Source organism: Cavia porcellus, unplaced genomic scaffold, assembly GCF_034190915.1.
Source record: "Cavia porcellus strain 051 isolate PalLab524CR breed Dunkin Hartley unplaced genomic scaffold, mCavPor4.1 scaffold_3, whole genome shotgun sequence".
Lineage (NCBI taxonomy): Eukaryota > Metazoa > Chordata > Mammalia > Rodentia > Caviidae > Cavia > Cavia porcellus.
The window spans coordinates 3,610,514-3,682,602 of NW_026947486.1; positions in this window are offsets into that span (position 1 = coordinate 3,610,514).

Genomic DNA, 72,089 nt, shown 5'->3' on the forward strand with positions numbered 1-72,089 from the left:
GATTCTCTACCTCTAGCTTCTGGAATAGTGGGCCTGCTGAGAAATTTTGTGCTCTCAAACGGAATTTGATGGGTTTTGTTTGAATTTATTTTGTTTTTTGCTTTGGGTTTTTACATGGAAGGAACTGTACCATGGTTTAAAGAAGCTGGAGTGTCTTACCTAAGAGAAATTTGCAAAAAGGGACAATTCAGCAGCCAAGAATTTCTCAAATGCCCTTGGCGTTTTAAAAAAAGTGACATACAGTTGAGCGTGTCATGTCTATGTCTCTTTACAAAAGATTTTTCCTCCTATTTGATAGGAATTACTGTTTCTTTGAAAGGTCAACCTGCACTGAAATAAAGATAATCCCTCCTTTCCTCATTCTGCTTGAAACCACATCCTTTGTTAGTTATATTTTCTTACACAGAAACACTTGGAGATGACTACAGCAAGAGTTTCCCATTGGTGGAATTTCCACGGAGACACATGAAGTAATACTGCACAACTTCAAGTGAAGTGCACTGTCCCTTGACAATGGCAAGTCTGAGCAAACCTCTAGTAACTGAACATCTTAGAACGTCTAAAAGTGAGTGAATGAAAATGGGCTTCTCCACATTTGGACAGGGCCTCTCCTGAAGCACACATATGTGGAAAAAGGAATTATGAGAGACGCATGAACTCCCAAAACAGAATGGAAATTTTCTTGTTTAGGCCTGGAACGCTATGGCCTGGAGCCCTGTGTTTCTAACTGGAAGAGCAAAGTGTGAGCAGAGATCAAAGTAAAACACACAACACTTAGGGAACTCGATATTTAACCAGGTGTCCAGAGTAGTGGCAAACTGTACTTGTGTGAATTTGCTCAAATCCTGTCTTCACAAGAAAGTAAATTCCAGCACGAACAGTGACTAGAGGAGGACACATTTCAAAGGACTTGTAAAAAGTCCAACCCTGAAGTTAGCCCAACACTGAATTTAGATGAAAAGTAGCAGAGTCTGTTAGTCTTTCAAGTTTTAATAGGAGAAACTTATAGCATGTAATAGCTGTTACATGAATAACTTCAGAGCTTTTGGAGAGGTCGAAATCACTATGAGTGAGGGCTTCCCTGACTCACAAAGTAAAAAATAGTAAAACAAACAATTTGAAAAAATAATCAACCAATTAAATACAAACACTAAGTCCAAAGGGTTTCACTGGTTTTAAAACCACTTATGGAATGCACAACTATTGATGAGGCTTACTCTGCATTCTGCTTTACTCAGGCCCGGTACATGAGCAACTATGAAAGCAAAATTCAAAATGTTATGTGAAGTGACCATTTCATTGTTGAAACCATGACCCAATAGACATTTTCTCTTTTGAAACTTCATACATTATCCATATATGTTCTCAAAGGGAAGGAATACACAGGATTTAGGCTGAATTTTTTTTTCAGTATTTTGTGTTCCACCAGATTTATTTGAAGATCTCCTGTCCTGCATCCACTGCCCAATTCAGAAGGCCACACATAGGACAACCCACATGAGAACTTCACTTCTACAGCCTGATTAAATAATCATGAGAATATAATTTTCCTTTCATCATCAAAGATTTTTACATCATATTAACCAGCTCTCTTGCTTTCCCATGTTTTTCCCTGGATTTGTACCTTGAAATGGGTGTGCACTCTTCTCAGCCTTGATCTCCATCTTCCCCCGTATTTCCAAACATATTCATCTGGGAAACATGTAAAGATCTTATTCGGGGCTTGTTTCATTGTTTTCAAATATCTGCCCTTGAAATTCAACTTCCACCACTGTCTCTCATTTCCAAACCTATGTACTTGCAGAGGATTTCTGCTGAGAAATTTCACAGAAAGCTCTTATACTGCAGGTCAATGATGCCAGCAAGTCTTGACTGAAGAGCTTAGGGAACAGGACTCAGCCAAATGAGAGACATTACAAGGGAAAAGCGTATGCTCAAGGATAGGACATGGCAGAGATCATCTGCCAGGCCCTGGCATATTTCATATCCCATTGAAAGTACATCCATGTGTAGATTGGCTAGCATTTCCATCCACAAATTCTGAGCAGTGAAGCCTTCAGAGAGAATATTGTGGCATACCAGGCCAAGAATATTCATCCTATTTAAATCTTGCCCTACAAGGTCCTCTGTGCCACTGAGGTCTCCATGGCAACGCCCAGCATTGTGACTCAGGTCTCCTACTGCACACTTGTATCCTAGAGCCTAAAGTTCAGCTCACAATGGTGCTTAGCCAATTACAGCCCATTGTGGTTGCCTGGCAACCACAAGCTTGTGGATTTCTGTGAACTGTTTCAGCCCAACTCTGCAGCTTTCCACCTCATACAACCACAGCCAGTCCAATCATGCAGTATTTGATTAGCATCTCTATGTTGCCTCAGAATTTTTTTTTACAGTTGTAGTGATCAAGAAAATTTGACATATTTTGAGAAGTGGAGGGAAGTCATTGGAAAAACTTTTGGTATGTCTGAGGTCTATGGGTTCCAAACTTGACTACACCAGTCTTTTAAATTTTCAAACCTAGAGCCTAAAATCCCCCTCACAGTGATGTTCAGCCAATCTGAGCCCAGTGTGCTTGCCTGCCAACCACAAGCCTGTGGATTTCTGTGAACAGTTTCAGCCCAACTCTGCAGCTTTCCACTTCATAGAACCACAGCCATTCCAATCATGCAGTATTTGATTAACCTCTCTAAGTTGCCTCAGAATTTTCTTTGAAGTTGTGGTGATCAAGCAAATTTGACATATTTTGACAAGTGGAGGGAAGTAATTGGCTCTGTCTTTAGCTCTGTTTGTGGTATATGGGGTCCAAAGGTGACTAGCCCAGTCTATTCAATTATCAAACTTAGAAAGCCAAATATTTCAAGGGAGGAAAGAAAATGCAACAATGATTTGGGTTCTGCCAAGTGTCTGGTGGCTTGGGAAGCAAACCTGCAAACCATACATGCAGTCTCTGCTGGATTACTGCCACCTTGGTAGTATCAGTTAGCACTGAAAGCCAGCAACCAGAAGATGAGACCCAAAATGAAAGTGAATCCTTGCAGTGCATGAATATTTGGAGTGCCTGCTTCAACTATCCAGCTTCCTCGGGGTTCACTTGTCTGCAATCGCTATTTCAAGGAGGGCTGCAGCCATTCCAGCATAACCCTGAACACTAAACATGAGGTATTAGCACTATACCTTATCACCAGCAGGTTTTCCCAGAATTCAAATGTAACATGGTGAAAGGGAAACCCTTAGAAAAGGGATGCAAATGCCCCTTTCACTAAAAATCCCAGGTATTTTCTCATGGCATGGAATATTTAGACTCCACAACTCATGTAGTGAACCCAGGGACCTAGACCAAGTGTGTCTAGTTTAATGTTGTCCTCTTTTTGGAAACAGCATCTTATGTAGTTGTTGAAAGAGGCCTTGAGATAAATTCGTAGCCCAAGATGGACTGGAACTCCCAAGGATCCATCCACCTCAGCCCCCAGATTGCTGGGATTATAGGCATGAGCGACCATGCCAAGCATGTGCACAGAGATTCTTACATAATTTGTGAAATCCCACTAACGGTCTATAGGTAGCTTCTGTGCTTCAGGCTTTAGGAATATGCCTCTCTTTGTTTTGGCTCCCCTTGTTCAGGTGTCCATTTCTATTGTGATAAGCTCCAAGGCCCCAGGCAAGGGAGTGGCTGCCCTTCCTCTGGTGTGTCCTTGGATGATTAGAGCCCAGGTGAACAGGGTTCAAATATATTGGATCCTGTGCATTTGAAGAGGAAATGAGTAAAGATTCATGAGTTAATGTGGACATGCCAGGGAATTGAGAGGCCATGATAGAGACAATACTTCAGGCCATGGGCTGAAGGCTGAGGATTCTCTACCTCTAGCTTCTGGAATAGTGGGCCTGCTGAGAAATTTTGTGCTCTCAAACGTAATTTGATGGGTTTTGTTTGAATTTATTTTGTTTTTTGCTTTGCTTTTTTACATGGAAGGAACTGTACCATGGTTTAAAGAAGCTGGAGTGTCTTACCTAAGAGAAATTTGCAAAAAGGTACAATTCAGCAGCCAAGAATTTCTCAAATGCCCTTGGCGTTTTAAAAAAAAGTGACATAAAGTTGAGCGTGTCATGTCCATGTCTCTTTACAAAAGATTTTACCTCCTATTTGATAGGAATTACTGTTTCTTTGAAAGGTCAACCTGCACTGAAATAAAGATAATCCCTCCTTTCCTCATTCTGCTTGAAACCACATACTTTGTTAGTTATATTTTCTTACACAGAAACACTTGGAGATGACTACAGCAAGAGTTTCCCATTGGTGGAATTTCCAAGGAGACACATGAAATAATACTGCACAACTTCAAGTGAAGTGCACTGTCCCTTGACAATGGCAAGTCTGGGCAAACCTCTAGTAACTGAAAATCTTAGAAAGTCTAAAAGTGATTGAATGAAAATGGGCCTCTCCAAATTTGGACAGGGCCTCTCCTGAAGCACACATTTGTGGAAAAAGTAATTATGAGAGACGCATGAACTCCCAAAACGGAATGGAAATTTTCTTGTTTAGGCCTGGAACGCTATGGCCTGGCCCCCTGTGTTTCTAACTGGATGAGCAAAGTGTGAGCAGAGATCAAAATCAAACACACAGCATTTAGGGAACTCGATATTTAACCAGGTGTCCAGAGTAGTGGCAAACTGTACTTGTGTCAATTTGCTCAAATCCTGTCTTCACAAGAAAGTAAATTCCAGCACGACCAGATACTAGAGGAGGACACATTTCAAAGTACTTGTAAAAAGTCCAACCCTGAAGTTAGCCCAACACTGAATTTAGATGAAAAGAAGCTGAGTCTGTTAGTCTTTCAAGTTTTAATAGGAGAAACTTATAGCATGTAATAGCTGTTACATGAATAACTTCAGAGCTTTTGGAGAGGTCGAAATCACTATGAGTGAGGGCTTCCCTGACTCACAAAGTTAAGAATAGTAAAACAAACAATTTGAAAAACCAAGCAACCAATTCAATGCAAACACTAAGTCCAAAGGGATTCACTGGTTTTAAAACCACTTATGGAATGCACAACTATTGATGAGGCTTACTCTGCATTCTGCTTTACTCAGGCCCGGTACATGAGCAACTGTGAAAGCAAAATTCAAAATGTTATGTGAAGTGACCATTTCATTGTTGAAACCATGACCCAATAGACATTTTCTCTTTTGAAACTTCGTACATTATCCATATATGTTCTCAAAGGGAAGGAATACACAGGATTTAGGCTGAACTTTTTTTCAGTATTTTGTGTTCCACCAGATTTATTTGAAGATCTCCTGTCCTGCATCCACTGCCCAATGCAGAAGGCCACACATAGGACAACCAACATGAGAACTTCACTTCTACAGCCTGATTAAATCATCATGAGAATATAATTTTCCTTTCATCATCAAAGATTTTTACATCAGATTAACCAGCTCTCTTGCTTTCCCATGTTTTTCCCTGGTTTTTGTACCTTGAAATGGGTGTGCACTCTTCTCAGCCTTGATCTCCATCTTCCCCCGTATTTCCAAACATATTCATCTGGGAAACAAGTAAAGATCTTATTCGGGGCTTGTTTCATTGTTTTCAAATATCTGCCCTTGAAATTCAACTTCCACCACTGTCTCTCATATCCAAAGCTATGTACTTGCAGAGGATTTCTGCTGAGAAATTTCACAGAAAGCTCTTATACTGCAGGTCAATGATGCCAGCAAGTCTTGACTGAAGAGCTTAGGGAACAGGACTCAGCCAAATGACAGACATGACAAGGGAAAAGCGGATGCTCAAGGATAGGACATGGCAGAGATCATCTGCCAGGCCCTGGCATATTTCATATCCCATTGAAAGTACATCCATGTGTAGATTGGCTAGCATTTCCATCCACAAATTCTGAACAGTGAAGCCTTCAGAGAGAGTATTGAGGCATACCAGGCCAAGAATATTCATCCTATTTAAATCTTGCCCTACAAGTTCCTCTGGGCCACTGAGGTCTCCATGGCAACGCCCAGCATTGTGACTCAGGTCTCCTACTGCACACTTGTATCCTAGAGCCTAAAGTCCAGCTCACAATGTTGCTCAGCCAATCAAAGCCCATTGTGGTTGCCTGGCAACCACAAGCTTGTGGATTTCTGTGAACTGTTTCAGCCCAACTCTGCAGCTTTCCACCTCATAAAACCACAGCCATTCCAATCATGCAGTATTTGATTAGCCTCTCTATGTTGCCTCAGAATTTTTTTTTCAGTTGAAGTGATCAAGAAAATTTGACACATTTTGAGAAGTGGAGGGAACTCATTGGAAAACGTTTTGGTATGTCTGAGGTCTATGGGTTCCAAACTTGACTACCCCAGTCTTTTAAATTTTCAAACCTAGAGCCTAAAATCCCCCTCACAGTGATGTTCAGCCAATCTGAGCCCAGTGTGCTTGCCTGCCAACCACAAGCCTGTGGATTTCTGTGAACAGTTTCAGCCCAACTCTGCAGCTTTCCACCTCATACAACCACAGCCATTCCAATCATGCAGTATTTGATTAACCTCTCTAAGTTGCCTCAGAATTTTCTTTGAAGTTGTGGTGATCAAGCAAATTTGAAATATTTTGACAAGTGGAGGGAAGTAATTGGGTCTGTCTTTAGCTCTGTTTGTGGTATATGGGGTCCAAAGGTGACTAGCCCAGTCTATTCAATTATCAAACTTAGAAAGCCAAATGTTTCAAGGGAGGAAAGAAAATGCCACAATGATTTGGGTTCTGTCAAGTTTCTGGTGGCTTGGGAAGCAAACCTGCAAACCATACATGCAGTCTCTGCTGGATTACTGCCACCATGGTAGTATCAGTTAGCACTGAAAGCCAGCAACCAGAAGATGAGACCCAAAATGAAAGTGAATCCTTGCAGTGCATGAATATTTGGAGTGCCTGCTTCAACTATCCAGCTTCCTCGGGATTCACTTGTCTGCAATCGCTATTTCAATGAGGGCTGCAGCCATTCCAGCATAACCCTGAACACTAAACATGAGGTATTAGCACAATACCTTATCACCAGCAGGTTTTCCCAGAATTCAAATGTAACATGGTGAAAGGGAAACCCTTAGAAAAGGGATGCAAATGCCCCTTTCACTAAAAATCCCAGGTATTTTCTCATGGCATGGAATATTTAGACTCCACAACTCATGTAGTGAACCCAGGGACCTAGACCAAGTGTGTCTAGTTTAATGTTGTCCTCTTTTTCGAAACAGCGTCTTATGTAGTTGTTGAAAGAGGCCTTGAGATAAATTCGTAGCCCAAGATGGACTGGAACTCCCAAGGATCCATCCACCTCAGCCCCCAGATTGCTGGGATTATAGGAATGAGCGACCATGCCAAGCATGTGCACAGAGATTCTTACATAATTTGTGAAATCCCACTGCTGATCTATAGGTAGCTTCTGTGCTTCAGGCTTTAGGAATATGCCTCTCTTTGTTTTGGCTCCCCTTGTTCAGGTGTCCATTTCTATTGTGATAAGCTCCAAGGCCCCAGGCAAGGGAGTGGCTGCCCTTCCTCTGGTGTGTCCTTGGATGATTACAGCCCAGGTGAACAGGGTTCAAATATATTGGATCCTGTGCATTTGAAGAGGAAATGAGTAAAGATTCATGAGTTAATGTGGACATGCCAGGGAATTGAGGGGGCATGATAGAGACAAAACTTCAGGCCATGGGCCGAAGGCTGAGGATTCTCTACCTCTAGCTTCTGGAATAGTGGGCCTGCTGAGAAATTGTGTGCTCTCGAAAGTAATTTGATGGGTTTTGTTTGAATTTATTTTGTTTTTTGCTTTGGTTTTTTACATGGAAGAAACTGTACCATGGCTTAAAGAAGCTGGAGTGTCTTACCTAAGAGAAATTTGCAAAAAGGTACAATTCAGCAGCCAAGAATTTCTCTAATGCCCTTGGCGTTTTAAAAAAAAGTGACATAAAGTTGAGCGTGTCATGTCCATGTCTCTTTACAAAAGATTTTACCTCCTATTTGATAGGAATTACTGTTTCTTTGAAAGGTCAACCTGCACTGAAATAAAGATAATCCCTCCTTTCCTCATTCTGCTTGAAACCACATCCTTTGTTAGTTATATTTTCTTACGCAGAAACACTTGGAGATGACTACAGCAAGAGTTTCGCATTGGTCGAATTTCCACGGAGACACATGAAGTAATACTGCACAACTTCAAGTGAAGTGCACTGTCCCTTGACAATGGCAAGTCTGGGCAAACCTCTAGTCACTGAACATCTTAGAAAGTCTAAAACTGAGTGAATGAAAATGGGCCTCTCCACATTTGGACAGGGCCTCTCCTGAAGCACACATTTGTGGAAAAAGGAATTATGAGAGACGCATGAACTCCCAAAACGGAATGGAAATTTTCTTGTTTAGGCCTGGAACGCTATGGCCTGGCCCCCTGTGTTTCTAACTGGATGAGCAAAGTGTGAGCAGAGATCAAAATCAAACACACAGCATTTAGGGAACTCGATATTTAACCAGGTGTCCAGAGTAGTGGCAAACTGTACTTGTGTCAATTTGCTCAAATCCTGTCTTCACAAGAAAGTAAATTCCAGCACGACCAGATACTAGAGGAGGACACATTTCAAAGGACTTGTAAAAAGTCCAACCCTGAAGTTAGCCCAACACTGAATTTAGATGAAAAGAAGCTGAGTCTGTTAGTCTTTCAAGTTTTAATAGGAGAAACTTATAGCATGTAATAGCTGTTACATGAATAACTTCAGAGCTTTTGGAGAGGTCGAAATCACTATGAGTGAGGGCTTCCCTGACTGACAAAGTTAAGAATAGTAAAACAAACAATGTGATAAACCAATCAACCAATTCAATACAAACACTAAGTCCAAAGGGATTCACTGGTTTTAAAACCACTTATGGAATGCACAACTATTGATGAGGCTTACTCTGCATTCTGCTTTACTCAGGCCTGGTACATGAGCAACTGTGAAAGCAAAATTCAAAATGTTATGTGAAGTGACCATTTCATTGTTGAAACCATGACCCAATAGACATTTTCTCTTTTGAAACTTCGTACATTATCCATATATGTTCTCAAAGGGAAGGAATACACAGGATTTAGGCTGAACTTTTTTTTCAGTATTTTGTGTTCCACCAGATTTATTTGAAGATCTCCTGTCCTGCATCCACTGCCCAATGCAGAAGGCCACACATAGGAAAACCAACATGAGAACTTCACTTCTACAGCCTGATTAAATCATCATGAGAATATAATTTTCCTTTCATCATCAAAGATTTTTACATCAGATTAACCAGCTCTCTTGCTTTCCCATGCTTTTCCCTGGTTTTTGTACCTTGAAATGGGTGTGCACTCTTCTCAGCCTTGATCTCCATCTTCCCCCGTATTTCCAAACATATTCATCTGGGAAACATGTAAAGATCTTATTCGGGGCTTGTTTCATTGTTTTCAAATATCTGCCCTTGAAATTCAACTTCCACCACTGTCTCTCATATCCAAAGCTATGTACTTGCAGAGGATTTCTGCTGAGAAATTTCACAGAAAGCTCTTATACTGCAGGTCAATGATGCCAGCAAGTCTTGACTGAATAGCTTAGGGAACAGGACTCAGCCAAATGACAGACATGACAAGGGAAAAGCGGATGCTCAAGGATAGGACATGGCAGAGATCATCTGCCAGGCCCTGGCATATTTCATATCCCATTGAAAGTACATCCATGTGTAGATTGGCTAGCATTTCCATCCACAAATTCTGAGCAGTGAAGCCTTCAGAGAGAGTATTGAGGTATACCAGGCCAAGAATATTCATCCTATTTAAATCTTGCCCTACAAGTTCCTCTGGGCCACTGAGGTCTCCATGGCAACGCCCAGCATTGTGACTCAGGTCTCCTACTGCATACTTGTATCCTAGAGCCTAAAGTCCAGCTCACAATGGTGCTCAGCCAATCAAAGCCCATTGTGGTTGCCTGGCAAACACAAGCTTGTGGATTTCTGTGAACTGTTTCAGCCCAACTCTGCAGCTTTCCACCTCATAAAACCACAGCCATTCCAATCATGCAGTATTTGATTAGCCTCTCTATGTTGCCTCAGAATATTTTTTACAGTTGAAGTGATCAAGAAAATTTGACACATTTTGAGAAGTGGAGGGAACTCATTGGAAAACGTTTTGGTATGTCTGAGGTCTATGGGTTCCAAACTTGACTACCCCAGTCTTTTAAATTTTCAAACCTAGAGCCTAAAATCCCCCTCACAGTGATGTTCAGCCAATCTGAGCCCAGTGTGCTTGCCTGGCAACCACAAGCCTCTGGATTTCTGTGAACAGTTTCAGCCCAACTCTGCAGCTTTCCACCTCATACAACCACAGCCATTCAAATCATGCAGTATTTGATTAACCTCTCTAAGTTGCCTCAGAATTTTCTTTGAAGTTGTGGTGATCAAGCAAATTTGACATATTTTGACAAGTGGAGGGAAGTAATTGGCTCTGTCTTTAGCTCTGTGTGTGGTATATGGGGTCCAAAGGTGACTAGCCCAGTCTATTCAATTATCAAACTTAGAAAGCCAAATATTTCAAGGGAGGAAAGAAAATGCAACAATGATTTGGGTTCTGCCAAGTGTCTGGTGGCTTGGGAAGCAAACCTGCAAACCATACATGCAGTCTCTGCTGGATTACTGCCACCATGGTAGTATCAGATAGCACTGAAAGCCAGCAACCAGAAGATGAGACCCAAAATGAAAGTGAATCCTTGCAGTGCATGAATATTTGGAGTGCCTGCTTCAACTATCCAGCTTCCTCGGGGTTCACTTGTCTGCAATCGCTATTTCAAGGAGGGCTGCAGCCATTCCAGCATAACCCTGAACACTAAACATGAGGTATTAGCACTATAACTTATCACCAGCAGGTTTTCCCAGAATTCAAATGTAACATGGTGAAAGGGAAACCCTTAGAAAAGGGATGCAAATGCCCCTTTCACTAAAAATCCCAGGTATTTTCTCATGGCATGGAATATTTAGACTCCACAACTCATGTAGTGAACCCAGGGACCTAGACCAAGTGTGTCTAGTTTAATGTTGTCCTCTTTTTGGAAACAGCATCTTATGTAGTTGTTGAAAGAGGCCTTGAGATAAATTCGTAGCCCAAGATGGACTGGAACTCCCAAGGATCCATCCACCTCAGCCCCCAGATTGCTGGGATTATAGGCATGAGCGACCATGCCAAGCATGTGCACAGAGATTCTTACATAATTTGTGAAATCCCACTACTGGTCTATAGGTAGCTTCTGTGCTTCAGGCTTTAGGAATATGCCTCTCTTTGTTTTGGCTCCCCTTGTTCAGGTGTCGATTTCTATTGTGATAAGCTCCAAGGCCCCACGCAAGGGAGTGGCTGCACTTCCTCTGGTGTGTCCTTGGATGATTACAGCCCAGGTGAACAGGGTTCAAATATATTGGATCCTGTGCATTTGAAGAGGAAATGAGTAAAGATTCATGAGTTAATGTGGACATGCCAGGGAATTGAGGGGCCATGATAGAGACAAAACTTCAGGCCATGGGCCGAAGGCTGAGGATTCTCTACCTCTAGCTTCTGGAATAGTGGTCCTGCTGAGCAATTGTGTGCTCTCAAATGTAATTTGATGGGTTTTGTTTGAATTTATTTTGTTTTTTGCTTTGGTTTTTTACTTGGAAGGAACTGTACCATGGTTTAAAGAAGCTGGAGTGTCTTACCTAAGAGAAATTTGCAAAAAGGTACAATTCAGCAGCCAAGAATTTCTCAAATGCCCTTGGCGTTTTAAAAAAAGTGACATAAAGTTGAGCGTGTCATGTCTATGTCTCTTTACAAAAGATTTTTCCTCCTATTTGATAGGAATTACTGTTTCTTTGAAACGTCAACCTGCACTGAAATAAAGATAATCCCTCCTTTCCTCATTCTGCTTGAAACCACATCCTTTGTTAGTTATATTTTCTTACACAGAAACACTTGGAGATGACTACAGCAAGAGTTTCCCATTGGTGGAATTTCCACGGAGACACATGAAGTAATACTGCACAACTTCAAGTGAAGTGCACTGTCCCTTGACAATGGCAAGTCTGAGCAAACCTCTAGTAACTGAACATCTTAGAAAGTCTAAAAGTGAGTGAATGAAAATGGGCCTCTCCACATTTGGACAGGGCCTCTCCTGAAGCACACATATGTGGAAAAGGAATTATGAGAGACGCATGAACTCCCAAAACGGAATGGAAATTTTCTTGTTTAGGCCTGGAACGCTATGGCCTGGAGCCCTGTGTTTCGAACTGGAAGAGCAAAGTGTGAGCAGAGATCAAAGTAAAACACACAACATTTAGGGAACTCGATATTTAACCAGGTGTCCAGAGTAGTGGCAAACTGTACTTGTGTCAATTTGCTCAAATCCTGTCTTCACAAGAAAGTAAATTCCAGCACGACCAGTGACTAGAGGAGGACACATTTCAAAGGACTTGTAAAAAGTCCAACCCTGAAGTTAGCCCAACACTGAATTTAGATCAAAAGTAGCAGAGTCTATTATTCTTTCAAGTTTTAATAGGAGAAAGCATGTAATAGCTGTTACATAAATAACTTCAGAGCTTTTGGAGAGGTCGAAATCACTATGAGTGAGGGCTTCCCTGACTCACAAAGTTAAGAATAGTAAAACAAACAATTTGAAAAACCAAGCAACCAATTAAATACAAACACTAAGTCCAAAGGGATTCACAGGTTTAAAACCACTTATGGAGTGCACAACTATTGATGAGGCTTACTCTGCATTCTGCTTTACTCAGGCCCGGTACATGAGCAACTGTGAAAGCAAAATTCAAAATGTTATGTGAAGTGACCATTTCATTGTTGAAACCATGACCCAGTAGACATTTTCTCTTTTGAAACTTCGTACATTATCCATATATGTTCTCAAAGGGAAGGAATACACAGGATTTAGGCTGAATTTTTTTTTCAGTATTTTGTGTTCCACCAGATTTATTTGAAGATCTCCTGTCCTGCATCCACTGCCCAATGCAGAAGGCCACACATAGGACAACCAACATGAGAACTTCACTTCTACAGCCTGATTAAATCATCATGAGAATATAATTTTCCTTTCATCATCAAAGATTTTTACATCAGATTAACCAGCTCTCTTGCTTTCCCATGTTTTTCCCTGGTTTTTGTACCTTGAAATGGGTGTGCACTCTTCTCAGCCTTGATCTCCATCTTCCCCCGTATTTCCAAACATATTCATCTGGGAACCATGTAAAGATCTTATTCGGGGCTTGTTTCATTGTTTTCAAATATCTGCCCTTGAAATTCAACTTCCACCACTGTCTCTCATATCCAAAGCTATGTACTTGCAGAGGATTTCTGCTGAGAAATTTCACAGAAAGCTCTTATACTGCAGGTGAATGATGCCAGCAAGTCTTGACTGAATAGCTTAGGGAACAGGACTCAGCCAAATGACAGACATGACAAGGGAAAAGCGGATGCTCAAGGATAGGACATGGCAGAGATCATCTGCCAGGCCCTGGCATATTTCATATCCCATTGAAAGTACATCCATGTGTAGATTGGCTAGCATTTCCATCCACAAATTCTGAGCAGTGAAGCCTTCAGAGGGAATATTGAGGCATACCAGGCCAAGAATATTCATCCTATTTAAATCTTGCCCTACAAGTTCCTCTGGGCCACTGAGGTCTCCATGGCAACGCCCAGCATTGTGATTCAGGTCTCCTACTGCACACTTGTATCCTAGGGCCTAAAGTCCAGCTCACAATGGTGCTCAGCGAATCACAGCCCATTGTGGTTGCCTGGCAACCACAAGCTTGTGGATTTCTGTGAACTGTTTCAGCCCAACTCTGCAGCTTTCCACCTCATACAACCACAGCCATTCCAATCATGCAGTATTTGATTAGCCTCTCTATGTTGCCTCAGAATTTCTTTTACAGTTGAAGTGATCAAGAAAATTTGACACATTTTGAGAAGTGGAGGGAACTCATTGGAAAACGTTTTGGTATGTCTGAGGTCTATGGGTTCCAAACTTGACTACCCCAGTCTTTTAAATTTTCAAACCTAGAGCCTAAAATCCCCCTCACAGTGATGTTCAGCCAATCTCAGCCCAGTGTGCTTGACTGGCAACCACAAGCCTGTGGATTTCTGTGAACAGTTTCAGCCCAACTCTGCAGCTTTCCACCTCATACAACCACAGCCACTCCAATCATGCAGTATTTGATTAACCTCTCTAAGTTGCCTCAGAATTTTCTTTGAAGTTGTGGTGATCAAACAAATTTGACATATTTTGACAAGTGGAGGGAAGTAATTGGCTCTGTCTTTAGCTCTGTTTGTGGTATATGGGGTCCAAACGTGACTAGCCCAGTCTATTCAATTATCAAACTTAGAAAGCCAAATGTTTCAAGGGAGGAAAGAAAATGCCACAATGATTTGGGTTCTGCCAAGTTTCTGGTGGCTTGGGAAGCAAACCTGCAAACCATACATGCGGTCTCTGCTGGATTACTGCCACCATGGTAGTATCAGTTAGCACTGAAAGCCAGCAACCAGAAGATGAGACCCAAAATGAAAGTGAATCCTTGCAGTGCATGAATATTTGGAGTGCCTGCTTCAACTATCCAGCTTCCTCGGGGTTCACTTGTCTGCAATCGCTATTTCAAGGAGGGCCGCAGCCATTGCAGCATAACCCTGAACACTAAACATGAGGTATTAGCACAATACCTTATCACCAGCAGGTTTTCCCAGAATTCAAATGTAACATGGTGAAAGGGAAACCCTTAGAAAAGGGATGCAAATGCACCTTTCACTAAAAATCCCAGGTATTTTCTCATGGCATGGAATATTTAGACTCCACAACTCATGTAGTGAACCCAGGGACCTAGACCAAGTGTGTCTAGTTTAATGTTGTCCTCTTTTTGGAAACAGCATCTTATGTAGTTGTTGAAAGAGGCCTTGAGATAAATTCGTAGCCCAAGATGGACTGGAACTCCCAAGGATCCATCCACCTCAGCCCCCAGATTGCTGGGATTATAGGCATGAGCGACCATGCCAAGCATGTGCACAGAGATTCTTACATAATTTGTGAAATCCCACTACTGGTCTATAGGTAGCTTCTGTGCTTCAGGCTTTAGGAATATGCCTCTCTTTGTTTTGGCTCCCCTTGTTCAGGTGTCCATTTCTATTGTGATAAGCTCCAAGGCCCCAGGCAAGGGAGTGGCTGCCCTTCCTCTGGTGTGTCCTTGGATGATTACAGCCCAGGTGAACAGGGTTCAAATATATTGGATCCTGTGCATTTGAAGAGGAAATGAGTAAAGATTCATGAGTTAATGTGGACATGCCAGGGAATTGAGGGGCCATGATAGAGACAAAACTTCAGGCCATGGGCCGAAGGCTGAGGATTCTCTACCTCTAGCTTCTGGAATAGTGGGCCTGCTGAGAAATTGTGTGCTCTCAAACGTAATTTGATGGGTTTTGTTTGAATTTATTTTGTTTTTTGCTTTGGTTTTTTACATGGAAGGAACTGTACCATGGTTTAAAGAAGCTGGAGTGTCTTACCTAAGAGAAATTTGCAAAAAGGTACAATTCAGCAGCCAAGAATTTCTCAAATGCCCTTGGCGTTTTAAAAAAAAGTGACATAAAGTTGAGCGTGTCATGTCCATGTCTCTTTACAAAAATTTTACCTCCTATTTGATAGGAATTACTGTTTCTTTGAAAGGTCAACCTGCACTGAAATAAAGATAATCCCTCCTTTCCTCATTCTGCTTGAAACCACATCCTTTGTTAGTTATATTTTCTTACACAGAAACACTTGGAGATGACTACAGCAAGAGTTTCCCATTGGTGGAATTTCCAAGGAGACACATGAAGTAATACTGCACAACTTCAAGTGAAGTGCACCGTCCCTTGACAATGGCAAGTCTGAGCAAACCTCTAGTAACTGAAAATCTTAGAAAGTCTAAAAGTGAGTGAATGAAAATGGGCCTCTCCAAATTTGGACAGGGCCTCTCCTGAAGCACACATTTGTGGAAAAAGTAATTATGAGAGACGCATGAACTCCCAAAACGGAATGGAAATTTTCTTGTTTATGCCGGGAACGCTATGGCCTGGCCCCCTGTGTTTCTAACTGGATGAGCAAAGTGTGAGCAGAGATCAAAATCAAACACACAGCATTTAGGGAACTCGATATTTAACCAGGTGTCCAGAGTAGTGGCAAACTGTACTTGTGTCAATTTGCTCAAATCCTGTCTTCACAAGAAAGTAAATTCCAGCACGACCAGATAGTAGAGGAGGACACATTTCAAAGGACTTGTAAAAAGTCCAACCCTGAAGTTAGCCCAACACTGAATTTAGATGAAAAGAAGCTGAGTCTGTTAGTCTTTCAAGTTTTAATAGGAGAAACTTATAGCATGTAATAGTGTTAGGGCCAACGCCGCAGGGGAAGAGACCCCAAGGACTCAGCTCTTGGTGAGGAAAAGAAAGTTTATTTCCATGCGCATGGGGTCCCTCAGGCAAACGTGTGTGGAGGGGCTCCGAGGGGAATTTGTGCAGGGTTTTTAAAGGTAAACGCAGGAGGCAAGCAAGTTTACAGAAGCAAATCGCATTGGTTAATTTTGAGCAGCGCCGGACCTGGCTAATGCTGATTTGAGGGTCTGGGGCTGAGTAACCATGGAGACCGAGGGTCTTGGGTTGACCTTAGAGTGCCAGGTGCCCCCTGGTCCTGTTTATACAGTACATTCTTTTGCTTATCTCTATCTTTACAGAGAACAGAACATCTAGTGGTTAATGACTAGCAGAGACATTCCCTTTGGCCCTGCTCTGATTATCTCCTGGGAAAGGTTTAGGGAGTGAAGCATTCTTTACTGCTCTGTTCTGATAGCTCTGGGGAGTTAGGGAGTTAGCCCTTTCATTCCCCCCCGCTCTGGGGAGTTAGGGAGTTAGCCTTTCATTCCCCCGCTCTGGGGAGTTAGGGAGTTAACCCTTTCATTCCCCCGCTCTGGGGAGTTAGGGAGTTAACCCTTTCATTCCCCGCTCTGGGGAGGGGGTTGTAGCAGGGGGGTCGACTCTCACATTCCCGCCTTTTATTTTTTTCCAATGACTTTTAATCCTAAAGGTCCTGTATAGGTAAGGGGTCATATTGTTGACGTAGCACCATAACTTTTACCTGAGAGATCTGAGCCCTCACAAATTGGGTTACTCGGTTAATGAGGCAAGGGGCTATAGCCATGACTATAATGAATCCGGCCAGGGGTCCCAGTAAAGGGAGAACATAGGGCAGGATTGATTCCCAGAAGGAAAACATTTTGGCTTCACTTGAAGGGGGCTCTCGAGATTTGATTCTCTCTCTCAGCTTTTCCATTGCGTCTTTTACAATCCCAGTATGATCAGTGTAGAAACAACATTCTTCTCTAAGTGCAGCGCAGAGACCGCCTTCTTTTAAAAATAGAAGATCTAAGCCTCTTCTGTTCTGTAACACTACTTCAGATAGAGACGAGAGAGATTGTTGTAACGCAGTTATAGAAGTTTCTAAGGCCTGTAAATCTTGGTTTACTACTGCAAGAAGCTGTTGGCGAGACTGATGCCCAGTAATGAGGGCTGCTGTGCCAGTTCCTATCCCCCCCGCCACACCTATCCCCAATAGGACTGCTAGGGTCAGGGAGACAGGTTCTCGTTTATATCGACCTCCCATGAGGGGGAGCGTGTTAGGGGGGAGATATTTAATGCGTGGCATAAGGTCTATAAGGATGCAGGAGCTGCTGTCTGCAAGGAGGACGTTAGTGGAGACACAAGGAGTGAGCCCATTGGTACATAGCCAAAAGGCTCCAGTAGGAGGGACGAGGTACTGATCTTTGGGAAAGGAATTAGTGTGTGTGAGGCAAAGATGTCGCAAGCTTGTTGGCCAGTTATCAACTGCTCCTATACAAGTTCCTTGACCAGCGAGGCCAGGAAGGGGGAGAGTGTGGTATACTTGATTCCAATCGCATTGGCCGGGGTTGGGGGTTAGTGTATAAGAGTCATTTAGAGCGGTTCCCTCATAATACGGGGGATTAGGACTTAGACATAGCCAACAGGATTGGGGGAGATCAGGTCGGGTATGATTTAAAGCCATGTATGCTCCTTTAATCAAACTGAGTAGGTTAGAATGTGAATATTGAGGGACAGGTACGTGATCTGTCTGGAGTAGCGGAGCTTGAGAAACTGTTATGGCTGAGGGACTTACTATGGTTGTTTGAACAGTAGTAACAGGATCTATAGTAGGCTGATTATATTTTGGCTTTAGAGTAAAGTTTGGGCCTATGGGCACAAATGGGGCCTGCAGGGGAACCTTTTTTATGAGAATAAGGCTTCCCCTGTCTTTACCTGGCTCATAGACTCGAAGTCCCCAGGTGCGTCCTGTCAGCCAACCTGGGTCCTCAGGAGTGGTGACAGTGATATTTAGAACCTGACAGGATCTCTGACCAGCCGGTGGGTAGTTATCTAGGCTGCATCCCGGCGGCCCCCATGTCATTTTAAGGTGTTTATCGGGGAAGGCGGGTTGCCACCCTGTTGCAGCGGTTTCACAGCCCCAATAAGCACAAAAATATTCTCCTGGGGAATTACAATATGATCTACTCCCGGTTGGTGCGGGACAAAGATAAAAATGACTTTGTTTGGGACATTGGAGCCCTGGAAAGAACCAACAGGGTGTGGGCGCAAACCATGGACTTCCTGATCCTTTCCAGGTGCTACCCACACGTGAGTCCCCCCATCGTATTAACGACCATTTCCAGGGGCGATGGGGGCTAGCTACAGTGGGGATTATTAATATAAGTAATCCCATTAGAGCCCGGAGGGTTAAAGTCTGGGGTCCCATACGGGTCATCTTAGAGGGACACATAAGGGTAGTACTCTGAATAATCTCAGGGGGTCCTTCGGCGCAACTTTAGCTTCAGGGGGTTATCAGACCGTTTGAGTTCCCAGGAGCCGTCCACTGGTGCCGAGGCAGGCTTTAGGTGTGACGCGTGGATCCAAGAGGCGACTCCGTCAACCTTTACCGCTGTAGGAGTAGTCAATAGGACCTGGTACGGTCCTTTCCAGCGAGGCTGTAGAGTCTCTTGTTGGTGGCGCCGGACGAACACAAAGTCTCCCACCTGGTACGGATGTGGCGCGGGGAACTCACTGGGAGCATAGGCCGAGGCTAGCTGCGTCCACACGTCCCTCTGCAGGTTGTCAAGGGCGATGAGCCTGTCAGACAGGGAGGTTGGCAACAAGGCAGCATGCTCAGTTAAGGGAGTGAGATCTCGAATGGGGGGTGGAGTGCCAAAAAGGATTTCGAAGGGAGTAAGGTTAGGGGGTTTGGTAGACGGGGTGTTTCGCGCGCGAAAAAGGGCATACGGCAGGAGCATCGTCCAATCTTTTAAGCCAGTCTCATGAGCCAATTTAGTGAGGGTCTCCTTAATAGTTCTATTCATTCTCTCTACCTGTCCTGAACTTTGGGGTCTATAAGCACAATGTAATTTCCAATCAATCCCCAATATGTTGGCCAGTCCCTGACTTACCTTAGCCACAAACGCCGGTCCATTATCAGACCCTATTACCTTTGGCAATCCGAACCGGGGAAATATTTCTTCCATCAATTTTTTAGTTACCACGGCAGCGGTTTCCTTTTTGGTAGGAAAAGCCTCAGTCCATCCAGAAAAGGTGTCTACAAAAACTAGCAGATATTTTAGTCCGCATCGGGCAGGCTTAACTTCTGTAAAGTCCACTTCCCAGTATTGTCCAGGTCTGGTGCCGCGTAGCCTTTTGCCGGGGGCCAGCTTGGCAGGGTAGGCATTGGTCAATTGACATGCCTCACAATTAGCCACCACCCGATTGGCGACCTGACGTATGGCAGTGGGGGATGCCCCTGGGAAGTCTTGGCGTTGGGCCAGTAGGCTTAGCTTTTTAGCTCCCAAATGAGTGAGCCGGTGGGCCTGTTGTATGTAAGCAGTCAAATCAGGTGTTTCAGGGGTTTGGTTAATCTGAGCTTTCTCCTTTTGAGGAGAATCTTTGACATCAGTCACTAACATCTGTGAGTCTCCCATGGCTGCAGATTTTGCTGCCTGATCGGCCAGGTTGTTTCCCCTTGTGACGGGATCAGTCCCTTTCTGGTGGCTGTTACAGTGTATTATCGCCACCTTCTGGGGCAACATAACTGCAGCGAGCAACTGGAGGATTTCCTGTTTGTGTTTTATTTCTTTTCCTGCGGAGGTCAGAAGCCCCTGCTGGCGGTATATGGCCCCGTGGATGTGGGCCGTTGCAAAAGCATATCGGCTATCCGTGTAAATGTTCGCTCGCTTTCCTTTAGCGAGCTCCAGAGCCTTAGTCAAAGCAATCAGTTCGGCCTTTTGGGCCGAGGACCCGTCCTCTAGTCTGGCTGTCCATATAACATTGGAATAATCAGTCACAGCCGCCCCCGCGTACCGCTTACCTTGAATCAAAAAGCTACTCCCGTCAGTGAAGTAGGTCACCTCTGCATTGGGTAGGGGGCAATCCAATAAGTCCGGTCGTACTCCGGCCTCTTCTGCCAAGACGTCCTGGCAGGTATGGAGGACGGGTTCCGAAGCTTCTTCCGGCAGCAGGGTCACCGGGTTGAGAGTCACCGGGGGTCCAAAAGTTATCTTGTCCTTGTTGAGCAAGAGGCTCTGATAATGAGTAACTCTGGCATTTGAGAGCCACCTGTCTGGAGGCTGGCGGATGATGCTTTCTAGCGTGTGCGGGGCAATGATTGTTATTTTCTGTCCCAAAGTCAATTTGTCAGCGTCTTTAATGAGCAAGGCAGCTGCTGCGATGGCCTTTAGGCAGGGTGGCCACCCGCTTGCCACAGTGTCCAGTCTTTTTGAGAGGTAAGCCACCGGACGCCTCCATGGCCCAAAGGCCTGGGTCAGCACTCCTCTCGCTATTCCTTTTTTTTCTTCCATGAAGAGAGTAAAGGGCTTATCCACATTAGGAAGAGCCAGGGCCGGAGCGGACAGGAGAGCCCGCTTGATGGCATCAAAGGCCTGCTGGTGATCTTTTTTCCAGATAAAGGGAGATCCCCCCTTCAGTAACGGATATAGGGGAGCTGCCAAAGTTGCGAATCCGGGGATCCATAACCGGCAGAACCCCGCAGTGCCCAGGAACTCTCGTAATTGTTTTTGACTCTTTGGAGGGGGAATCTGGACCACAGTCTGTTTTCTGGCCTCAGTGAGCCACCTTTGTCCCCCTTTTAAGGAGTAGCCCAGAAAAATTACCTCTCGCTTACAAATTTGAGCCTTTTTTGCTGATGCCCTATACCCCAGGATAGCCAACTCACGTAAAAGGTCCTGAGTTCCGCTTGTGCAGTCACCCTCAGAGTCCGCAGCCAGCAGCAAGTCATCTACATATTGAAGAAGGGTGAGGCTTGGGTGTTGAGCCCGAAAGGGGGCTAAATCCTTATGTAGGGCTTCATCAAAGATGGTTGGGCTGTTTTTGAAGCCCTGTGGGAGGCGCGTCCAGGTTAGTTGTCCGGCGGACCCAGTCTCAGGGTCCGTCCATTCAAATGCAAATAAGGGCTGGCTATCTTTGTGTAAAGGCAAACAGAAAAAGGCATCCTTTAAATCCAGAACAGTATACCAAGTCCTTGACGGATTTAACCCGCTGAGGAGATTATAGGGATTGGGTACGGTGGGGTGAATGTCTTCTACCCTGCTATTGACCTCCCTTAGGTCCTGTACCGGTCTGTAGTCATTCGTCCCGGGCTTTTTGACCGGGAGTAACGGAGTATTAAATGCAGACCGACAAGGAGTTAATACCCCTTGGTCTAAAAGTCTCTGTATGTGCACCTTAATCCCTAGGTGAGCTTCTCTATTAATGGGATATTGCTTGACCCGAATAGGGGAGGCAGTGGTTTTTAAAGTAACCACTACAGGCGGTTGCTGGCTTGCCAGCCCGAGTCCAGCCATCTCGGCCCAGGATTCTTTAAAATCAGTCAGCCAGGCTGGGGCGATAGGCTGGGGATCCTGGTGGTCGTAGAGCCTATATTCATCTTCCAGTTTTAGAGATAACACCGTAACCATAGGTTGCCCAACCTTTGGGTTACGGAATGTTACTTGAGGTCCTTGGGGCTCAAAGGAAATCTTTGCCCCCAGTTTGGTTAATAAGTCCCGTCCCAAGAGGGGAGCAGGACATTCGGGAATAACCAGAAAGGAGTGTTTTACTTTTCCCTTGCCTAAGTCAACTGTGCGCTCAATGGTCCACGAGCGATATTTGCTCCCGTTAGCCCCTTGAACTAATGATTTCTTAGTTGAAAGGGCCCCTAAGGGGGCTTGTAAGGCCGAATAAACAGCTCCCGTATCGACCTCGAATTCCACGGGAGTCCCCTCCACTTTAAACATTACCCTGAGCTCGGGGAGGGGATCCGAGCCCCGAAGTCCTCAGTCTTCTTCATCTAGGGCGAGCATGGGGGCTCGGGATCGCTGTGAGGACTGTCTTTCTCGTTCTTCTTTGGCCCGTTTCTTTTTTAACTTTTCACAGTCTTTGATCAGGTGTCCTTTTTCCTTACAATATGCACATTGATCAGGGTCTAATGGAGGGCGAGTGGGCTTTCCCTTTCCTGGCTCAGGTTTTCCCTGAATAACTGTGGCCAACATCTTAGTTAATTCCTTGTTTCGTCTTTTGTCCCTAGCTAACTCTTTCTCTTCCTCTGTCTCCCGCTTATAGTAGACCTTTTCAGCTTCCTTAACAAGATCCCTCAGAGTCAGGTCTTGGAGACCATCTAGCCTTTGGAGCTTACGTCTTATATCAGGGGCCGATTGTCCTATAAAGGCCATAGCTATCGAGCCTTTTCAGCCTTCCTCCTCAGGGTTAAAAGGCGTATATCGCCGGTAAGCTTCCATCAGGCGTTCTAGAAAAACTGAGGGAGTCTCAGTAGGTCCTTGGGTAACTTCTCTTACCTTGGCCAGATTAGTGGGGCGCCTTGCGGCCACCCGGAGACCTGCCATTAGAGTCTGGCGATAGATAGAAAGATGCTGCCTACCAGCAGGTGAGTTGGGGTCCCAGTTGGGGCGCTTTAAGGGGAAGAAGTCATCGATCCGGTCTGGTCTCTGGGTGGGTCTGCCATCCTCTCCGGGAACAGCTTTCCGGGCTTCCAGGAGGATGCGGTCTCTTTCCTCGGTGGTGAACAGGACCCCTAGGAGCTGTTGACAGTCGTCCCATGTGGGTTGGTGGGAGAACATAACAGAATCCATTAGACCTGTTAGCTTAGAAGGATCATCAGAAAAAGGAGGGTTATTGTTTTTCCAGTTATAGAGATCTGAGGTAGAAAAAGGCCAGTACTGTAAAGCGGGCATCTGCCCTCCATCTGTCCCATCGTCTATCATGGGCCCATAGGGACGGAGAGGGAGGGCAACGACTGGATCCTCAGGCCGTAGCTTGCTCCGAGTGTTCTGGGCTGGGCCCGTGGGCCCCGGAGGTGTGGGCTCGGGGCAAGCCATCGCAGGGAGTGGGGGATATAGAGGGGACGTGGGTACCGGAGGAGAAGAGGAATTTAGCTCAGGTGAAGAGGGGGCTGACGGAGAAGCAGCACTCGATTCGGACGAGGAGGCTGGAGGAGAGAGTGGGTACGGAGGAGGTTGAGTCGGCTGGGAAGGAGGAGGCTGGTCATAGTCGAGTAAGGGTAGATCAGGCTGAGACTCGGGCAGGACCGGAGCCGAAGTGGGAGGTCCTTTCAGAGCTAAAAGCTTTGGTACAGATGAGTCAGAAGGGGGAAGAAAGGATTTTACCCATAATGGGGGTTCCTCCCTGAGGTCCTGCCATACCAGGATGTAAGCGACTTGATCAGGGTGCCCCCTTTGTCCGGGGCGGAAGATGACGTCCTTAACTGCTAGAATGAGGGGCAGATGAAAAGTCCCCTCCGGTGGCCACCCCACAGAGAAAGCAGGCCACTCAGTCGAGCAGAAATCCTGCCACTTACTCTTCTTGACCTGCAAGGAGAGATCGTGAGCCCTCTTCCGCACCTCCGACCAATGGTCGAGGGTGAGGGACAATGGGGATGAGGTCGACTGTCCCATGACGTTCTATTGTCACAGGGCGGTTAACGCAAGCGCGGTACAACAAATAACCTAACACAGCACCCACGACACACAAAACAATCAGGCCGGCCACTTCATTCACATGCATACGCATCAGTTTCACTCCAAATGAGACACCTTACAGGGTGTCTCCAGATTGGCCCGGGCGGACCACAGACTGGGAATCGAAATCCCCCAGATGAGTCACCTCAAAGGGTGTCTCCAGATTGGCCCAGACGGACCACAGATTGGGAATCGAAATCCCCCAGATTGACAGGGAGACCCTATCGCAGACGGTGAACCACGGAAACCGTGTGGGGCGTCCCCCAGTCACCAGGGAACAGAGTGCGAAACAGATAACAAAAATTGCCCCTAGATCGGAGCCGTATGGCTCGGGGCGTAAACACCGGTGGTATGAAAAGCGACCAGTCGTACTCACCCGTAGAGCCGTTGGGGTCACCTCCCGTGAGACGTGCTAATCTCGCTGGGGACTCCACGATGTTAGGGCCAACGCCGCAGGGGAAGAGACCCCAAGGACTCAGCTCTTGGTGAGGAAAAGAAAGTTTATTTCCATGCGCATGGGGTCCCTCAGGCAAACGTGTGCGGAGGGGCTCCGAGGGGAATTTGTGCAGGGTTTTTAAAGGTACACGCAGGAGGCAAGCAAGTTTACAGAAGCAAATCACATTGGTTAATTTTGAGCGGCGCAGGACCTGGCTAATGCTGATTTGAGGGTCTGGGGCTGAGTAACCATGGAGACCGAGGGTCTTGGGTTGACCTTAGAGTGCCAGGTGCCCCCTGGTCCTGTTTATACAGTACATTCTTTTGCTTATCTCTATCTTTACAGAGAACAGAACATCTAGTGGTTAATGACTAGCAGAGACATTCCCTTTGGCCCTGCTCTGATTATCTCCTGGGAAAGGTTTAGGGAGTGAAGCATTCTTTACTGCTCTGTTCTGATAGCTCTGGGGAGTTAGGGAGTTAGCCCTTTCATTCCCCCCCGCTCTGGGGAGTTAGGGAGTTAGCCCTTTCATTCCCCCCGCTCTGGGGAGTTAGGGAGTTAACCCTTTCATTCCCCCGCTCTGGGGAGTTAGGGAGTTAACCCTTTCATTCCCCGCTCTGGGGAGGGGGTTGTAGCAGGGGGGTCGAATCTCACAATAGCTGTTACATGAATAACTTCAGAGCTTTTGGAGAGGTCGAAATCACTATGAGTGAGGGCTTCCCTGACTCACAAAGTTAAGAATAGTAAAACAAACAATTTGAAAAACCAATCAACCAATTAAATACAAACACTAGGTCCAAAGGGTTTCACTGGTTTTAAAACCACTTATGGAATGCACCACTATTGATGAGGCTTACTCTGCATTCTGCTTTACTCAGGCCCGGTACATGAGCAACTGTGAAAGCAAAATTCAAAATGTTATGTGAAGTGACCATTTCATTGTGTAAACCATGACCCAATAGACATTTTCTCTTTTGAAACTTCGTACATTATCCATATATGTTCTCAAAGGGAAGGAATACACAGGATTTAGGCTGAATTTTTTTTTCAGTAATTTGTGTTCCACCAGATTTATTTGAAGATCTCCTGTCATGCATCCACTGCCCAATGCAGAAGGCCACACATAGGACAAACAACATGAGAATTTCACTTCTACAGCCTGATTAAATCATCATGAGAATATAATTTTCCTTTCATCATCAAAGATTTTTACATCAGATTAACCAGCTCTGTTGCTTTCCCATGTTTTTCCCTGGTTTTTGTACGTTGAAATGGGTGTGCACTCTTCTCAGCCTTGATCTCCATCTTCCCCCGTATTTCCAAACATATTCATCTGGGAAACATGTAAAGATCTTAATCGGGGCTTGTTTCATTGTTTTCAAATATCTGCCCTTGAAATTCAACTTCCACCACTGTCTCTCATATCCAAAGCTATGTACTTGCAGAGGATTTCTGCTGAGAAATTTCACAGAAAGCTCTTATACTGCAGGTCAATGATCCCAGCAAGTCTTGACTGAAGAGCTTAGGGAACAGGACTCAGCCAAATGACAGACATGACAAGGGAAAAGAGTATGCTCAAGGATAGGACATGGCAGAGATCATCTGCCAGGCCCTGGCATATTTCATATGCCATTGAAAGTACATCCATGTGTAGATTGGCTAGCATTTCCATCCACAAATTCTGAGCAGTGAAGCCTTCAGAGAGAATATTGAGGCATACCAGGCCAAGAATATTCATCCTATTTAAATCTTGCCCTACAAGGTCCTCTGTGCCACTGAGGTCTCCATGACATCGCCCAGCATTGTGACTCAGGTCTCCTACTGCACACTTGTATCCTAGAGCCTAAAGTCCAGCTCACAATGGTGCTCAGCGAATCACAGCCCATTGTGGTTGCCAGGCAACCACAAGCTTGTGGATTTCTGTGAACTGTTTCAGCCCAACTCTGCAGCTTTCCACCTCATACAACCACAGCCATTCCAATCATGCAGTATTTGATTACCCTCTCTATGTTGCCTCAGAATTTTTTTTACAGTTGTAGTGATCAAGAAAATTTGACATATTTTGAGAAGTGGAGGGAAGTCATTGGAAAACGTTTTGGTATGTCTGAGGTCTATGGGTTCCAAACTTGACTACACCAGTCTTTTAAATTTTCAAACCTTGAGCCTAAAATCCCCCTCACAGTGATGTTTAGCCAATCTCAGCCCAGTGTGCTTGCCTGGCAACCACAAGCCTGTGGATTTCTGTGAACAGTTTTAGCCCAACTCTGCAGCTTTCCACCTCATACAACCACAGCCATTCCAATCATGCAGTATTTGATTAACCTCTCTAAGTTGATTCAGAATTTTCTTGGCAGTTGTGGTGATCAAGCAAATTTGACATATTTTGACAAGTGGAGGGAAGTAATTGGCTCTGTCTTTAGCTCTGTTTGTGGTATATGGGGTCCAAAGTTGACTAGCCCAGTCTATTCAATTATCAAACTTAGAAAGCCAAATGTTTCAAGGGAGGAAAGAAAATGCCACAATGATTTGGGTTTTGCCAAGTTTCTGGTGGCTTGGGAAGCAAACCTGCAAACCATACATGCAGTCTCTGCTGGATTACTTCCACCATGGTAGTATCAGTTAGCACTAAAAGCCAGCAACCAGAAGATGAGACCCAAAATGAAAGTGAATCCTTGTAGTGCATGAATATTTGGATTGCCTGCTTCAACTATCCAGCTTCCTCGGGGTTCACTTGTCTGCAATCGCTATTTCAAGGAGGTCTGCATCCATTCCAGCATAACCCTGAACACTAAACATGAGGTATTAGCACAGTACCTTATCACCAGCAGGATTTCCCAGAATTGAAATGTAACATGGTGAAAGGGAAACCCTTAGAATAGGGATGCAAATGCCCCTTTCACTAAAAATCCCAGGTATTTTCTCATGGCATGGAATATTTAGACTCCACAACTCATGTAGTGAACCCAGTGACCTAGACCAAGTGTGTCTAGTTTAATGTTGTCCTCTTTTTGGAAACAGCATCTTATGTAGTTGTTGAAAGAGGCCTTGAGATAAATTCGTAACCCAAGATGGACTGGCACTCCCAAGGATCCATCCACCTCAGCCCCCAGATTGCTGGGATTATAGGCATGAGCGACCATGCCAAGCATGTGCACAGAGATTCTTACATAATGTGTGAAATCCCACTGCTGGTCTATAGGTAGCTTTTGTGCTTCAGGCTTTAGTAACATGCCTCTCTTTGTTTTGGCTCCCCTTGTTCAGGTGTCCATTTCTATTGTGATAAGCTCCAAGGCCCCAGGCAAGGGAGTGGCTGCCCTTCCTCTGGTGTGTCCTTGGATGATTACAGCCCAGGTGAACAGGGTTCAAATATATTGGATCCTGTGCATTTGAAGAGGAAATGAGTAAAGATTCATGAGTTAATGTGGACATGCCAGGGAATTGAGGGGCCATGATAGAGACAAAAGTTCAGGCCATGGGCCGAAGGCTGAGGATTCTCTACCTCTAGCTTCTGGAATAGTGGGCCTGCTGAGCAATTGTGTGCTCTCGAATGTAATTTGATGGGTTTTGTTTGAATTTATTTTGTTTTTTGCTTTGGTTTTTTACATGGAAGGAACTGTACCATGGTTTAAAGAAGATGGAGTGTGTTACCTAAGAGAAATTTGCAAAAAGGTACAATTCAGCAGCCAAGAATTTCTCAAATGCCCTTGACGTTTTAAAAAAAAGTGACATAAAGTTGAGCGTGTCATGTCCATGTCTCTTTACAAAAGATTTTACCTCCTATTTGTTAGGAATTACTGTTTCTTTGAAAGGTCAACCTGCACTGAAATAAAGATAATCCCTCCTTTCCTCATTCTGCTTGAAACCACATACTTTGTTAGTTATATTTTCTTACACAGAAACACTTGGAGATGACTACCGCAAGAGTTTCCCATTGGTGGAATTTCCACGGAGACACATGAAGTAATACTGCACAACTTCAAGTGAAGTGCACTGTCCCTTGACAATGGCAAGTCTCGGCAAACCTCTAGTAACTGAAACTCTTAGAAAGTCTAAAAGTGAGTGAATGAAAATGGGCCTCTCCACATTTGGACAGGGCCTCTCCTGAAGCACACATTTGTGGAAAAAGTAATTATGAGAGACTCATGAACTCCCAAAACGGAATGGAAATTTTCTTGTTTAGGCCTGGAACGCTATGGCCTGGAGCCCTGTGTTTCTAACTGGATGAGCAAAGTGTGAGCAGAGATCAAAGTAAAACACACAGCATTTAGGGAACTCGATATTTAACCAGGTGTCCAGAGTAGTGGCAAACTGTACTTGTGTCAATTTGCTCAAATCCTGCCTTCACAAGACAGTAAATTCCAGCACGACCAGTGACTAGAGGAGGACACATTTCAAAGGACTTGTAAAAAGTCCAACCCTGAAGTTAGCCCAACACTGAATTTAGATGAAAAGTTGCAGAGTCTGTTAGTCTTTGAAATTTTAATAGGAGAAACTTATAGCATGTAATAGCTGTTACATGAATAACTTCAGAGCTTTTGGAGAGGTCGAAATCACTATGAGTGAGGGCTTCCCAGACTCACAAAGTTAAAAATAGTAAAACAAACAATTTGAAAAACCAATCAACCAATTAAATACAAACACTAAGTCCAAAGGGATTCACTGGTTTTAAAACCACTTATGGAATGCACAACTATTGATGAGGCTTACTCTGCATTCTGCTTTACTGAGGCCCGGTACATGAGCAACTGTGAAAGCAAAATTCAAAATGTTATGTGAAGTGACCATTTCATTGTTGAAACCATGACCCAATAGACATTTTCTCTTTTGAAACTTCGTACATTATCCATATATGTTCTCAAAGGGAAGGAATACACAGGATTTAGGCTGAATTTTTTTTCAGTATTTTGTGTTCTACCAGATTTATTTGAAGATCTCCTGTCCTGCATCCACTGCCCAATGCAGAAGGCCACACATAGGACAACCAACATGAGAACTTCACTTCTACAGCCTGATTAAATCATCATGAGAATATAATTTTACTTTCATCATCAAAGATTTTTACATCAGATTAACCAGCTCTCCTTCTTTCCCATGTTTTTCCCTGGTTTTTGTACCTTGAAATGGGTGTGCACTCTTCTCAGCCTTGATCTCCATCTTCCCCCGTATTTCCAAACATATTCATCTGGGAAACATGTAAAGATCTTATTCGGGGCTTGTTTCATTGTTTTCAAATATCTGCCCTTGAAATTCAACTTCCACCACTGTCTCTCCTATCCAAAGCTAAGTACTTGCAGAGGATTTCTGCTGAGAAATTTCACAGAAAACTCTTATACTGCAGGTGAATGATGCCAGCAAGTCTTGACTGAATAGCTTAGGGAACAGGACTCAGCCAAATGACAGACATGACAAGGGAAAAGCGTATGCTCAAGGATAGGACATGGCAGAGATCATCTGCCAGGCCCTGGCATATTTCATATCCCATTGAACGTACATCCATGTGTAGATTGGCTAGCATTTCCATCCACAAATTCTGAGCAGTGAAGCCTTCAGAGAGAATATTGTGGCATACCAGGCCAAGAATATTCATCCTATTTAAATCTTGCCCTACAAGTTCCTCTGTGCAACTGAGGTCTCCATGGCAACGCCCAGCATTGTGACTCAGGTCTCCTACTGCACACTTGTATCCTAGAGCCTAAAGTCCAGCTCACAATGGTGCTCAGCCAATCACAGCCCATTGTGGTTTTCTGGCAACCACAAGCTTGTGGATTTCTGTGAACTGTTTCAGCCCAACTCTGCAGCTTTCCACTTCATACAACCACAGCCATTCCAATCATGCAGTATTTGATTAGCCTCTCTATGTTGCCTCAGAATTTTTTTTACAGTTGAAGTGATCAAGAAAATTTGACATATTTTGAGAAGTGGAGGGAAGTCATTGGAAAACCTTTTGGTATGTCCGACGTCTATGGGTTCCAAACTTGACTACCCCAGTCTTTTAAATTTTCAAACCTAGAGCCTAAAATCCCCCTCACAGTGATGTTCAGCCAATCTCAGCCCAGTGTGCTTGCCTGCCAAAAACAAGCCTGTGGATTTCTGTGAACAGTTTCAGCCCAACTCTGCAGCTTTCCACCTCATACAACCACAGCCATTCCAATCATGCAGTATTTGATTAACCTCTCTAAGTTGCCTCAGAATTTTCTTTGAAGTTGTGGTGATCAAGCAAATTTGACATATTTTGACAAGTGGAGGGAAGTAATTGGCTCTGTCTTTAGCTCTGTTTGTGGTATATGGGGTCCAAAGGTGACTAGCCCAGTCTATTCAATTATCAAACTTAGAAAGCCAAATGTTTCAAGGGAGGAAAGAAAATGCCACAATGATTTGGGTTCTGCCAAGTTTCTGGTGGCTTGGGAAGCAAACCTGCAAACAATACATGCAGTCTCTGCTGGATTACTGCCACCATGGTAGTATCAGTTAGCACTGAAAGCCAGCAACCAGAAGATGAGACCCAAAATGAAAGTGAATCCTTGCAGTGCATGAATATTTGGAGTGCCTGCTTCAACTATCCAGCTTCCTCGGGCTTCACTTGTCTGCAATCGCTATTTCAAGGAGGGCTGCAGCCATTCCAGCATAACCCTGAACACTAAACATGAGGTATTAGCACAATACCTTATCACCAGCAGGTTTTCCCAGAATTCAAATGTAACATGGTGAAAGGGAAACCCTTAGAAAAGGGATGCAAATGCCCCTTTCACTAAAAATCCCAGGTATTTTCTCATGGCATGGAATATTTAGACTCCACAACTCATGTAGTGAACCCAGGGACCTAGACCAAGTGTGTCTAGTTTAATGTTGTCCTCTTTTTGGAAACAGCATCTTATGTAGTTGTTGAAAGAGGCCTTGAGATAAATTCGTAGCCCAAGATGGACTGGAACTCCCAAGGATCCATCCACCTCAGCCCCCAGATTGCTGGGATTATAGGCATGAGCGACCATGCCAAGCATGTGCACAGAGATTCTTACATAATTTGTGAAATCCCACTGCTGGTCTATAGGTAGCTTCTGTGCTTCAGGCTTTAGGAATATGCCTCTCTTTGTTTTGGCTCCCCTTGTTCAGGTGTCCATTTCTATTGTGATAAGCTCCAAGGCCCCAGGCAAGGGAGTGGTTGCCCTTCCTCTGGTGTGTCCTTGGATGATTACAGCCCAGGTGAAAAGGGTTCAAATATATTGGATCCTGTGCATTTGAAGAGGAAATGAGTAAAGATTCATGAGTTAATGTGGACATGCCAGGGAATTGAGGGGCCATGATAGAGACAAAAGTTCAGGCCATGGGCCGAAGGCTGAGGATTCTCTACCTCTAGCTTCTGGAATAGTGGGCCTGCTGAGCAATTGTGTGCTCTCAAATGTAATTTGATGGGTTTTGTTTGAATTTATTTTGTTTTTTTGCTTTGGTTTTTTACATGGAAGGAACTGTACCATGGTTTAAAGAAGCTGGAGTGTGTTACCTAAGAGAAATTTGCAAAAAGGGACAATTGAGCAGACAAGAATTTCTCAAATGCCCTTGGCGTTTTAAAAAAAGTGACATAAAGTTGAGCGTGTCATGTCCATGTCTCTTTACAAAAGATTTTACCTCCTATTTGTTAGGAATTACTGTTTCTTTGAAAGGTCAACCTGCACTGAAATAAAGATAATCCCTCCTTTCCTCATTCTGCTTGAAACCACATCCTTTGTTAGTTATATTTTCTTACGCAGAAACACTTGGAGATGACTACAGCAAGAGTTTCGCATTGGTCGAATTTCCACGGAGACACATGAAGTAATACTGCACAACTTCAAGTGAAGTGCACTGTCCCTTGACAATGGCAAGTCTGGGCAAACCTCTAGTAACTGAAACTCTTAGAAAGTCTAAAAGTGAGTGAATGAAAATGGGCCTCTCCACATTTGGACAGGGCCTCTCCTGAAGCACACATTTGTGGAAAAAGTAATTATGAGAGACGCATGAACTCCCAAAACGGAATGGAAATTTTCTTGTTTAGGCCTGGAACGCTATGGCCTGGAGCCCTGTGTTTCTAACTGGATGAGCAAAGTGTGAGCAGAGATCAAAGTAAAACACACAGCATTTAGGGAACTCGATATTTAACCAGGTGTCCAGAGTAGTGGCAAACTGTACTTGTGTCAATTTGCTCAAATCCTGCCTTCACAAGACAGTAAATTCCAGCACGACCAGTGACTAGAGGAGGACACATTTCAAAGGACTTGTAAAAAGTCCAACCCTGAAGTTAGCCCAACACTGAATTTAGATGAAAAATTGCAGAGTCTGTTAGTCTTTGAAATTTTAATAGGAGAAACTTATAGCATGTAATAGCTGTTACATGAATAACTTCAGAGCTTTTGGAGAGGTTGAAATCACTATGAGTGAGGGCTTCCCAGACTCACAAAGTTAAAAATAGTAAAACAAACAATTTGAAAAACCAATCAACCAATTAAATACAAACACTAAGTCCAAAGGGATTCACTGGTTTTAAAACCACTTATGGAATGCACAAATATTGATGAGGCTTACTCTGCATTCTGCTTTACTGAGGCCCGGTACATGAGCAACTGTGAAAGCAAAATTCAAAATGTTATGTGAAGTGACCATTTCATTGTTGAAACCATGACCCAATAGACATTTTCTCTTTTGAAACTTCGTACATTATCCATATATGTTCTCAAAGGGAAGGAATACACAGGATTTAGGCTGAATTTTTTTTCAGTATTTTGTGTTCTACCAGATTTATTTGAAGATCTCCTGTCCTGCATCCACTGCCCAATGCAGAAGGCCACACATAGGACAACCAACATGAGAACTTCACTTCTACAGCCTGATTAAATCATCATGAGAATATAATTTTACTTTCATCATCAAAGATTTTTACATCACATTAACCAGCTCTCCTTCTTTCCCATGTTTTTCCCTGGTTTTTGTACCTTGAAATGGGTGTGCACTCTTCTCAGCCTTGATCTCCATCTTCCCCCATATTTCCAAACATATTCATCTGGGAAACATGTAAAGATCTTATTCGGGGCTTGTTTAATTGTTTTCAAATATCTGCCCTTGAAATTCAACTTCCACCACTGTCTCTCATATCCAAAGCTATGTACTTGCAGAGGATTTCTGTTGAGAAATTTCACAGAAAGCCCTTATACTGCAGGTGAATGATGGCAGCAAGTCTTGCCTGAATAGCTTAGGGAACAGGACTCAGCCAAATGACAGACATGACAAGGGAAAAGCGTATGCTCAAGGTTAGGACATGGCAGAGATCATCTGCCAGGCCCTGGCATATTTCATATCCCATTGAAAGTACATCCATGTGTAGATTGGCTAGCTTTTACATCCACAAATTCTGAGCAGTGAAGCCTTCAGAGAGAATATTGTGGCATACCAGGCCAAGAATATTCATCCTATTTAAATCTTGCCCTACAAGGTCTTCTGTGCCACTGAGGTCTCCATGGCAACGCCCAGCATTGTGACTCAGGTCTACTACTGCACACGTGTATCCTAGAGCCTAAAGTCCAGCTCACAATGGTGCTCAGCCAATCACAGCCCATTGTGGTTGCCTGGTAACCACAAGCTTGTGGATTTCTGTGAACTGTTTCAGCCCAACCCTGCAGCTTTCCACCTCATACAACCACAGCCATTCCAATCATGCAGTATTTGATTAGCCTCTCTATGTTGCCTCAGAATTTTTTTTTACAGTTGTAGTGATCAAGAAAATTTGACATATTTTGACAAGTGGAGGGAAGTAATTGGCTCTGTCTTTAGCTCTGTTTGTGGTATATGGGGTCCAAACGTGACTAGCCCAGTCTATTCAATTATCAAACTTAGAAAGCCAAATGTTTCAAGGGAGGAAAGAAAATGCCACAATGATTTGGGTTCTAGCAAGTTTCTGGTGGCTTGGGAAGCAAACCTGCAAACCATACATGCAGTCTCTGCTGGATTACTGCCACCATGGTAGTATCAGTTAGCACTAAAAGCCAGCAACCAGAAGATGAGACCCAAAATGAAAGTGAATCCTTGCAGTGCATGAATATTTGGAGTGCCTGCTTCAACTGTCCAGCTTCCTCGGGGTTCACTTGTCTGCAATCGCTATTTCAAGGAGGTCTGTATCCATTCCAGCATAACCCTGAACACTAAACATGAGGTATTAGCAGAATACCTTATCACCAGCAGGTGTTCCCAGAATTCAAATGTAACATGGTGAAAGGGAAACCCTTAGAAAAGGGATGCAAATGCCCCTTTCACTAAAAATCCCAGGTATTTTCTCATGGCATGGAATATTTAGACTCCACAACTCATGTAGTGAACCCAGGGACCTAGACCAAGTGTGTCTAGTTTAATGTTGTCCTCTTTTTGGAAACAGCATCTTATGTAGTTGTTGAAAGAGGCCTTGAGATAAATTCGTAGCCCAAGATGGACTGGAACTCCCAAGGATCCATCCACCTCAGCCCCCAGATTGCTGGGCTTATAGGCATGAGCGACCATGCCAAGCATGTGCACAGAGATTTTTACATAATTTGTGAAATCCCACTGCTGGTCTCTAGGTAGCTTCTGTGCTTCAGGCTTTAGGAATATGCCTCTCTTAGTTTTGGCTCCCCTTGTTCAGGGGTCGATTTCTATTGTGATAAGCTCCAAGGCCCCAGGCAAGGGAGTGGCTGCCCTTCCTCTGGTGTGTCCTTGGATGATCACAGCCCAGGTGAAAAGGGTTCAAATATATTGGATCCTGTGCATTTGAAGAGGAAATGAGTAAAGATTCATGAGTTAATGTGGACATGCCAGGGAATTGAGGGGCCATGATAGAGACAAAACTTCAGGCCTTGGGCCGAAGGCTGAGGATTCTCTACCTCTAGCTTCTGGAATAGTGGGCCTGCTGAGCAATTGTGTGCTCTCAAATGTAATTTGATGGGTTTTGTTTGAATTTATTTTGTTTTTTTGCTTTGGTTTTTTACATGGAAGGAACTGTACCATGGTTTAAAGAAGCTGGAGTGTCTTACCTAAGAGAAATTTGCAAAAAGGGACAATTCAGCAGCCAAGAATTTCTCAAATGCCCTTGGCGTTTTAAAAAAAGTGACATAAAGTTGAGCGTGTCATGTCCATGTCTCTTTACAAAAGATTTTACCTCCTATTTGTTAGGAATTACTGTTTCTTTGAAAGGTCAACCTGCACTGAAATAAAGATAATCCCTCCTTTCCTCATTCTGCTTGAAACCACACCCTTTGTTAGTTATATTTTCTTATGCAGAAACACTTGTAGATGACTACAGCAAGAGTTTCGCATTGGTCGAATTTCCACGGAGACACATGAAGTAATACTGCACAACTTCAAGTGAAGTGCACTGTCCCTTGACAATGGCAAGTCTGGGCAAACCTCTAGTAACTGAAACTCTTAGAAAGTCTAAAAGTGAGTGAATGAAAATGGGCCTCTCCACATTTGGACAGGGCCTCTCCTGAAGCACACATTTGTGGAAAAAGTAATTATGAGAGACGCATGAACTCCCAAAACGGAATGGAAATTTTCTTGTTTAGGCCTGGAACGCTATGGCCTGGAGCCCTGTGTTTCTAACTGGATGAGCAAAGTGTGAGCAGAGATCAAAGTAAAACACACAGCATTTAGGGAACTCGATATTTAACCAGGTGTCCAGAGTAGTGGCAAACTGTACTTGTGTCAATTTGCTCAAATCCTGCCTTCACAAGACAGTAAATTCCAGCACGACCAGTGACTAGAGGAGGACACATTTCAAAGGACTTGTAAAAAGTCCAACCCTGAAGTTAGCCCAACACTGAATTTAGACGAAAAGTTGCAGAGTCTGTTAGTCTTTGAAATTTTAATAGGAGAAACTTATAGCATGTAATAGCTGTTACATGAATAACTTCAGAGCTTTTGGAGAGGTCGAAATCACTATGAGTGAGGGCTTCCCTGACTCACAAAGTTAAAAATAGTAAAACAAACAATTTGAAAAACCAATCAACCAATTAAATACAAACACTAAGTCCAAAGGGATTCACTGGTTTTAAAACCACTTATGGAATGCACAACTATTGATGAGGCTTACTCTGCATTCTGCTTTACTGAGGCCCGGTACATGAGCAACTGTGAAAGCAAAATTCAAAATGTTATGTGAAGTGACCATTTCATTGTTGAAACCATGACCCAATAGACATTTTCTCTTTTGAAACTTCGTACATTATCCATATATGTTCTCAAAGGGAAGGAATACACAGGATTTAGGCTGAATTTTTTTTCAGTATTTTGTGTTCCACCAGATTTATTTGAAGATCTCCTGTCCTGCATCCACTGCCCAATGCAGAAGGCCACACATAGGACAACCAACATGAGAACTTCACTTCTACAGCCTGATTAAATCATCATGAGAATATAATTTTCCTTTCATCATCAAAGATTTTTACATCAGATTAACCAGCTCTCCTGCTTTCCCATGTTTTTCCCTGGTTTTTGTACCTTGAAATGGGTGTGCACTCTTCTCAGCCTTGATCTCCATCTTCCCCCGTATTTCCAAACATATTCATCTGGGAAACATGTAAAGATCTTATTCGGGGCTTGTTTAATTGTTTTCAAATATCTGCCCTTGAAATTCAACTTCCACCACTGTCTCTCATATCCAAAGCTATGTACTTGCAGAGGATTTCTGTTGAGAAATTTCACAGAAAGCCCTTATACTGCAGGTGAATGATGGCAGCAAGTCTTGACTGAATAGCTTAGGGAACAGGACTCAGCCAAATGACAGACATGACAAGGGAAAAGCGTATGCTCAAGGTTAGGACATGGCAGAGATCATCTGCCAGGCCCTGGCATATTTCATATCCCATTGAAAGTACATTTATGTGTAGATTGGCTAGCTTTTCCATCCACAAATTCTGAGCAGTGAAGCCTTCAGAGAGAATATTGTGGCATACCAGGCCAAGAATATTCATCCTATTTAAATCTTGCCCTACAAGGTCTTCTGTGCCACTGAGGTCTCCATGGCAACGCCCAGCATTGTGACTCAGGACTACTACTGCACACGTGTATCCTAGAGCCTAAAGTCCAGCTCACAATGGTGCTCAGCCAATCACAGCCCATTGTGGTTGCCTGGTAACCACAAGCTTGTGGATTTCTGTGAACTGTTTCAGCCCAACCCTGCAGCTTTCCACCTCATACAACCACAGCCATTCCAATCATGCAGTATTTGATTAGCCTCTCTATGTTGCCTAAGAATTTTTTTTTACAGTTGTGGTGATCAAGCAAATTTGACATATTTTGACAAGTGGAGGGAAGTAATTGGCTCTGTCTTTAGCTCTGTTTGTGGTATATGGGGTCCAAACGTGACTAGCCCAGTCTATTCAATTATCAAACTTAGAAAGCCAAATGTTTCAAGGGAGGAAAGAAAATGCCACAATGATTTGGGTTCTAGCAAGTTTCTGGTGGCTTGGGAAGCAAACCTGCAAACCATACATGCAGTCTCTGCTGGATTACTGCCACCATGGTAGTATCAGTTAGCACTAAAAGCCAGCAACCAGAAGATGAGACCCAAAATGAAAGTGAATCCTTGCAGTGCATGAATATTTGGAGTGCCTGCTTCAACTATCCAGCTTCCTCGGCGTTCACTTGTCTGCAATCGCTATTTCAAGGAGGTCTGTATCCATTCCAGCATAACCCTGAACACTAAACATGAGGTATTAGCACAATACCTTATCACCAGCAGGTGTTCCCAGAATTCAAATGTAACATGGTGAAAGGGAAACCCTTAGAAAAGGGATGCAAATGCCCCTTTCACTAAAAATCACAGGTATTTTCTCATGGCATGGAATATTTAGACTCCACAACTCATGTAGTGAACCCAGGGACCTAGACCAAGTGTGTCTAGTTTAATGTTGTCCTCTTTTTGGAAACAGCATCTTATGTAGTTGTTGAAAGAGGCCTTGAGATAAATTCGTAGCCCAAGATGGACTGGAACTCCCAAGGATCCATCCACCTCAGCCCCCAGATTGCTGGGCTTATAGGCATGAGCGACCATGCCAAGCATGTGCACAGAGATTTTTACATAATTTGTGAAATCCCACTGCTGGTCTCTAGGTAGCTTCTGTGCTTCAGGCTTTAGGAATATGCCTCTCTTAGTTTTGGCTCCCCTTGTTCAGGGGTCGATTTCTATTGTGATAAGCTCCAAGGCCCCAGGCAAGGGAGTGGCTGCCCTTCCTCTGGTGTGTCCTTGGATGATCACAGCCCAGGTGAAAAGGGTTCAAATATATTGGATCCTGTGCATTTGAAGAGGAAATGAGTAAAGATTCATGAGTTAATGTGGACATGCCAGGGAATTGAGGGGCCATGATAGAGACAAAACTTCAGGCCATGGGCCGAAGGCTGAGTATTCTCTACCTCTAGCTTCTGGAATAGTGGGCCTGCTGAGCAATTGTGTGCTCTCAAATGTAATTTGATGGGTTTTGTTTGAATTTATTTTGTTTTTTTGCTTTGGTTTTTTACATGGAAGGAACTGTACCATGGTTTAAAGAAGCTGGAGTGTCTTATCTAAGAGAAATTTGCAAAAAGGGACAATTCAGCAGCCAAGAATTTCTCAAATGCCCTTGGCGTTTTAAAAAAAGTGACATAAAGTTGAGCGTGTCATGTCCATGTCTCTTTACAAAAGATTTTACCTCCTATTTGTTAGGAATTACTGTTTCTTTGAAAGGTCAACCTGCACTGAAATAAAGATAATCCCTCCTTTCCTCATTCTGCTTGAAACCACATCCTTTGTTAGTTATATTTTCTTATGCAGAAACACTTGGAGATGACTACAGCAAGAGTTTCGCATTGGTCGAATTTCCACGGAGACACATGAAGTAATACTGCACAACTTCAAGTGAAGTGCACTGTCCCTTGACAATGGCAAGTCTGGGCAAACCTCTAGTAACTGAAACTCTTAGAAAGTCTAAAAGTGAGTGAATGAAAATGGGCCTCTCCACATTTGGACAGGGCCTCTCCTGAAGCACACATTTGTGGAAAAAGTAATTATGAGAGACGCATGAACTCCCAAAACGGAATGGAAATTTTCTTGTTTAGGCCTGGAACGCTATGGCCTGGAGCCCTGTGTTTCTAACTGGATGAGCAAAGTGTGAGCAGAGATCAAAGTAAAACACACAGCATTTAGGGAACTCGATATTTAACCAGGTGTCCAGAGTAGTGGCAAACTGTACTTGTGTCAATTTGCTCAAATCCTGCCTTCACAAGACAGTAAATTCCAGCACGACCAGTGACTAGAGGAGGACACATTTCAAAGGACTTGTAAAAAGTCCAACCCTGAAGTTAGCCCAACACTGAATTTAGACGAAAAGTTGCAGAGTCTGTTAGTCTTTGAAATTTTAATAGGAGAAACTTATAGCATGTAATAGCTGTTACATGAATAACTTCAGAGCTTTTGGAGAGGTCGAAATCACTATGAGTGAGGGCTTCCCTGACTCACAAAGTTAAAAATAGTAAAACAAACAATTTGAAAAACCAATCAACCAATTAAATACAAACACTAAGTCCAAAGGGATTCACTGGTTTTAAAACCACTTATGGAATGCACAACTATTGATGAGGCTTACTCTGCATTCTGCTTTACTGAGGCCCGGTACATGAGCAACTGTGAAAGCAAAATTCAAAATGTTATGTGAAGTGACCATTTCATTGTTGAAACCATGACCCAATAGACATTTTCTCTTTTGAAACTTCGTACATTATCCATATATGTTCTCAAAGGGAAGGAATACACAGGATTTAGGCTGAATTTTATTTCAGTATTTTGTGTTCCACCAGATTTATTTGAAGATCACCTGTCCTGCATCCACTGCCCAATGCAGAAGGCCACACATAGGACAACCAACATGAGAACTTCACTTCTACAGCCTGATTAAATCATCATGAGAATATAATTTTCCTTTCATCATCAAAGATTTTTACATCAGATTAACCAGCTCTCCTGCTTTCCCATGTTTTTCCCTGGTTTTTGTACCTTGAAATGGGTGTGCACTCTTCTCAGCCTTGATCTCCATCTTCCCCCGTATTTCCAAACATATTCATCTGGGAAACATGTAAAGATCTTATTCGGGGCTTGTTTAATTGTTTTCAAATATCTGCCCTTGAAATTCAACTTCCACCACTGTCTCTCATATCCAAAGCTATGTACTTGTAGAGGATTTCTGTTGAGAAATTTCACAGAAAGCCCTTATACTGCAGGTGAAAGATGGCAGCAAGTCTTGACTGAATAGCTTAGGGAACAGGACTCAGCCAAATGACAGACATGACAAGGGAAAAGCGTATGCTCAAGGTTAGGACATGGCAGAGATCATCTGCCAGGCCCTGGCATATTTCATATCCCATTGAAAGTACATTTATGTGTAGATTGGCTAGCTTTTCCATCCACAAATTCTGAGCAGTGAAGCCTTCAGAGAGAATATTGTGGCATACCAGGCCAAGAATATTCATCCTATTTAAATCTTGCCCTACAAGGTCTTCTGTGCCACTGAGGTCTCCATGGCAACGCCCAGCATTGTGACTCAGGTCTACTACTGCACACGTGTATCCTAGAGCCTAAAGTCCAGCTCACAATGGTGCTCAGCCAATCACAGCCCATTGTGGTTGCCTGGTAACCACAAGCTTGTGGATTTCTGTGAACTGTTTCAGCCCAACCCTGCAGCTTTCCACCTCATACAACCACAGCCATTCCAATCATGCAGTATTTGATTAGCCTCTCTATGTTGCCTCAGAATTTTTTTTTACAGTTGTGGTGATCAAGCAAATTTGACATATTTTGACAAGTGGAGGGAAGTAATTGGCTCTGTCTTTAGCTCTGTTTGTGGTATATGGGGTCCAAACGTGACTAGCCCAGTCTATTCAATTATCAAACTTAGAAAGCCAAATGTTTCAAGGGAGGAAAGAAAATGCCACAATGATTTGGGTTCTAGCAAGTTTCTGGTGGCTTGGGAAGCAAACCTGCAAGCCATACATGCAGTCTCTGCTGGATTACTGCCACCATGGTAGTATCAGTTAGCACTAAAAGCCAGCAACCAGAAGATGAGACCCAAAATGAAAGTGAATCCTTGCAGTGCATGAATATTTGGAGTGCCTGCTTCAACTATCCAGCTTCCTCGGCGTTCACTTGTCTGCAATCGCTATGTCAAGGAGGTCTGTATCCATTCCAGCATAACCCTGAACACTAAACATGAGGTATTAGCACAATACCTTATCACCAGCAGGTGTTCCCAGAATTCAAATGTAACATTGTGAAAGGGAAACCCTTAGAAAAGGGATGCAAATGCCCCTTTCACTAAAAATCCCAGGTATTTTCTCATGGCATGGAATATTTAGACTCCACAACTCATGTAGTGAACCCAGGGACCTAGACCAAGTGTGTCTAGTTTAATGTTGTCCTCTTTTTGGAAACAGCATCTTATGTAGTTGTTGAAAGAGGCCTTGAGATAAATTCGTAGCCCAAGATGGACTGGAACTCCCAAGGATCCATCCACCTCAGCCCCCAGATTGCTGGGCTTATAGGCATGAGCGACCATGCCAAGCATGTGCACAGAGATTTTTACATAATTTGTGAAATCCCACTGCTGGTCTCTAGGTAGCTTCTGTGCTTCAGGCTTTAGGAATATGCCTCTCTTAGTTTTGGCTCCCCTTGTTCAGGGGTCGATTTCTATTGTGATAAGCTCCAAGGCCCCAGGCAAGGGAGTGGCTGCCCTTCCTCTGGTGTGTCCTTGGATGATCACAGCCCAGGTGAAAAGGGTTCAAATATATTGGATCCTGTGCATTTGAAGAGGAAATGAGTAAAGATTCATGAGTTAATGTGGACATGCCAGGGAATTGAGGGGCCATGATAGAGACAAAACTTCAGGCCATGGGCCGAAGGCTGAGTATTCTCTACCTCTAGCTTCTGGAATAGTGGGCCTGCTGAGCAATTGTGTGCTCTCAAATGTAATTTGATGGGTTTTGTTTGAATTTATTTTGTTTTTTTGCTTTGGTTTTTTACATGGAAGGAACTGTACCATGGTTTAAAGAAGCTGGAGTGTCTTACCTAAGAGAAATTTGCAAAAAGGGACAATTCAGCAGCCAAGAATTTCTCAAATGCCCTTGGCGTTTTAAAAAAAGTGACATAAAGTTGAGCGTGTCATGTCCATGTCTATTTACAAAAGATTTTACCTCCTATTTGTTAGGAATTACTGTTTCTTTGAAAGGTCAACCTGCACTGAAATAAAGATAATCCCTCCTTTCCTCATTCTGCTTGAAACCACATCCTTTGTTAGTTATATTTTCTTACGCAGAAACACTTGGAGATGACTACAGCAAGAGTTTCGCATTGGTCGAATTTCCACGGAGACACATGAAGTAATACTGCCCAACTTCAAGTGAAGTGCACTGTCCCTTGACAATGGCAAGTCTGGGCAAACCTCTAGTAACTGAAACTCTTAGAAAGTCTAAAAGTGAGTGAATGAAAATGGGCCTCTCCACATTTGGACAGGGCCTCTCCTGAAGCACACATTTGTGGAAAAAGTAATTATGAGAGACGCATGAACTCCCAAAACGGAATGGAAATTTTCTTGTTTAGGCCTGGAACGCTATGGCCTGGAGCCCTGTGTTTCTAACTGGATGAGCAAAGTGTGAGCAGAGATCAAAGTAAAACACACAGCATTTAGGGAACTCGATATTTAACCAGGTGTCCAGAGTAGTGGCAAACTGTACTTGTGTCAATTTGCTCAAATCCTGCCTTCACAAGACAGTAAATTCCAGCACGACCAGTGACTAGAGGAGGACACATTTCAAAGGACTTGTAAAAAGTCCAACCCTGAAGTTAGCCCAACACTGAATTTAGATGAAAAGTTGCAGAGTCTGTTAGTCTTTGAAATTTTAATAGGAGAAACTTATAGCATGTAATAGCTGTTACATGAATAACTTCAGAGCTTTTGCAGAGGTCGAAATCACTATGAGTGAGGGCTTCCCTGACTCACAAAGTTAAAAATAGTAAAACAAACAATTTGAAAAACCAATCAAGCAATTAAATACCAACACTAAGTCCAAAGGGATTCACTGGTTTTAAAACCACTTATGGAATGCACAACTATTGATGAGGCTTACTCTGCATTCTGCTTTACTGAGGCCCGGTACATGAGCAACTGTGAAAGCAAAATTCAAAATGTTATGTGAAGTGACCATTTCATTGTTGAAACCATGACCCAATAGACATTTTCTCTTTTGAAACTTCGTACATTATCCATATATGTTCTCAAAGGGAAGGAATACACAGGATTTAGGCTGAATTTTTTTTCAGTATTTTGTGTTCCACCAGATTTATTTGAAGATCTCCTGTCCTGCATCCACTGCCCAATGCAGAAGGCCACACATAGGACAACCAACATGAGAACTTCACTTCTACAGCCTGATTAAATCATCATGAGAATATAATTTTCCTTTCATCATCAAAGATTTTTACATCAGATTAACCAGCTCTCCTGCTTTCCCATGTTTTTCCCTGGTTTTTGTACCTTGAAATGGGTGTGCACTCTTCTCAGCCTTGATCTCCATCTTCCCCCGTATTTCCAAACATATTCATCTGGGAAACATGTAAAGATCTTATTCGGGGCTTGTTTAATTGTTTTCAAATATCTGCCCTTGAAATTCAACTTCCACCACTGTCTCTCATATCCAAAGCTATGTACTTGCAGAGGATTTCTGTTGAGAAATTTCACAGAAAGCCCTTATACTGCAGGTGAATGATGGCAGCAAGTCTTGACTGAATAGCTTAGGGAACAGGACTCAGCCAAATGACAGACATGACAAGGGAAAAGCGTATGCTCAAGGTTAGGACATGGCAGAGATCATCTGCCAGGCCCTGGCATATTTCATATCCCATTGAAAGTACATTTATGTGTAGATTGGCTAGCTTTTCCATCCACAAATTCTGAGCAGTGAAGCCTTCAGAGAGAATATTGTGGCATACCAGGCCAAGAATATTCATCCTATTTAAATCTTGCCCTACAAGGTCTTCTGTGCCACTGAGGTCTCCATGGCAACGCCCAGCATTGTGACTCAGGTCTACTACTGCACACGTGTATCCTAGAGCCTAAAGTCCAGCTCACAATGGTGCTCAGCCAATCACAGCCCATTGTGGTTGCCTGGTAACCACAAGCTTGTGGATTTCTGTGAACTGTTTCAGCCCAACTCTGCAGCTTTCCACCTCATACAACCACAGCCATTCCAATCATGCAGTATTTGATTAGCCTCTCTATGTTGCCTCAGAATTTTTTTTTACAGTTGTAGTGATCAAGAAAATTTGACATATTTTGACAAGTGGAGGGAAGTAATTGGCTCTGTCTTTAGCTCTGTTTGTGGTATATGGGGTCCAAACGTGACTAGCCCAGTCTATTCAATTATCAAACTTAGAAAGCCAAATGTTTCAAGGGAGGAAGGAAAATGCCACAATGATTTGGGTTCTAGCAAGTTTCTGGTGGCTTGGGAAGCAAACCTGCAAACCATACATGCAGTCTCTGCTGGATTACTGCCACCATGGTAGTATCAATTAGCACTAAAAGCCAGCAACCAGAAGATGAGACCCAAAATGAAAGTGAATCCTTGCAGTGCATGAATATTTGGAGTGCCTGCTTCAACTATCCAGCTTCCTCGGGGTTCACTTGTCTGCAATCGCTATTTCAAGGAGGTCTGTATCCATTCCAGCATAACCCTGAACACTAAACATGAGGTATTAGCACAATACCTTATCACCAGCAGGTGTTCCCAGAATTCAAATGTAACATGGTGAAAGGGAAACCCTTAGAAAAGGGATGCAAATGCCCCTTTCACTAAAAATCCCAGGTATTTTCTCATGGCATGGAATATTTAGACTCCACAACTCATGTAGTGAACCCAGGGACCTAGACCAAGTGTGTCTAGTTTAATGTTGTCCTCTTTTTGGAAACAGCATCTTATGTAGTTGTTGAAAGAGGCCTTGAGATAAATTCGTAGCCCAAGATGGACTGGAACTCCCAAGGATCCATCCACCTCAGCCCCCAGATTGCTGGGCTTATAGGCATGAGCGACCATGCCAAGCATGTGCACAGAGATTTTTACATAATTTGTGAAATCCCACTGCTGGTCTCTAGGTAGCTTCTGTGCTTCAGGCTTTAGGAATATGCCTCTCTTAGTTTTGGCTCCCCTTGTTCAGGGGTCGATTTCTATTGTGATAAGCTCCAAGGCCCCAGGCAAGGGAGTGGCTGCCCTTCCTCTGGTGTGTCCTTGGATGATCACAGCCCAGGTGAAAAGGGTTCAAATATATTGGATCCTGTGCATTTGAAGAGGAAATGAGTAAAGATTCATGAGTTAATGTGGACATGCCAGGGAATTGAGGGGCCATGATAGAGACAAAACTTCAGGCCATGGGCCGAAGGCTGAGGATTCTCTACCTCTAGCTTCTTGAATAGTGGGCCTGCTGAGCAATTGTGTGCTCTCAAATGTAATTTGATGGGTTTTGTTTTAATTTATTTTGTTTTTTGCTTTGGTTTTTTACATGGAAGGAACTGTACCATGGTTTAAAGAAGCTGGAGTGTCTTACATAAGAGAAATTTGCAAAAAGGGACAATTCAGCAGCCAAGAATTTCTCAAATGCCCTTGGCGTTTTAAAAAAAGTGACATAAAGTTGAGTGTGTCATGTCCATGTCTCTTTACAAAAGATTTTACCTCCTATTTGATAGGAATTACTGTTTCTTTGAAAGGTCAACCTGCACTGAAATAAAGATAATCCCTCCTTTCCTCATTCTGCTTGAAACCACATCCTTTGTTAGTTATATTTTCTTATGCAGAAACACTTGGAGATGACTACAGCAAGAGTTTCGCATTGGTCGAATTTCCACGGAGACACATGAAGGAATACTGCACAACTTCAAGTGAAGTGCACTGTCCCTTGACAATGGCAAGTCTGGGCAAACCTCTAGTAACTGAAAATCTTAGAAAGTCTAAAAGTGAGTGAATGAAAATGGGCCTCTCCACATTTGGACAGGGCCTCTCCTGAAGCACACATTTGTGGAAAAAGTAATTATGAGAGACGCATGGACTCCCAAAACGGAATGGAAATTTTCTTCTTTAGGCCTGGAACGCTATGGCCTGGAGCCCTGTGTTTCTAACTGGATGAGCAAAGTGTGAGCAGAGATCAAAGTAAAACACACAGCATTTAGGGAACTCGATATTTAACCAGGTGTCCAGAGTAGTGGCAAACTGTACTTGTGTCAATTTGCTCAAATCCTGTCTTCACAAGAAAGAAAATTCCAGCACGACCAGTGACTAGAGGAGGACACATTTCAAAGGACTTGTAAAAAGTCCAACCCTGAAGTTAGCCCAACACTGAATTTAGATGAAAAGTAGCAGAGTCTGTTAGTCTTTCAAGTTTTAATAGGAGAAACTTATAGCATGTAATAGCTGTTACATGAATAACTTCAGAGCTTTTGGAGAGGTCGAAATCACTATGAGTGAGGGCTTCCCTGACTCACAAAGTTAAAAATAGTAAAACAAACAATTTGAAAAACCAATCAACCAATTAAATACAAACACTAAGTCCAAAGGGTTTCACTGGTTTTAAAACCACTTATGGAATGCACAACTATTGATGAGGCTTACTCTGCATTCTGCTTTACTCAGGCCCGGTACATGAGCAACTGTGAAAGCAAAATTCAAAATGTTATGTGAAGTGACCATTTCATTGTTGAAACCATGACCCAATAGACATTTTCTCTTTTGAAACTTCGTACATTATCCATATATGTTCTCAAAGGGAAGGAATACACAGGATTTAGGCTGAATTTTTTTTCAGTATTTTGTGTTCCACCAGATTTATTTGAAGATCTCCTGTCCTGCATCCACTGCCCAATGCAGAAGGCCACACATAGGACAACCAACATGAGAACTTCACTTCTACAGCCTGATTAAATCATCATGAGAATATAATTTTCCTTTCATCATCAAAGATTTTTACATCAGATTAACCAGCTCTCTTGCTTTCCCATGTTTTTCCCTGGTTTTTGTACCTTGAAATGGGTGTGCACTCTTCTCAGCCTTGATCTCCATCTTCCCCCGTATTTCCAAACATATTCATCTGGGAAACATGTAAAGATCTTATTCGGGGCTTCTTTAATTGTTTTCAAATATCTGCCCTTGAAATTCAACTTCCACCACTGTCTCTCATATCCAAAGCTATGTACTTGCAGAGGATTTCTGCTGAGAAATTTCACAGAAAGCCCTTATACTGCAGGTCAATGATGGCAGCAAGTCTTGACTGAATAGCTTAGGGAACAGGACTCAGCCAAATGACAGACATGACAAGGGAAAAGCGTATGCTCAAGGATAGGCCATGGCAGAGATCATCTGCCAGGCCCTGGCATATTTCATATCCCATTGAAAGTACATCCATGTGTAGATTGGCTAGCTTTTACATCCACAAATTCTGAGCAGTGAAGCCTTCAGAGAGAATATTGTGGCATACCAGGCCAAGAATATTCATCCTATTTAAATCTTGCCCTACAAGGTCTTCTGTGCCACTGAGGTCTCCATGGCAACGCCCAGCATTGTGACTCAGGTCTACTACTGCACACGTGTATCCTAGAGCCTAAAGTCCAGCTCACAATGGTGCTCAGCCAATCACAGCCCATTGTGGTTGCCTGGTAACCACAAGCTTGTGGATTTCTGTGAACTGTTTCAGCCCAACTCTGCAGCTTTCCACCTCATACAACCACAGCCATTCCAATCATGCAGTATTTGATTAGCCTCTCTATGTTGCCTCAGAATTTTTTTTTACAGTTGTAGTAATCAAGAAAATTTGACATATTTTGAGAAGTGGAGGGAAGTCATTGGAAAACCTTTTGGTATGTCTGAGGTCTATGGGTTCCAAACTTGACTACACCAGTCTTTTAAATTTTCAAACCTAGAGCCTAAAATCCCCCTCACAGTGATGTTCAGCCAATCTCAGCCCAGTGTGCTTGCCTGGCAACCACAAGCCTGTGGATTTCTGTAAAAAATTTCAGCCCAACTCGGCAGCTTTCCACCTCATACAACCACAGCCATTCCAATCATGCAGTATTTGATTAAGCTCTCTAAGTTGCCTCAGAATTTTCTTTGAAGTTGTGGTGATCAAGCAAATTTGACATATTTTGACAAGTGGAGGGAAGTAATTGGCTCTGTCTTTAGCTCTGTTTGTGTTATATGGGGTCTGAACGTGACTAGCCCAGTCTATTCAATTATCAAACTTAGAAAGCCAAATGTTTCAAGGGAGGAAAGAAAATGCCACAATGATTTGGGTTCTGCCAAGTTTCTGGTGGCTTGGGAAGCAAACCTGCAAACCATACATGCAGTCTCTGCTGGATTACTGCCACCATGGTAGTATCAGTTAGCACTAAAAGCCAGCAAACAGAAGATGAGACCCAAAGTGAAAGTGAATCCTTGCAGTGCATGAATATTTGGAGTGCCTGCTTCAACTATCCAGCTTCCTCGGGGTTCACTTGTCTGCAATCGCTATTTCAAGGAGGTCTGCATCCATTCCAGCACAACCCTGAACACTAAACATGAGGTATTAGCACAATACCTTATCACCAGCAGGTGTTCCCAGAATTCAAATGTAACATGGTGAAAGGGAAACCCTTAGAAAAGGGATGCAAATGCCCCTTTCACTAAAAATCCCAGCTATTTTCTCATGGCATGGAATATGTAGACTCCACAACTCATGTAGTGACCCCAGGGACCTAGACCAAGTGTGTCTAGTTTAATGTTGTCCTCTTTTTGGAAACAGCATCTTATGTAGTTGTTGAAAGAGGCCTTGAGATAAATTCATAGCCCAAGATGGACTGGAACTCCCAAGGATCCATCCACCTCAGCCCCCCAGATTGCTGGTATTATAGGCATGAGCGACCATGCCAAGCATGTGCACAGAGATTCTTACATAATTTGTGAAATCCCACTGCTTGTCTGTAGGTAGCTTCTATGCTTCAGGCTTTAGGAATATGCCTCTCTTTGTTTTGGCTCCCCTTGTTCAGGTGTCCATTTCTATTGTGATAAGTTCCAAGGCCCCAGGCAAGGGAGTGGCTGCCCTTCCTCTGGTGTGTCCTTGGATGATTACAGCCCAGGTGAACAGGTTTCAAATATATTGGATCCTGTGCCTTTGAAGAGGAAATGAGTAAAGATTCATGAGTTAATGTGGACATGCCAGGGAATTGAGGGGCCATGATAGAGACAAAACTTCAGGCCATGGGCTGAAGCCTGAGGATTCTCTACCCCTAGCTTCTTCAATAGTGGTCCTGCTGAGCAATTGTGTGCTCTCAAATGTAATTTGATGGGTTTTGTTTTAATTTATTTTGTTTTTTGCTTTGGTTTTTTAATTGGAAGAGTTGAACTGTACCATGGTTTAAAGCAGCTGGAGTGTCTTACCTAAGAGAAATTTGCAAAAAGGGACAATTCAGCAGCCAAGAATTTCTCAAATGTCCTTGGCGTTTTAAAAAAAGTGACATAAAGTTGAGCGTGTCATGTCGATGCCTCTTTACAAAAGATTTTACCTCCTATTTGATAGGAATTACTGTTTCTTTGAAAGGTCAACCTGCACTGAAATAAAGATAATCCCTCCTTTCCTCATTCTGCTTGAAACCAAATCCTTTGTTAGTTATATATTCTTAGGCAGAAACACTTGGAGATGACTACAGCAAGAGTTTCCCATTGGTGGAATTTCCACGGAGACACATGAAGTAATACTGCACAACTTCAAGTGAAGTGCACTGTCCCTTGACAATGGCAAGTCTGGGCAAACCTCTAGTAACTGAAAATCTTAGAAAGTCTAAAAGTGAGTGAATGAAAATGGGCCTCTCCACATTTGGACAGGGCCTCTCCTGAAGCACACATTTGTGGAAACAGTAATTATGCGAGACGCATGAACTCCCAAAACGGAATGGAAATTTTCTTGTTTAGGCCTGGAACGCTATGGCCTGGAGCCCTGTGTTTCTAACTGGATGAGCAAAGTGTGAGCAGAGATCAAAGTAAAACACACAGCATTTAGGGAACTCGATATTTAACCAGGTGTCCAGAGTAGTGGCAAACTGTACTTGTGTCAATTTGCTCAAATCCTGTCTTCACATGAAAGTAAATTCCAGCACGACCAGTGACTAGACGAGGACACATTTCAAAGGACTTGTAAAAAGTCCAACCCTGAAGTTAGCCCAACACTGAATTTAGATGAAAAGTAGGAGAGTCTGTTAGTCTTTCAAGTTTTAATAGGATAAACTTATAGCATGTAATAGCTGTTACATGAATAACTTCAGAGCTTTTGGAGAGGTCGAAATCACTATGAGTGAGGGCTTCCCTGACTCACAAAGTTAAGAATAGTAAGACAAACAATTTGATAAACCAATCAACCAATTAAATACAAACACTAAGTCCCAAGGGTTTCACTGGTTTTAAAACCACTTATGGAATGCACAACTATTGATGAGGCTTACTCTGCATTCTGTTTACTCAGGCCCGGTACATGAGCAACTGTGAAAGCAAAATTCAAAATGTTATGTGAAGTGACCATTTCATTGTTGAAACCATGACCCAATAGACATTTTCTCTTTTGAAACTTCGTACATTATCCATATATGTTCTCAAAGGGAAGGAATACACAGGATTTAGGCTGAATTTTTTTTTCAGTATTTTGTGTTCCACCAGATTTATTTGAAGATCTCCTGTCCTGCATCCACTGTCCAATGCAGAAGGCCACACAAAGGACAAACAACATGAGAACTTCACTTCTACAGGCTGATTAAATCATCATGAGAATATAATTTTCCTTTCATCATCAAAGATTTTTACATCAGATTAACCAGCTCTCTTGCTTTCCCATGTTTTTCCCTGGTTTTTGTACCTTGAAATGGGTGTGCACTCTTCTCAGCCTTGATCTCCATCTTCCCCCGTATTTCCAAACACATTCATCTGGGAAACATGTAAAGATCTTATTCGGGGCTTGTTTCATTGTTTTCAAATATCTGCCCTTGAAATTCAACTTCCACCACTGTCTCTCATATCCAAAGCTATGTACTTGCAGAGGATTTCTGCTGAGAAATTTCACAGAAAGCTCTTATACTGCAGGTGAATGATGCCAGCAAGTCTTGACTGAAGAGCTTAGGGAACAGGACTCAGCCAAATGAACGACATGACAAGGGAAAAGCGTATGCTCAAGGATAGGACATGGCAGAGATCATCTGCCAGGCCCTGGCATATTTCATATCCCATTGAAAGTACATCCATGTGTAGATTGGCTAGCATTTCCATCCACAAATTCTGACCAGTGAAGGCTTCAGAGAGAATATTGAGGCATACCAGGCCAAGAATATTCATCCTATTTAAATCTTGCCCTACAAGTTCCTCTGGGCCACTGAGGTCTCCATGGCAACGCCCAGCATTGTGACTCAGGTCTCCTACTGCACACTTGTATCCTAGAGCCTAAAGTCCAGCTCACAATGGTGCTCAGCCAATCAAAGCCCACTGTGGTTGCCTGGCAACCACAAGCTTGTGGATTTCTGTGAACCTTTTCAGCCCAAATCTGCAGCTTTCCACCTCATACAACCACAGCCATTCCATTCATGCAGTATTTGATTAGCCTCTCTATGTTGCCTCAGAATTTTTTTTTACAGTTGTAGTGATCAAGAAAATTTGACATATTTTGAGAAGTGGAGGGAAGTCATTGGAAAACCTTTTGGTATGTCTGAGGTCTATGGGTTCCAAACTTGACTACCCCAGTCTTTTAAATTTTCAAACCTAGAGCCTAAAGTCCAGCTCACAATGGTGCTCAGCCAATCACAGCCCATTGTGGTTGCCTGGCAAACACAAGCCTGTGGATTTCTGTAAAAAATTTCAGCCCAACTCGGCAGCTTTCCACCTCATACAACCACAGCCATTCCAATCATGCAGTATTTGATTAACCTCTTTAAGTTGCCTCAGAATTTTCTTTGAAGTTGTGGTGATCAAGCAAATTTGACATATTTTGACAAGTGGAGGGAAGTAATTGGCTCTGTCTTTAGCTCTGTTTGTGGTATATGGGGTCCAAACGTGACTAGCCCAGTCTATTCAATTATCAAACTTAGAAAGCCAAAATTTTCAAGGGAGGAAAGAAAATGCCACAATGATTTGGGTTCTGCCAAGTTTCTGGTGGCTTGGGAAGCAAACCTGCAAGCCATACATGCAGTCTCTGCTGGATTACTGCCACCATGGTAGTATCAGTTAGCACTAAAAGCCAGCAACCAGAAGATGAGACCCAAAATGAAAGTGATTCCTTGCAGTGCATGAATATTTGGAGTGCCTGCTTCAACTATCGAGCTTCCTCAGGGTTCACTTGTCTGCAATCGCTATTTCAAGGAGGTCTGTATCCATTCCAGCATAACCCTGAACACTAAACATGAGGTATTAGCACAATACCTTATCACCAGCAGGTGTTCCCAGAATTCAAATGTAACATGGTGAAAGGGAAACCCTTAGAAAAGGGATGCAAATGCCCCTTTCACTAAAAATCCCAGGTATTTTCTCATGGCATGGAATATTTAGACTCCACAACTCATGTAGTGAACCCAGGGACCTAGACCAAGTGTGTCTAGTTTAATGTTGTCCTCTTTTTGGAAACAGCATCTTATGTAGTTGTTGAAAGAGGCCTTGAGATAAATTCGTAGCCCAAGATGGACTGGAACTCCCAAGGATCCATCCACCTCAGCCCCCAGATTGCTGGGCTTATAGGCATGAGCAACCATGCCAAGCATGTGCACAGAGATTCTTACATAATTTGTGAAATCCCACTGCTTGTCTGTAGGTAGCTTCTATGCTTCAGGCTTTAGGAATATGCCTCTCTTTGTTTTGGCTCTCCTTGTTCAGGTGTCCATTTCTATTGTGATAAGCTCCAAGGCCCCAGGCAAGGGAGTGGCTGCCCTTCCTCTGGTGTGTCCTTGGATGATTACAACCCAGGTGAACAGGTTTCAAATATATTGGATCCTGTGCCTTTGAAGAGGAAATGAGTAAAGATTCATGAGTTAATGTGGACATGCCAGGGAATTGAGGGGCCATGATAGAGACAAAACTTCAGGCCATGGGCTGAAGCCTGAGGATTCTCTACCCCTAGCTTCTTCAATAGTGGTCCTGCTGAGCAATTGTGTGCTCTCAAATGTAATTTGATGGGTTTTGTTTTAATTTATTTTGTTTTTTGCTTTGGTTTTTTACTTGGAAGAGTTGAACTGTACCATGGTTTAAAGCAGCTGGAGTGTCTTACCTAAGAGAAATTTGCAAAAAGGGACAATTCAGCAGCCAAGAATTTCTCAAATGTCCTTGGCGTTTTAAAAAAAGTGACATAAAGTTGAGCGTGTCATGTCCATGCCTCTTTACAAAAGATTTTACCTCCTATTTGATAGGAATTACTGTTTCTTTGAAAGGTCAACCTGCACTGAAATAAAGATAATCCCTCCTTTCCTCATTCTGCTTGAAACCAAATCCTTTGTTAGTTATATATTCTTAGGCAGAAACACTTGGAGATGACTACAGCAAGAGTTTCCCATTGGTGGAATTTCCACGGAGACACATGAAGTAATACTGCACAACTTCAAGTGAAGTGCACTGTCCCTTGACAATGGCAAGTCTGGGCAAACCTCTAGTAACTGAAAATCTTAGAAAGTCTAAAAGTGAGTGAATGAAAATGGGCCTCTCCACATTTGGACAGGGCCTCTCCTGAAGCACACATTTGTGGAAAAAGTAATTATGCGAGACGCATGAACTCCCAAAACGGAATGGAAATTTTCTTGTTTAGGCCTGGAACGCTATAGCCTGTAGCCCTGTGTTTCTAACTGGATGAGCAAAGTGTGAGCAGAGATCAAAGTAAAACACACAGCATTTAGGGAACTCGATATTTAACCAGGTGTCCAGAGTAGTGGCAAACTGTACTTGTGTCAATTTGCTCAAATCCTGTCTTCACATGAAAGTAAATTCCAGCACGACCAGTGACTAGACGAGGACACATTTCAAAGGACTTGTAAAAAGTCCAACCCTGAAGTTAGCCCAACACTGAATTTAGATGAAAAGTAGCAGAGTCTGTTAGTCTTTCAAGTTTTAATAGGAGAAACTTATAGCATGTAATAGCTGTTACATGAATAACTTCAGAGCTTTTGGAGAGGTCGAAATCACTATGAGTGAGGGCTTCCCTGACTCACAAAGTTAAGAATAGTAAGACAAACAATTTGATAAACCAATCAACCAATTAAATACAAACACTAAGTCCCAAGGGTTTCACTGGTTTTAAAACCACTTATGGAATGCACAACTATTGATGAGGCTTACTCTGCATTCTGTTTACTCAGGCCCGGTACGTGAGCAACTGTGAAAGCAAAATTCAAAATGTTATGTGAAGTGACCATTTCATTGTTGAAACCATGACCCAATAGACATTTTCTCTTTTGAAACTTCGTACATTATCCATATATGTTCTCAAAGGGAAGGAATACACAGGATTTAGGCTGAATTTTTTTTTCAGTATTTTGTGTTCCACCAGATTTATTTGAAGATCTCCTGTCCTGCATCCTCTGTCCAATGCAGAAGGCCACACAAAGGACAAACAACATGAGAACTTCACTTCTACAGGCTGATTAAATCACCATGAGAATATAATTTTCCTTTCATCATCAAAGATTTTTACATCAGATTAACCAGCTCTCTTGCTTTCCCATGTTTTTCCCTGGTTTTTGTACCTTGAAATGGGTGTGCACTCTTCTCAGCCTTGATCTCCATCTTCCCCCGTATTTCCAAACACATTCATCTGGGAAACATGTAAAGATCTTATTCGGGGCTTGTTTCATTGTTTTCAAATATCTGCCCTTGAAATTCAACTTCCACCACTGTCTCTCATATCCAAAGCTATGTACTTGCAGAGGATTTCTGCTGAGAAATTTCACAGAAAGCTCTTATACTGCAGGTGAATGATGCCAGCAAGTCTTGACTGAAGAGCTTAGGGAACAGGACTCAGCCAAATGACAGACATGACAAGGGAAAAGCGTATGCTCAAGGATAGGACATGGCAGAGATCATCTGCCAGGCCCTGGCATATTTCATATCCCATTGAAAGTACATCCATGTGTAGATTGGCTAGCATTTCCATCCACAAATTCTGAGCAGTGAAGGCTTCAGAGAGAATATTGAGGCATACCAGGCCAAGAATATTCATCCTATTTAAATCTTGCCCTACAAGTTCCTCTGGGCCACTGAGGTCTCCATGGCAACGCCCAGCATTGTGACTCAGGTCTCCTACTGCACACTTGTATCCTAGAGCCTAAAGTCCAGCTCACAGTGGTGCTCAGCCAATCAAAGCCCACTGTGGTTGCCTGGCAACCACAAGCTTGTGGATTTCTGTGAACCTTTTCAGCCCAAATCTGCAGCTTTCCACCTCATACAACCACAGCCATTCCATTCATGCAGTATTTGATTAGCCTCTCTATGTTGCCTCAGAATTTTTTTTTACAGTTGTAGTGATCAAGAAAATTTGACATATTTTGAGAAGTGGAGGGAAGTCATTGGAAAACCTTTTGGTATGTCTGAGGTCTATGGGTTCCAAACTTGACTACCCCAGTCTTTTAAATTTTCAAACCTAGAGCCTAAAGTCCAGCTCACAATGGTGCTCAGCCAATCCCAGCCCATTGTGGTTGCCTGGCAACCACAAGCCTGTGGATTTCTGTAAAAAATTTCAGCCCAACTCGGCAGCTTTCCACCTCATACAACCACAGCCATTCCAATCATGCAGTATTTGATTAACCTCTTTAAGTTGCCTCAGAATTTTCTTTGAAGTTGTGGTGATCAAGCAAATTTGACATATTTTGACAAGTGGAGGGAAGTAATTGGCTCTGTCTTTAGCTCTGTTTGTGGTATATGGGGTCCAAACGTGACTAGCCCAGTCTATTCAATTATCAAACTTAGAAAGCCAAAATTTTCAAGGGAGGAAAGAAAATGCCACAATGATTTGGGTTCTGCCAAGTTTCTGGTGGCTTGGGAAGCAAACCTGCAAGCCATACATGCAGTCTCTGCTGGATTACTGCCACCATGGTAGTATCAGTTAGCACTAAAAGCCAGCAACCAGAAGATGAGACCCAAAATGAAAGTGAATCCTTGCAGTGCATGAATATTTGGAGTGCCTGCTTCAACTATCGAGCTTCCTCGGGGTTCACTTGTCTGCAATCGCTATTTCAAGGAGGTCTGTATCCATTCCAGCATAACCCTGAACACTAAACATGAGGCATTAGCACAATACCTTATCACCAGCAGGTTTTCCCAGAATTCAAATGTAACATGGTGAAAGGGAAACCCTTAGAAAAGGGATGCAAATGCCCCTTTCACTAAAAATCCCAGGTATTTTCTCATGGCATGGAATATTTAGACTCCACAACTCATGTAGTGAACCCAGGGACCTAGACCAAGTGTGTCTAGTTTAATGTTGTCCTCTTTTTGGAAACAGCATCTTATGTAGTTGTTGAAAGAGGCCTTGAGATAAATTCGTAGCCCAAGATGGACTGGAACTCCCAAGGATCCATCCACCTCAGTCCCCAGATTGCTGGGCTTATAGGCATGAGCGACCATGCCAAGCATGTGCACAGAGATTTTTACATAATTTGTGAAATCCCACTGCTGGTCTCTAGGTAGCTTCTGTGCTTCAGGCTTTAGGAATATGCCTCTCTTAGTTTTGGCTCCCCTTGTTCAGGGGTCGATTTCTATTGTGATAAGCTCCAAGGCCCCAGGCAAGGGAGTGGCTGCCCTTCCTCTGGTGTGTCCTTGGATGATCACAGCCCAGGGGAAAAGGGTTCAAATATATTGGATCCTGTGCATTTGAAGAGGAAATGAGTAAAGATTCATGAGTTAATGTGGACATGCCAGGGAATTGAGGGGCCATGATAGAGACAAAACTTCAGGCCATAGGCTGAAGCCTGAGGATTCTCTACCCCTAGCTTCTTCTATAGTGGTCCTGCTGAGCAATTGTGTGCTCTCAAATGTAATTTGATGGGTTTTGTTTTAATTTATTTTGTTTTTTGCTTTGGTTTTTTACTTGGAAGAGTTGAACTGTACCATGGTTTAAAGCAGCTGGAGTGTCTTACCTAAGAGAAATTTGCAAAAAGGGACAATTGAGCAGCCAAGAATTTCTCAAATGTCCTTGGCGTTTTAAAAAAAGTGACATAAAGTTGAGCGTGTCATGTCCATGTCTCTTTACAAAAGATTTTACCTCCTATTTGATAGGAATTACTGTTTCTTTGAAAGGTCAACCAGCACTGAAATAAAGATAATCCCTCCTTTCCTCATTCTGCTTGAAACCACATCCATTGTTAGTTATATTTTCTTACACAGAAACACTTGGAGATGACTACAACAAGAGTTTCCCATTGGTGGAATTTCCACGGAGACACATGAAGTAATACTGCACAACTTCAAGTGAAGTGCACTGTCCCTTGACAATGGCAAGTCTGGGCAAACCTCTAGTAACTGAAAATCTTAGAAAGTATAAAAGTGCGTGAATGAAAATGGGCCTTTCCACATTAGGACAGGGCCTCTCCTGAAGCACACATTTGTGGAAAAAGTAATCATGAGAGACGCATGAACTCCCAAAACGGAATGGAAATTTTCTTGTTTAGGCCTGGAACGCTATGGCCTGGAGCCCTGTTTTTCTAACTGGATGAGAAAAGTGTGAGCAGAGATCAAAGTAAAACACACAGCATTTAGGGAACTCGATATTTAACCAGGTGTCCAGAGTAGTGGCAAACTGTACTTGTGTCAATTTGCTCAAATCCTGTCTTCACAAGAAAGTAAATTCCAGCACGACCAGTGACTAGAGGAGGACACATTTCAAAGGACTTGTAAAAAGTCCAACCCTGAAGTTAGCCCAACACTGAATTTAGATGAAAAGTAGCAGAGTCTGTTAGTCTTTCAAGTTTTAATAGGAGAAAATTATAGCATGTAATAGCTGTTACATGAATAACTTCAGAGCTTTTGGAGAGGTCGAAATCACTATGTGTGAGGGCTTCCCTGACTCACAAAGTTAAAAATAGTAAAACAAACAATTTGAAAAACCAATCAACTAATTAAATACAAACACTAAGTCCAAAGGGTTTCACTGGTTTTAAAACCACTTATGGAATGCACAACTATTGATGAGGCTTACTCTGCATTCTGCTTTACTCAGGCCCGGCACGTGAGCAACTGTGAAAGCAAAATTCAAAATGTTATGTGAAGTGACCATTTCATTGTTGAAACCATGACCCAATAGACATTTTCTCTTTTGAAACTTCGTACATTATCCATATATGTTCTCAAAGGGAAGGAATACACAGGATTTAAGCTGAATTTTTTTTCAGTATTTTGTGTTCCACCAGATTTATTTGAAGATCTCCTGTCCTGCATCCACTGCCCAATGCAGAAGGCCACACATAGGACAACCAACATGAGAACTTCACTTCTACAGCCTGATTAAATCATCATGAGAATATAATTTTCCTTTCATCATCAAAGATTTTTACATCAGATTAATCAGCTCTCTTGCTTTCCCATGTATTTCCCTGGTTTTTGTACCTTGAAATGGGTTTGCACTCTTCTCAGCCTTGATCTCCATCTTCCCCCGTATTTCCAAACATATTCATCTGGGAAACATGTAAAGATCTTATTCGGGGCTTGTTTCATTGTTTTCAAATATCTGCCCTTGAAATTCAACTTCCACCACTGTCTCTCATATCCAAAGCTATGTACTTGCGGAGGATTTCTGCTGAGAAATTTCACAGAAAGCTCTTATACTGCAGGTGAATTATGCCAGCAAGTCTTGACTGAATAGCTTAGGGAACAGGACTCAGCCAAATGACAGACATGACAAGGGAAAAGCATATGCTCAAGGATAGGACATGGCCGAGATCATCTGCAGGCCCTGGCATATTTCATATCCCATTGAAAGTACATCCATGTGTAGATTGGCTAGCATTTCCATCCACAAATTCTGAGCAGTTAAGCCTTCAGAGAGAATATTGTGGCATACCAGGCCAAGAATATTCATCCTATTTAAATCTTGCCCTACAAGGTCCTCTGTGCCACTGAGGTCTCCATGGCAACGCCCAGCATTGTGACTCAGGACTCCTACTGCACACATGTATCCTAGAGCCTAAAGTCCAGCTCACAATGGTGCTCAGCCAATCACAGCCCATTGTGGTTGCCTGGTAACCACAAGCTTGTGGATTTCTGTGAACTGTTTCAGCCCAACTCTGCAGCTTTCCACCTCATACAACCACAGCCATTCCAATCATGCAGTATTTGATTAGCCTCTCTATGTTGCCTCAGAACTTTTTTTACAGTTGTAGTGATCAAGAAAATTTGACATATTTTGAGAAGTGGAGGGAAGTCATTGGAAAACCTTTTGGTATGTCTCAGGTCTATGGGTTATAAACTTGACTACCCCAGTCTTTTAAATTTTCAAACCTAGAGCCTAAAATCCCCCTCACAGTGATGTTCAGCCAATCTGAGCCCAGTGTGGTTGCCTGGCAACCACAAGCCTGTGGATTTCTGTGAACAGTTTCAGCCCAACTCTGCAGCTTTCCACCTCATACAACCACAGCCATTCCAATCATGCAGTATTTGATTAACCTCTTTAAGTTGCCTCAGAATTTTCTTTGAAGTTGTGTTGATCAAGCAAATTTGACATATTTTGACAAGTGGAGGGAAGTAATTGGCTCTGTCTTTAGCTCTGTTTGTGGTATATGGGGTCCAAAGTTGACTAGCCTAGTCTATTCAATTATCAAACTTAGAAAGCCAAATGTTTCAAGGGAGGAAAGAAAATGCCACAATGATTTGGGTTCTGCCAAGTTTCTGGTGGCTTGGGAAGCAAACCTGCAAACCATACATGCAGTCTCTGCTCGATTACTGCCACCATGGTAGTATCAGTTAGCACTAAAAGCCAGCAACCAGAAGATGAGACCCAAAATGAAAGTGAATCCTTGCAGTGCATGAATATTTGGAGTGCCTGCTTCAACTATCCAGCTTCCTCGGGGTTCACTTGTCTGCAATCGCTATTTCAAGTAGGTCTGCAGCCATTCCAGCATAACCCTGAACACTAAACATGAGGTATTAGCTCAATACCTTATCAACAGCAGGGTTTCCCAGAATTCAAATGTAACATGGTGAAAGGGAAACCCTTAGAAAAGGGATGCAAATGCCCCTTTCACTAAAAATCCCAGGTATTTTCTCATGGCATGGAATATTTAGACTCCACAACTCATGTAGTGAACCCAGGGACCTAGACCAAGTGTGTCTAGTTTAATGTTGTCCTCTTTTGGGAAACAACATCTTATGTAGTTGTTGAAAGAGGCCTTGAGATAAATGCGTAGCCCAAGATGGACTGGAACTCCCAAGGAACCATCCACCTCAGCCCCCAGATTGCTGGGATTATAGGCATGAGCGACCATGCCAAGCATGTGCACAGAGATTCTTACATAATTTGTAAAATCCCACTACTGGTCTATAGGTAGTTTCTGTGCTTCAGGCTTTAGGAATATGCCTCTCTTTGTTTTGGCTCCCCTTGTTCAGGTGTCCATTTCTATTGTGATAAGCTCCAAGGCCCCAGGCAAGGGAGTGGCTGCCCTTCCTCTGGTGTGTCCTTGGATGATTACAGCCCAGGTGAACAGGGTTCAAATATATTGGATCCTGTGCATTTGAAGAGGAAATGAGTAAAGATTCATGAGTTAATGTGGACATGCCAGGGCTTTGAGGGGCCATGATAGAGACAAAACTTCAGGCCATGGGCCCAAGGCTGAGGATTCTCTACCTCTAGCTTCTTGAATAGTGGGCCTGCTGAGCAATTGTGTGCTCTCAAATGTAATTTGATGGGTTTTGTTTTAATTTATTTTGTTTTTTGCTTTGGTTTTTTACATGGAAGGAACTGTACCATGGTTTAAAGAAGCTGGAGTGTCTTACCTAAGAGAAATTTGCAAAAAGGGACAATTCAGCAGCCAAGAATTTCTCAAATGCCCTTGGCGTTTTAAAAAAAGTGACATAAAGTTGAGCGTGTCATGTCCATGTCTCTTTACAAAAGATTTTACCTCCTATTTGATAGGAATTACTGTTTCTTTGAAAGGTCAACCTGCACTGAAATAAAGATAATCCCTCCTTTCCTCATTCTTCTTGAAACCACATCCTTTGTTAGTAATATTTTCTTACACAGAAACACTTGGAGATGACTACAGCAAGAGTTTCCCATTGGTGGAATTTCCACGGAGACACATGAAGTAATACTGCACAACTTCAAGTGAAGTGCACTGTCCCTTGACAATGGCAAGTCTGGGCAAACCTCTAGTAACTTAAAATCTTAGAAAGTCTAAAAGTGAGTGAATGAAAATGGGCCTCTCCACATTTGGACAGGGCCTCTCCTGAAGCACACATTTGTGGAAAAAGTAATTATGAGAGACGTATGAACTCCCAAAACGGAATGGAAATTTTCTTCTTTAGGCCTGGAACGCTATGGCCTGGAGCCCTGTGTTTCTAACTGGATGAGCAAAGTGTGAGCAGAGATCAAAGTAAAACACAGCATTTAGGGAACTCGATATTTAACCAGGTGTCCAGAGTAGTGGCAAACTGTACATGTGTCAATTTGCTCAAATCCTGTCTTCACAAGAAAGTAATTTCCAGCACGACCAGTGACTAGAGGAGGACACATTTCAAAGGACTTGTAAAAAGTCCAACCCTGAAGTTAGCCCAACACTGAATTTAGATGAAAAGTAGCAGAGTCTGTTAGTCTTTCAAGTTTTAATAGGAGAAACTTATAGCATGTAATAGCTGTTACATGAATAACTTCAGAGCTTTTGGAGAGGTCGAAATCACTATGAGTGAGGGCTTCCCTGACTCACAAAGTTAAAAATAGTAAAACAAACAATTTGAAAAACCAATCAACCAATTAAATGCAAACACTAAGTCCAAAGGGTTTCACTGGTTTTAAAACCACTTATGGAATGCACAACAATTGATGAGGCTTACTCTGCATTCTGCTTTACTCAGGCCCGGTACATGAGCAACTGTGAAAGCAAAATTCAAAATGTTATGTGAAGTGACCATTTCATTGTTGAAACCATGACCCAATAGACATTTTCTCTTTTGAAACTTCGTACATTATCCATATATGTTCTCAAAGGGAAGGAATACACAGGATTTAGGCTGAATTTTTTTTTTCAGTATTTTGTGTTCCACCAGATTTATTTGAAGATCTCCTGTCCTGCATCCACTGCCCAATACAGAAGGCCACACATAGGACAACCAACATGAGAACTTCACTTCTACAGCCTGATTAAATCATCAGGAGAATATAATTTTCCTTTCATTATCAAAGATTTTTACATCAGATTAACCAGCTCTCTTGCTTTGCCATGTTTTTCCCTGGTTTTTGTACCTTGAAATGGGTATGCACGCTTCTCAGCCTTGATCTCCATCTTCCCCCGTATTTCCAAACACATTCATCTGGGAAACATGTAAAGATCTTATTCGAGGCTTGTTTCATTGTTTTCAAATATCTGCCCTTGAAATTCAACTTCCACCACTGTCTCTCATATCCAAAGCTATGTACTTGCAGAGGATTTCTGCTGAGAAATTTCACAGAAAGCTCTTATACTGCAGGTGAATGATGCCAGCAAGTCTTGACTGAATAGCTTAGGGAACAGGACTCAGCCAAATGACAGACATGACAAGGGAAAAGCGTTTGCTCAAGGATAGGACATGGCAGAGATCATCTGCCAGGCCCTGGCATATTTCATATCCCATTGAAAGTACATCCATGTGTAGATTGGCTAGCATTTCCATCCACAAATTCTGAGCAGTGAAGCCTTCAGAGAGAATATTGTGGCATACCAGGCCAAGAATATTCATCCTATTTAAATCTTGCCCTACAAGGTCCTCTGTGCCACTGAGGTCTCCATGGCAACGCCCAGCATTGTGACTCAGGTCTCCTACTGCACACTTGTATCCTAGAGCCTAAAGCCCAGCTCACAATGGTGCTCAGCCAATCACAGCCCATTGTGGTTGCCTGGCAACCACAAGCTTGTGGATTTCTGTGAACTATTTCAGCCCAACTCTGCAGCTTTCCACCTCATACAACCACAGCCATTCCAATCATGCAGTATTTGATTAGCCTCTCTATGTTGCCTCAGAATTTTTTTTTACAGTTGTAGTGATCAAGAAAATTTGACATATTTTGAGAAGTGGAGGGAAGTCATTGGAAAACCTTTTGGTATGTCTGACGTCTATGGGTTCCAAACTTGACTACACCAGTCTTTTCAATTTTCAAACCTAGAGCCTAAAATCTCCCTCACAGTGATGTTCAGCCAATCTCAGCAGAGTGTGGTTGCCTGGCAACCACAAGCCTATGGATTTCTGTGAACAGTTTCAGCCCAACTCTGCAGCTTTCCACCTCATACAACCACAGCCATTCCAATCATGCAGTATTTGATTAACCTCTCTAAGTTGCCTCAGAATTTTCTTTGAAGTTGTGGTGATCAAGCAAATTTGACATATTTTGACAAGTGGAGGGAAGTAATTGGCTCTGTCTTTAGCTCTGTTGGTGGTATATGGAGTCCAAAGGTGACTAGCTCAGTCTATTCAATTATCAAACTTAGAAAGCCAAATGTTTCAAGGGAGGAAAGAAAATGCCACAATGATTTGGTTTCTGCCAAGTTTCTGGTGGCTTCGGAAGCAAACCTGCAAACCATACATGCAGTCTCTGCTGGATTACTGCCACCATGGTAGTATCAGTTAGCACTAAAAGCCAGCAACCAGAAGATGAGACCCAAAATGAAAGTGAAGCCTTGCAGTGCATGAATATTTGGAGTGCCTGCTTCAACTATCCAGCTTCCTCAGGGTTCACTTGTCTGCAATCGCTATTTCAAGGAGGTCTGCAGCCATTCCAGGATAACCCTGAACACTAAACATGAGGTATTAGCTCAATACCTTATCACCAGCAGGTTTTCCCAGAATTCAAATGTAACATGGTGAAAGGGAAACCCTTAGAAAAGGGATGCAAATGCCCCTTTCACTAAAAATCCAAGGTATTTTCTCACGGCATGGAATATTTAGACTCCACAACTCATGTAGTGACCCCAGGGACCTAGACCAAGTGTGTCTAGTTTAATGTTGTCCTCTTTTTGGAAACAGCATCTTATGTAGTTGTTGAAAGAGGCCTTGAGATAAATTCGTAGCCCAAGATGGACTGGAACTCCCAAGGATCCATCCACCTCAGCCCCCAGATTGCTGGGATTATAGGCATGAGCGACCATGCCTAGCATGTGCACAGAGATTCTTACATAATTTGTGAAATCCCACTACTGGTCTATAGGTAGCTTCTGTGCTTCAGGCTTTAGGAATATGCCTCTCTCTGTTTTGGCTCCCTTTGTTTTGGTGTCCATTTCTATTGTGATAAGCTCCAAGGCCCCAGGCAAGGGAGTGGCTGCCCTTCCTCTGGTGTGTCCTTGGATGATTACAGCCCAGGTGAACACGGTTCAAATATATTGGATCCTGTGCATTTGAAGAGGAAATGAGTAAAGATTCATGAGTTAATGTGGACATGCCAGGGAATTGAGGGACCATGATAGAGACAAAGCTTCAGGCCATGGGCTGAAGGCTGAGGATTCTCTACCTCTAGCTTCTGGAATAGTGGGCCTGCTGAGCAATTGTGTGCTCTCAAATGTAATTTGATGGGTTTTGTTTTAATTTATTTTGTTTTTTGCTTTGGTTTTTTACATGGAAGGAACTGTACCATGGTTTAAAGAAGCTGGAGTGTCTTACCTAAGAGAAATTTGCAAAAAGGGACAATTCAGCAGCCAAGAATTTCTCAAATGCCCTTGGCGTTTTAAAAAAAGTGACATAAAGTTGAGCGTGTCATGTCCATGTCTCTTTTCAAAAGATTTATCCTCCTATTTGATAGGAATTACTGTTTCTTTGAAAGGTCAACCTGCACTGAAATAAAGATAATCCCTCCTTTCCTCATTCTGCTTGAAACCACATCCTTTGTTAGTTATATTTTCTTACACAGAAACACTTGGAGATGACTACAGCAAGAGTTTCCCATTGGTGGAGTTTCCACGGAGACACATGAAGTAATACTGCACAACTTCAAGTGAAGTGCACTGTCCCTTGACAATGGCAAGTCTGGGCAAACCTCTAGTAACAGAAAATCTTAGAAAGTCTAAAAGTGAGTGAATGAAAGTGGGCCTCTCCACATTGGGACAGGGCCTCTCCTGAAGCACACATTTGTGGAAAAAGTAATTATGAGAGACGCATGAACTCCCAAAATGGAATGGAAATTTTCTTGTTTAGGCCTGGAACCCTATGGCCAGGAGCCCTGTGTTTCTAACTGGATGAGCAAAGTGTGAGCAGAGATCAAAGTAAAACACACAGCATTTAGGGAACTCGATATTTAACCAGGTGTCCAGAGTAGTGGCAAACTGTACTTGTGTCAATTTGCTCAAATCCTGTCTTCACAAGAAAGTAAATTCCAGCATGACCAGTGACTAGAGGAGGACACATTTCAAAGGACTTGTAAAAAGTCCAACCCTGAAGTTAGCCCAACACTGAATTTAGATGAAAAGTAGCAGAGTCTGGAAGTCTTTCAAGTTTTAATAGGAGAAACTTATAGCATGTAATAGCTGTTACATGAATAACTTCAGAGCTTTTGGAGAGGTCGAAATCACTATGAGTGAGGGCTTCCCTGACTCACAAAGTTAAAAATAGTAAAACAAACAATTTGAAAAACCAATCAACCAATTAAATACAAACACTAAGTCCAAAGGGTTTCACTGGTTTTAAAACCACTTATGGAATGCACAACTATTGATGAGGCTTACTCTGCATTCTGCTTTAGTCAGGCCCGGTACATGAGCAACTGTGAAAGCAAAATTCAAAATGTTATGTGAAGTGACCATTTCATTGTTGAAACCATGACCCAATAGACATTTTCTCTTTTGAAACTTCGTACATTATCCATATATGTTCTCAAAGGGAAGGAATACACAGGATTTAGGCTGAATTTTTTTTTCAGTATTTTGTGTTCCACCAGATTTATTTGAAGATCTCCTGTCCTGCATCCACTGCCCAATACAGAAGGCCACACATAGGACAACCAACATGAGAACTTCACTTCTACAGCCTGATTAAATCATCAGGAGAATATAATTTTCCTTTCATCATCAAAGATTTTTACATCAGATTAACCAGCTCTCTTGCTTTGCCATGTTTTTCCCTGGTTTTTGTACCTTGAAATGGGTGTGCACGCTTCTCAGCCTTGATCTCCATCTTCCCCCGTATTTCCAAACATATTCATCTGGGAAACATGTAAAGATCTTATTCGGGGCTTGTTTCATTGTTTTCAAATATCTGCCCTTGAAATTCAACTTCCACCACTGTCTCTCGTATCCAAAGCTATGTACTTGCGGAGGATTTCTGCTGAGAAATTTCACAGAAAGCTCTTATACTGCAGGTGAATGATGCCAGCAAGTCTTGACTGAATAGCTTAGGGAACAGGACTAAGCCAAATGACAGACATGACAAGGGAAAAGCGTATGCTCAAGGATAGGACATGGCAGAGATCATCTGCCAGGCCCTGGCATATTTCATATCCCATTGAAAGTACATCCATGTGTAGATTGGCTAGCATTTCCATCCACAAATTCTGAGCAGTGAAGCCTTCAGAGCGAATATTGTGGCATACCAGGCCAAGAATATTCATCCTATTTAAATCTTGCCCTACAAGGTCCTCTGTGCCACTGAGGTCTCCATGGCAACGCCCAGCATTGTGACTCAGGTATCCTTCTGCACACTTGTATCCTAGAGCCTAAAGTCCAGCTCACAATGCTGCTCAGCCAATACCAGCCTATTGTGGTTGCCTGGCAACCACAAGCTTGTGGATTTCTGTGAACTGTTTCAGCCCAACTCTGCAGCTTTCCACCTCATATAACCACAGCCATTCCAATCATGCAATATTTGATTAGCCTCTCTATGTTGCCTCAGAATTTTTTTTACAGTTGTAGTGATCAAGAAAATTTGACATATTTTGAGAAGTGGAGGGAAGTCATTGGAAAACCTTTTGGTATGTCTCAGCTCTATGGGTTCCAAACTTGACTACCCCAGTCTTTTCAATTTTCAAACGTTGAGCCTAAAATCTCCCTCACAGTGATGTTCAGCCAATCTCAGCCCAGTGTGGTTGCCTGGCAACCACAAGCCTGTGGATTTCTGTGAACAGTTTCAGCCCAACTCTGCAGCTTTCCACCTCATACAACCACAGCTATTCCAATCATGCAGTATTTGATTAACCTCTCTAAGTTGCCTCAGAATTTTCTTTGAAGTTGTGGTGATCAAGCAAATTTGACATATTTTGACAAGTGGAGGGAAGTAATTGGCTCTGTCTTTAGCTCTGTTAGTGGTATATGGGGTCCAAAGGTGACTAGCCCAGTCTATTCAATTATCAAACTTAGAAAGCCAAATGTTTCAAGGGAGGAAAGAAAATGCCACAATGATTTGGGTTCTGCCAAGTTTCTGGTGGCTTGGGAAGCAAACCTGCAAACCATACATGCAGTCTCTACTGGATTACTGCCACCATGGTAGTATCAGTTCGCACCAAAAGCCAGCAACCAGAAGATGAGACCCAAAATGAAAGTGAATCCTTGCAGTGCATGAATATTTGGAGTGCCTGCTTCAACTATACAGCTTCCTCGGGGTTCACTTGTCTGTAATCGCTATTTCAAGGAGGTCTGAAGCCATTCCAGCATAACCCTGAACACTAAACATGAGGTATTAGCACTATACCTTATCGCCAGCAGGTTTTCCCAGAATTCAACTGTAACATGCTGAAAGGGAAACCCTTAGAAAAGGGATGCAAATGCCCCTTTCACTAAAAATCCCAGGTATTTTCTCATGGCATGAAATATTTAGACTCCACAACTCATGTAGTGAACCCAGGGACCTAGACCAAGTGTGTCTAGTTTAATGTTGTCCTCTTTTTGGAAACAGCATCTTATGTAGTTGTTGAAAGAGGCCTTGAGATAAATTCGTAGCCCAAGGTGGACTGGAACTCCCAAGGATCCATCCACCTCAGCCCCCAGATTGCTGGGATTATAGGCATGAGCGACCATGCCAAGCATGTGCACAGAGATTCTTACATAATTTGTGAAATCCCACTACTGGTCTATAGGTAGCTTCTGTGCTTCAGGCTTTAGGAATATGCCTCTCTTTGTTTTGGCTCCCCTTGTTCAGGTGTCCATTTCTACTGTGATAAGCTCCAAGGCCCCAGGCAAGGGAGTGGCTGCCCTTCCTCTGGTGTGCCTTGCATGATTACAGCCCAGGTGAACAGGGTTCAAATATATTGGATCCTGTGCATTTGAAGAGGAAATGAGGAGAGATTCATGAGTTAATGTGGACATGCCAGGGAATTGAGGGGCCATGATAGAGACAAAACTTCAGGCCATGGACTGAAGGCTGAGGATTCTGTACATCTAGCTTCTTGAATAGTGGGCCTGCTGAGCAATTGTGTGCTCTCAAATGTAATTTGATTGGTTTTGTTTTAATTTATTTTGTTTTTTGCTTTGGTTTTTTACATGGAAGGAACTGTACCATGGTTTAAAGAAGCTGGAGTGTCTTACCTAAGAGAAATTTGCAAAAAGGGACAATTCAGCAGCCAACAATTTCTCAAATGCCCTTGGCGTTTTAAAAAAAGTGACATAAAGTTGAGCGTGTCATGTCCATGTCTCTTTACAAAAGATTTTACCTCCTATTTGATAGGAATTACTGTTTCTTTGAAAGGTCAACCTGCACTGAAATAAAGATAATCCCTCCTTTCCTCATTCTGCTTGAAACCACATTCTTTGTTAGTTATATTTTCTTGCACAGAAACACTTGGAGATGACTACAGCAAGAGTTTCCCATTGGTGGAATTTCCACGGAGACACATGAAGTAATACTGCACAACTTCAAGTGAAGTGCACTGTCCCTTGACAATGGCAAGTCTGGGCAAACCTCTAGTAACTGAAAATCTTAGAAAGTCTAAAAGTGAGTGAATGAAAATGGGCCTCTCCACATTTGGACAGGGCCTCTCCTGAAGCACACATTTGTGGAAAAAGTAATTATGAGAGACGCATGAACTCCCAAAACGGAATGGAAATTTTCTTGTTTAGGCCTGGAACGCTGTGGCCTGGAGCCCTGTGTTTCTAACTGGATGAGCAAAGTGTGAGCAGAGATCAAAGTAAAACACACAGCATTTAGGGAACTCGATATTTAACCAGGTGTCCAGAGTAGTGGCAAACTGTACTTGTGTCAATTTGCTCAAATCCTGTCTTCACAAGAAAGGAAATTCCAGCACGACCAGTGACTAGAGGAGGACATATTTCAAAGGACTTGTAAAAAGTCCAACCCTGAAGTTAGCCCAACACTGAATTTAGATGAAAAGTAGCAGAGTCTGTTAGTCTTTCAAGTTTTAATAGGAGAAACTTATAGCATGTAATAGCTGTTACATGAATAACTTCAGAGCTTTTGGAGAGTTCGAAATCACTATGAGTGAGGGCTTCCCCAACTCACAAAGTTAAAAATAGTAAAACAAACAATTTGAAAAACCAATCAACCAATTAAATACAAACACTAAGTCCAAAGGGTTTCACTGGTATTAAAACCACTTATGGAATGCACAACTATTGATGAGGCTTACTCTGCATTCTGCTTTAGTCAGGCCCGGTACATGAGCAACTGTGAAAGCAAAATTCAAAATGTTATGTGAAGTGACCATTTCATTGTTGAAACCATGACCCAATAGATATTTTCTCTTTTGAAACTTCGTACATTATCTACATATGTTCTCAAAGGGAAGGAATACACAGGATTTAGGCTGAATTTTTTTTTTCAGTATTTTGTGTTCCACCAGATTTATTTGAAGATCTCCTGTCCTGCATCCACTGCCCAATACAGAAGGCCACACATAGGACAACCAACATGAGAACTTCACTTCTACAGCCTGATTAAATCATCAGGAGAATATAATTTTCCTTTCATCATCAAAGATTTTTACATCAGATTAACCAGCTCTCTTGCTTTCCCATGTTTTTCCCTGGTTTTTGTACCTTGAAATGGGTATGCACGCTTCTCAGCCTTGATCTCCATCTTCCCCCGTATTTCCAAACACATTCATCTGGGAAACATGTAAAGATCTTATTTGGGGCTTGTTTCATTGTTTTCAAATATCTGACCTTGAAATTCAACTTCCACCACTGTCTCTCATATCCAAAGCTATGTACTTGCAGAGGATTTCTGCTGAGAAATTTCACAGAAAGCTCTTATACTGCAGGTGAATGATGCCAGCAAGTCTTGACTGAATAGCTTAGTAAACAGGACTCAGCCAAATGACAGACATGACAAGGGAAAAGCGTATGCTCAAGGATAGGACATGGCAGAGATCATCTGCCATCTCTGGCATATTTCATATCCCTTTGAAAGTACATCCATGTGTAGATTGGCTAGCATTTCCATCCACAAATTCTGAGCAGTGAAGCCTTCAGAGAGAATATTGTGGCATACCAGGCCAAGAATATTCATCCTATTTAAATCTTGCCCTACAAGGTCCTCTGTGCCACTGAGGTCTCCATGGCAACGCCCCGCATTGTGACTCAGGTCTCCTACTGCACACTTGTATCCTAGAGCCTAAAGTCCAGCTCACAATGGTGCTCAGCCAATCACAGCCCATTGTGGTTGCCTGGCAACCACAAGCTTGTGGATTTCTGTGAAATGTTTCAGCCCAACTCTGCAGCTTTCCACCTCTTAGAACCACAGCCATTCCAATCATGCAGTATTTGATTAGCCTCTCTATGTTGCCTCAGAATTTTTTTTACAGTTGTAGTGATCAAGAAAATTTGACATATTTTGAGAAGTGGAGGGAAGTCATTGGAAAACCTTTTGGTATGTCTGAGCTCTATGGGTTCCAAACTTGACTACCCCAGTCTTTTAAATTTTCAAACCTAGAGTCTAAAATCCCCTTCACAGTGATGTTCAGCCAATCTCAGCCCAGTGTGCTTGCCTGGCAACCACAAGCCTGTGGATTTCTGTGAACAGTTTCAGCCCAACTCTGCCGCTTTCCACCTCATACAACCACAGCCATTCCAATCATGCAGTATTTGATTAACCTCTCTAAGTTGCCTCAGAATTTTCTTTGAAGTTGTGGTGATCAAGCAAATTTGACATATTTTGACAAGTGGAGGGAAGTAATTGGCTCTGTCTTTAGCTCTGTTGGTGGTATATGGGGTCCAAAGGTGACTAGCCCAGTCTATTCAATTATCAATCTTAGAAAGCCAAATGTTTCAAGGGAGGAAAGAAAATGCCACAATGATATGGGTTCTGCCAAGTATCTGGTGGCTTGGGAAGCAAACCTGCAAACCATACATGCGGTCTCTGCTGGATTACTGCCACCTTGGTAGTATCAGTTAGCACTGAAAGCCA